We start from the raw sequence: 72,089 nt of genomic DNA on the forward strand, positions 1-72,089 counted from the left end.
CGCTTCGGCTACGTCCAACCCTTAGGACGGATGTGCGGCCTTACTTTGTATGACGCTCGGTCATTAATTCACGACAGAGAGCCGGACGTGTCGAGCTTGATTCGTCAGTTTTCTGACGCCGGTGACCGCGACGATCATCATTGGCAGGGTTATCGGTGACATGCACTTTGCTTGTGCATGTTGTCTTATTTCTTGCTTGCCCCGAACTCTGGAGGGTTTAGCACTCATTTGATTGAAGTCGTCGAGGGCTTAAAAGAGGGCAAGAGCTGCATCGCCATGACGCTAGCTAAGACATTGATGGGTTTCGACGTTTTTCATCGCCGGGAGACAACTGGATTCACGAGGAGTCCATTACTATTAAAGGTAATGTTTCCCACCCCATCTCACATATATTTCTCATATCACTCGGCCCTCAAGCTCGGTTTTTCTCTCAAAACCCTTTTCTCACTTTTTCTCTCAACGTACACCTCTCTGTTCTTTAATCTCTCATTTTCCATCCCTCCCCAGATATGGTTGATGGATAAGTTGAAGATTATGGTCTCATGCCCAGCATATTCAGCTCGCATCTATTTCTTCTGACGACGTCTAGTCGATGCCCCTGATGAGGTATGATGGGGTGACTGGATGTGCAGTTTGTCTGCTTTAGACATTGCTTGGCGCTGCCCCTGGCTTAATTTACCAGCGATGAGCTACAGCATGATCCGCCAACCCGGGATTCAGTTGATTGGCTTGACACACTGTGTCTTTTACTTCCCTTTCTGATTCTGGCGCCAGTTCGGACATGATCAGACTTGCTCGGAAGAGGGGATAGAGCACCCTGCTGTACTTCCGGTCCAAGGCGCACAGCTAGCTCGGTATGCCATAGCATAGAGGACGAGAGAGCTTCCAGCCCCTGCTTCCACTTTCAGTTGCACCCTCTCTGATGAGTGCATAGCTTGGCTCGATAAAGAGGCACAGGTTAGGCCTACTTTGGCGTCAAAGGCTTCGACGAGCTCTGGGAGGGGACGTAGGAACACCTGACTATGCCCCGAAATTATTTGTTTTAATCAGTACTTTCAAGTTTTCTTTATGAATGTAATAAAAAAAAAAAAGCAACTTCAATTTGTATTCAAGAGTAAGAGAACTCTGTATTGAAATCAATGTAATTGAAGGTTATGGGCACTGAAAATTTTCCGTTTGGTACAAAAAATGGTCTAAGTTGTAAAAAGATTAATTTGAGAAAAAATCAACTTTTATTAAAACTTTTCAAAACCATTTTTGATATGGATCGGAACTGGACACGCTTGAAAGCTATCACTGAGATGCACAACCCGGATCCCAGCAACTGGAAAGTTGCCCCTTGTCTGAATAGCAATGCACTGGAGATCACAACCGAGCTCTTGAATGCAGAATACACAAAGATGACCAACATGATCACATAGACAAAGTTGCTTTGGAAGTGTTTATGGCTAGACTTCAGGATGAAGTTGCCCACGTATCCCAAAGATGGGAATCAAGCCTTACGTAGTTCGGCTCGGGTTCACTCGTGTATTAACACTCTCCTTTTGCGCTCTAACTTTTGTCAAGGCCGCCCTTTCTAGGTTTTCAACCTTTCGAGCTCAGTTTTTATAATTTCAAATTTTATGTGCTCTAACTTTTGCCTAGGTCGCCCTTTCGGGTTTTCGGCCTAGCGAGCCATTTAGGGAAAGTATTTCTTCAACTTATCCATGTTGATCGGTTGGGAGAACTCTAGGCCATCTAGGTCCATCAAAATGACAGCTCCACCCGACTAGATAGACTTAATGATGTAAGGACCAGTCCATTTGGGTCTAAACTTGCCCCTAGGGTCACGGATGGGAGCTCGATTGTCTTTGAGCACCAAATCTCCTTCTTTCAAATTTCTGGACTTAACCTTCTTGTTGAAAGCCCTGGAAATTCTTCGTTGATAACCCTGAACATGATACAGTGCTTTCCACCTTCTTTCGTCAAACAGCATGTGTTCTTCGAACCTGCTTTGTTGCCAATCTGCCTCAGTTATCTGACACTCAGCCAATACCCATAATGACGGAACCTCAACTTCGATAGGCAGAATAGCCTCCATCCCATAAACCAAGGAATACGGGGTTGCTCTAGTGGAAGTTTGAATTGAAGTCTGGTAGCCCCACAGAGCAAACGGCAGCTTATCTGGCCAGTCTCGGTAGGTTTCCACCATCTTCTGCAGAATGTGCTTGATGTTCTTGTTGGCGGCCTCAATTGCTCCGTTGGTTTGCGGCCGACATGTAGATGACTTATGGAAAACCACGTTGTTCTTCTCCAACAAGTCGATCACCTCCTTCTTGAAGTGGGAGCAATTATCGAAAATAATCTCATTCGGGACCCCGTAACGACAGATGATGTTGTTTCTGATGAACTTAGCAATGTGCGACGCCTTCAACACCGCATAAGATTGGGCCTCGACCCATTTCGTAAAGTAGTCTATCGCTACCAGAATGTATTCATGCCCATTGGACCCCTTCCGAGCGACAGCCCCAATTACATCTATCACGACCCAAACCCGCCCCCGTGGGTCAAGGACGTAACCGGCCAGTAATCATGAGATTACCTACGGCCTCAAACTGTTGTAAACGTATTTTAACAGAGTTAATGGGGGCCAAACGGAAGCAAAATTAAAAACTTTGTCCATAGAGCCATGCTTATATGCACATCAAACAAACCATACTCAGATACGTTAATAACTCACATCAAAAGTGCGGTTTCACAAAATTCATTACAGACAGGATCGTCCAAAACGAGTCAACCTATAACAGACTATGTACAGACATGCACTAGGTCCTTGCCAACAAGACAAAACATAGGTACATAGTGAAAGGGCAAGGGTGGTCTCATGCGCGAGGCACAAGGCTGACTCTCCCAAAACTCCTGTTGTTTCTTGCAGACTTCACTGGGGCTGGGTTTGGACTTCCCTTGGCTCACCTACAAATACATGAATGAGCGTGAGTGATAGCCCAGTGAATAATATCAAATATAACAGTTACATAACAATATGTAGAACAACATGCTCCAAACGGCCTTGGGCCCAATTCATACTTCTGTTTAACAACAAAATATATATATAACTATACGAAATGCAAGTCAAGTAACTGTAGTTCCAAACATTCTGGCCTTTGGCCCGTCCGGGTTTCCATTCATGGCAAAACGGCCTTCGGCCCATTCCTTCATGTCAAAACGGCCTTTGGCCCATTCATTCATGTCAAACGGCCTTTGGCCCACTCTTTCATGTCAAAACGGCCTTTGGCCCACTCATTCATGTCAAAACGGCCTTCGGCCCACTCTTTCATGTCAAAACGGCCTTTGGCCCACTCATTCATGTCAAACGGCCTTCGGCCCACTCTTTCATGTCAAAACGGCCCTTGGCCCACTCATTCATGTCAAAACGGCCTTTGGCCCACTCATTCATGTCAAAACGGCCTTTGGCCCACTCATTCATGTCAAAACGGCCTTTGGCCCACTCATTCATTTATTCTTGTCAGACTTTTGTCCACAATCCCAATTAACAACTCATAATATTTATAGGGGAATAACAATTGGACATTGACAAGTTTTCAAATATTGATATTACTCACAGTGATCGGCTTGTGGATGCGCCCTGGAGCTTGACCCTACACATTTCATGAATACAAAAGGGTCACTAACAGTTCAATCCGTTCTTTAATTCACATATTCCTCTTTAGGCTTTGTTCTTATCTCATTAACTCATTTACAATGCTTAACATATGCCTAAGAGTGCTTACAAGTGAAAGAGAACGGAAAACGAATCACAGAATGCATGAAAAAAATTCTAGGAAACAGGGTCCCCGCTCGAGCGTAAACTTCTCCGCTCGAGCGGACCCTTAAGGCCTGCAGAAGTACTGGTTGCACGAAAGATGCGCTCGAGCGTGGAATAGAGCGCTCGAGCTGAAGGCCTGTCTACAAAAATCCACGCTCGAGCGTGGAGTGTCCCGCTCGAGCGGACATCCAACTCTGTAAAAATGCTGGGAGCACGATTTTCCCGCTCGAGCGGCCATTACCCCGCTCGAGCGGACCACAAAAATCTGGGTTTCCCAGATCGTGTTCTTGAGCTCCAAATCGGTTTTCCATCTACATTTCTTGCATGCAATGGTTCAAATTACACATTTACACATGCTAACATGCTACTAATGCAAGACTACAACATTAGGAAGCTCAATTACATGAATTATCTACATGCATGTCCCAAAATATCTCAAACCCATCATCAACATGCTCAAATTCAAACATTCAAGACTTATACTCCCATGATTTGTACATGCATGTGGGAGATGCTCATCATTCTCAACTTAGATGGTACAAGTGGTGATTACAACATGAGCTTTAACCAAAACTCTACATGAATCATGTGTTTCAAGCTCAAACATGCAAATTCAAAGTAATTTCTTACATGCATGAGTTCTAAGACTTCAAACTCAACAAAAATCAACTCATTACATGCTCTTGATCACAAACAACCCTTGAACTTACAAATTACAAGTAAGAGTCCATGAATTCACTAACCTAAGAGCTTCAACACTCAAGCTCTAGCCAAATCTTGAGCTAGATCTTCAAATTCCCAAGTCTTGAGCCCAAATTACACAAATCTCTCCCTTTTTCTCTCCCTGGCCGGCCTCTCTCTCACTCTCAATTGTCTAACTCAAATTTTGAGTTTTAAGAGAGCTAAAGGAGAGTGCAATACAAATATACAACAAGCACCACTAACAAATATTTTAATATAAAATAATGAGGTACTTAATTTATCAATTTAATCATTTTAAATTGACCAGAATCAAATTTCAATTAAATTTCACCGTAGGCTCTAAAAATTATGCCAACCACAATGGCGTAATCAATTTCGGGTTCCGTGGCCGATAAGGCCCTCAATTAAATTTCCAAAGCAGACTACTCAAACAGATATTCCTACGATGAACAGATAAAATGTCAAACCACATATTTTCACATGGTGGAACACAAAATCATATCAAAATACATAATCACATCATGTTAAGGACCAATTAGCATATTACGGAACAGGGGTATTACAATCTTCCCCCCTTTAGGAAGTTTGGTCCTCCAAACTTAATTTACCTTCGTCGGGAAACAAATGTGGATAGCGTAGACGCATTTCCTCCTCTTTTTCCCATGTAGCATCTGTCCCATAGTGTTCCTTCCATTCCACTTTCACCATTGGAATGGATCTGTTTCTCAATTCTTTCACTTGTCGGTCAACAATTCTTTCCAGCCATTCAGCATATTCCATATTTTAATCAATAGCAATCCGGTGATAATCAATCACATGCAACGGGTCTCGGAGGTAACCCCTCAACATTGACACATGAAACACATTGTGGATTTGCTCGAATCCCGGTGGCAAAGCAACTCTATAAGCAACTGGACCAAGTTTCTCCAAAATTTGAAACGGCCCAATATAACGGGGCGTCAACTTGCCCTTTTTCCCAAACCTGACTTGGCCTTTCATTGGAGAAACACGGATGAACACATGGTCGCCGACCTCATACTCAAGAGGTCTTCTCCGGACATCTGCATAACTCTTCTGTCGGTCTTGAGCTGTTTTGAGCCTTTGCCGAATAGTTTTGATCTTTTCAGAGGTGTCTTGTACAATTTCAGGCCCGAGCAAAGCTCTGTCCCCGACCTCTGTCCAACAAATAGGTGATCTACACCTCCTACCATACAAAGCCTCGTATGGTGCCATACCGATGCTGGAGTGGAAGCTATTATTATAGGCAAATTCTACAAGTGGCAAGTAGTCTTCCCAACTCCCCTGAAAATCCAAAGCACACATGCGAAGCATATCTTCCAAAGTCTGTATTGTTCGTTCTGACTGCCCATCTGTCTGTGGGTGGAATGCAGTGCTGAACCTTAGTTTTGTTCCCATAGCTTCCTGCAAACTCTTCCACAATCTAGATACAAATTTCGGATCTCTATCCGACACAATGGATACCGGAACTCCATGTAAACGGACAATTTCATCAACATAAATAGTAGCCAATCTATAAGCAGTAAATGTAGTTTTGACAGGCAGAAAGTGTGCAGATTTAGTCAGTCTATCAACTACAACCCAAACAGAATCCATACCTCAAGAGGTCCGAGGTAGGCCAACAACGAAATCCATAGTCACATGTTCCCACTTCCACTCAGGAATAGGGAGGGGTTGAAGTAGACCGCCTGGTTTCTGATGTTCAGCCTTAACTTGCTGACACTGGAGGCACTTGGACACATACTCTGCAATCTCTTTCTTCATTTTAGGCCACCAGTAGGTTTGTTTCAAATCCCGATACATTTTATTATTACTCGGATGCATAGCAAATACAGATCTGTGGGCTTCATCTAAAACCCTCTTCCTTAACTCTGGAATATCTGGGACACATATTCGGTTTCGAAATTTCAACATTCCATTCCCAACACTGAACTCTGTTTTTGGGCTTACTTCAAATTCATCAATTACCTTTCTAAGGAACTCATCTTCTTTCTGTCTCTGCTTGATCTCGTCAACAATGGTCGGCTTGGCTGTAATAGCGGCTATCAATCCGCCCTGTTCACATACCACCACTTCAATCTCAGACTTTTCAAAGTCTCGCAAAATCTCCCTTTGTTCAGTAAGCAAACAAGCCACACTCCCTGTTGATTTTCTGCTCAAGGCATCAGCCACTGTATTAGCTTTCCCGGGGTGATACTGAATTTCTAGGTCGTAATCTTTTATCAATTCCAGCCATCTTCTCTGACGCATATTCAACTCTTTCTGCGTGAAGAAGTATTTTAGGCTTTTATGATCTGTGTAGACTTCACACTTTGCCCCATACAAATAATGCCGCCAGATTTTCAAAGCAAAAACAACTACGGCCAATTCTAGGTCATGTGTTGGATAATTCTTCTCATGTGGCCTCAACTGTCGGGAGGCGTAAGCAATAACCTTTCCGTTCTGCATTAACACACAACCCAAACCCTTATAAGATGCGTCACTGAAAATCACAAAATTTTTCATACCTGAAGGTAGTGTCAAAATTGGTGCAGTGGTCAATCTTGTCTTCAATTCATGAAAGGCTGATTCTCTTTCACTATTCCACTCAAATGGTTGTCCTTTACGTGTCAATTGGGTAAGAGGCACAGCCAATTTCGAAAAGTCCTTTACAAACCTTCTGTAGTACCCAGCTAAGCCCATGAAACTGCGAACTTCTGTCACATTAGTTGGTGTAGGCCAATTCACAATTGCTTCTATTTTCTGCGGGTCCACTGAAATTCCTTCCTTGTTGACCACGTGCCCTAAGAAAATAACCTCATCCAACCAAAACTCACATTTCTTTAACTTAGCAAATAGTTTTCTTTCCCGAAGTATTTGTAAAACAATCCTCAAATGATGTTCATGTTCAAGTTTATCTTTAGAGTAAATCAAAATATCATCGATGAAGACTACAACAAACTCGTCAAGGTAGGTTTTAAAAATTCTATTCATTAGGTCCATAAACGCTGCCGGAGCATTAGTCACTCCAAATGGCATAACAAGAAATTCAAAATGACCATACCTCGTTCTGAATGCGGTTTTCTCAACATCCTCTGCTTTAACCTTCAGCTGATGATACCCAGATCTCAAATCAATCTTAGAAAACACCCGTGATCCCTGCAACTGATCAAATAAGTCATCAATACGGGGTAAGGGATATTTGTTCTTTGTCGTTACCTTGTTTAATTCCCGGTAATCAATGCACAGGCGTAAGGTACCATCCTTTTTCTTTACAAATAACACTGGTGCGCCCCAAGGCGAAGTACTGGGCCGGATAAACCCTTTATCAAGAAGGTCTTGCAACTGTTCTTTTAATTCTTTCATTTCGGCTGTAGCCATCCTGTAGGGAGTTTTAGAAATAGGCTGGGTGCCTGGCACAGTTTCAATAGTAAACTCTATCTCCCTGTCTACCAATTCCCCTGGTAATTCATTTGGAAACACATCTGGGAATTCTCTAACAATGGGAATATCATTCAATTCAACATTCACGGATTGTTCAGTCAATACATAACACAAATAACCCTGGCATCCCTTCCTGATCAATTTACATGCTTTCATTGCAGATATCAAATATGGTGGAGGTACTACCCCATTTCCCACAAACACAATTTCTTCCTGTTCTGGTGGTTTAAACACAACCCTCTTTGTCACACAATCTATAGTAGCACAATATTTGGTCAACCAATCCATGCCCAAAATTACATCGAAGTGTCTAAAGTTTAAGGGCAACAAATCTACATATAGGGTAGCATCCTCAATATGCATGTCACAAAACCGATATATATAGTCACATAAGACAGATTCCCCCGATGGAGCAGACACACATAACAAATATGGCAACAATTCTAGGGGTCTTTTCAGTCTAGATGCAAATGCATATGTCACAAAGGAATGCGTTGATCCAGAATCAATTAACACAAAAGCATCCTGATTACATATCGAGATAGTACCTGAGACAACGGCATTGGCATTCCGTGTATCACTCGGAATGAGTGCAAAGACTCTCCCTTGTCTCACTGTATCCCCAGTAGTAGCAGATCTCAAAGTGTTTCCCGGCTTCGGGATTGATGCAGTGGAGCTAGCAGCTATCTTCCCACTATTCTGATTACAATCTCGGGCTATATGCCCTTGTTTCCCACACTTAAAACAGGCTCCTGATGTACGGAAACAGACTCCACGGTGCTTTTTGCCACAAGTGTTGCACATGGGAGCTGTGTCTCGGGAAGAACCGGAAGTAGTTGAGGAGCCCGTGTTTTGCTTTTTCAAAAATTTCTTCTTCAAAAAGAAGCCTTGTCTTTTGTTGTCTTTCTATTCGGTTGTTGGCTTAGCTTGTCTAGCTATGTTAGCCTCTGATATGATGGCCCGGTCAAGCACCCCGATGTAGGTCTCCAACTTCAGGACATTCACTCGCTCTAGGATGTCACTTCGGAGCCCACCTTCAAAATGCCTTGCCTTTTTATAATCAGTGTCAATCACATGTGGTGCAAACCTGGCCAACTCAGTAAATTTGGCCTCATACTCAGCTACAGTCATGCTGTCTTGTTTAAGTTCCATGAACTCTGCCACTTTCCTGTCCCGGACACACTGCGGGAAGTACTTGTCATAGAAGATTTCCAAAAATTTCACCCAGTCAACATCCCTGTGGTTTTCTCGCATCAACATCCACCATCTTCTCGCTTCATCTTCTAGCATAAAAGTGGCTAGAAGTACTTTCTGTGTATCCGAGCACGGAAATACTTCAAACAGTTTTTCGATCCCAAGAACCCAAGCTTCCGCTTTCAAAGGATCCAGTCCACCATGAAACTGTGGTGGTTTCATTTTCTTGAACTCCTTGGTGAGAGCGATTATCCGATCATCATTTTGATTATCTGGCACGGGTGGTGCCGGAGGTGGAGGTGGCGGGTGTAGTTGCTGCCACTGTTGTTGCCACTCCTGTTGCTGTCTCAAAGCTTCTGTCATTTCCTGAATCAGTCTTTCCATTCTGTCCAGTCTGGCAGTAGAGGATTCCTCTAACTCATCACCTCTGGTTCTCACCATCTGATTAAACTTGCATTATATTCCATACCAAAGGTACACAAGTACACATACACTAAGGAGCACATATTTCCAGATAATTCGTAATGCAAGTAGTTCACAACTTACACATATAATTATTCATAACAGAACATTTAAGCATATAATCAATGCTTCCAAACTCGTACTTATCACATGAATGCATCCTAGATCTTATCTAGACGCTTATTGCTCTTTTTGGACAAGTGTGTGAGTTATTAACTCGTGCTCTGATACCACTCTGTCACGACCCGAACCCGCCCCCGTGGGTTAAGGACGTAACCGGCCAGTAATCATGAGATTACCTACGGCCTCAAACTTTTGTAAACGTATTTTAACAGAGTTAATGGGGGCCAAACGGAAGCAAAATTAAAAACTTTGTCCATAGAGCCGTGCTTATATGCACATCAAACAAACCATACTCAGATACGTTAATAACTCACATCAAAAGTGCGGTTTCACAAAATTCATTACAGACAGGATCGTCCAAAACGAGTCAACCTATAACAGACTATGTACAGACATGCACTAGGTCCTTGCCAACAAGACAAAACATAGGTACATAGTGAAAGGGCAAGGGTGGTCTCATGCGCGAGGCACAAGGCTGACTCTCCTAAAACTCCTGTTGTTTCTAGCAGACTTCACTGGGGCTGGGTTTGGACTTCCCTTGGCTCACCTACAAATACATGAATGAGCGTGAGCGATAGCCCAGTGAATAATATCAAATATAACAGTTACATAACAATATGTAGAACAACATGCTCCAAACGGCCTTGGGCCCAATTCATACTTCTGCTTAACAACAAAATATATATATAACTATACGAAATGCAAGTCAAGTAACTGTAGTTCCAAACATTCTGGCCTTTGGCCCGTCCGGGTTTCCATTCATGGCAAAACGGCCTTCGGCCCATTCCTTCATGTCAAAACGGCCTTTGGCCCATTCATTCATGTCAAACGGCCTTTGGCCCACTCTTTCATGTCAAAACGGCCTTTGGCCCACTCATTCATGTCAAAACGGCCTTCGGCCCACTCTTTCATGTCAAAACGGCCTTTGGCCCACTCATTCATGTCAAACGGCCTTCGGCCCACTCTTTCATGTCAAAACGGCCCTTGACCCACTCATTCATGTCAAAACGGCCTTTGGCCCACTCATTCATGTCAAAACGGCCTTTGGCCCACTCATTCATGTCAAAACGGCCTTTGGCCCGCTCATTCATTTATTCTTGTCAGACTTTTGTCCACAATCCCAATTAACAACTCATAATATTTATAGGGGAATAACAATTGGACATTGACAAATTTTCAAATATTGATATTACTCACAGTGATCGGCTTGTGGATGCGCCCTGGAGCTTGACCCTACACATTTCATGAATACAAAAGGGTCACTAACAGTTCAATCCGTTCTTTAATTCACATATTCCTCTTTAGGCTTTGTTCTTATCTCATTAACTCATTTACAATGCTTAACATATGCCTAAGAGTGCTTACAAGTGAAAGAGAACGGAAAACGAATCACAGAATGCATGAACAAAATTCCAGGAAACAGGGTCCCCGCTCGAGCGTAAACTTCTCCGCTCGAGCGGACCCTTAAGGCCTGCAGAAGTACTGGTTGCACGAAAGATGCGCTCGAGCGTGGAATAGAGCGCTCAAGCTGAAGGCCTGTCTACAAAAATCCACGCTCGAGCGTGGAGTGTCCCGCTTGAGCGGACATCCAACTCTGCAAAAATGCTGGGAGCACGATTTTCCCGCTCGAGCGGCCATTACCCTGCTCGAGCGGACCTCAAAAATCTGGGTTTCCCAGATCGTGTTCTTGAGCTCCAAATCGGTTTTCCATCTACATTTCTTGCATGCAATGGTTCAAATTACACATTTACACATGCTAACATGCTACTAATGCAAGACTACAACATTAGGAAGCTCAATTACATGAATTATCTACATGCATGTCCCAAAATATCTCAAACCCATCATCAACATGCTCAAATTCAAACATTCAAGACTTATACTCCCATGATTTGTACATGCATGTGGGAGATGCTCATCATTCTCAACTTAGATGGTACAAGTGGTGATTACAACATGAGCTTTAACCAAAACTCTACATGAATCATGTGTTTCAAGCTCAAACATGCAAATTCAAAGTAATTTCTTACATGCATGAGTTCTAAGACTTCAAACTCAACAAAAATCAACTCATTACATGCTCTTGATCACAAACAACCCTTGAACTTACAAATTACAAGTAAGAGTCCATGAATTCACTTACCTAAGAGCTTCAACACTCAAGCTCTAGCCAAATCTTGAGCTAGATCTTCAAATTCCCAAGTCTTGAGCCCAAATTACACAAATCTCTCCCTTTTTCTCTCCCTGGCCGGCCTCTCTCTCACTCTCAATTGTCTAACTCAGATTTTGAGTTTTAAGAGAGCTAAAGGAGAGTGCAATACAAATATACAACAAGCACCACTAACAAATATTTTAATATAAAATAATGGGGTACTTAATTTATCAATTTAATCATTTTAAATTGACCAGAATCAAATTTCAATTAAATTTCACCGTAGGCTCTAAAAATTATGCCAACCACAATGGCGTAATCAATTTCGGGTTCCGTGGCCGATAAGGCCCTCAATTCAATTTCCAAAGCAGACTACTCAAAAAGATATTCCTACGATGAACAGATAAAATTTCAAACCACATATTTTCACATGGTGGAACACAAAATCATATCAAAATACATAATCACATCATGTTAAGGACCAATTAGCATATTACGGAACAGGGGTATTACAACATCAATCCCCCAGACTGAAAACGGCCATGGCGAAGTCATGTTGTACAGCTTTGACGGTAGAATGTTCATGCGGTTTGCATGGATCTGACATTTGTGGCATCGCCGGACAAAGCCAATACAATCCTCCTTCATGGTGGACCAGTAATAACCCTGTCAAAGGATCTGCCGGGCTAGCATCACCCCGTTTATGTGCGCTCCGCACTCTCCTCCACGGATGGCCTCCATTAGGCGCTTGGATTCTTCAGCATCAACACACAGCTTATGCATCCTGAGATGACCTCTCTTGTACAGTTTACCCCCGCAGACGATGAACTGAGCAGCCATTCTTCGAATTGTCCTCTTATCTTTGGCATTTGCCCCTGGTGGATACGCTTCTTTTTCCAAGAAGTTCCAGACATCATAATACCAGAGATTCTCATCTTGTGCCTCATCTATGGCAGCAATCAGCTCGTAGGCTGGCACGAATTTCTGTTCAATGATGATCTAACGCATCCGGACTCCGAAAGGAATGTCTATCATAGAAGATAGAGTTACTAATGAATCCACGAACCTGTTGTTCTCTCTTAACAGATGAGCGAAGTTCAATTTCTCAAACCGTGGAATCAGGATGTCCAAGGTCTGGTGATAGATTCTCATCTTTTCTTCTTTGACTTTCCAATCTTCTTTAGCTTGAGATACAACAAGGTTCGAGTCCCCGATGACGTCCAACCGTTTTGCCCCTAGTTCTAGGGTGGCTTCTAGTCCAGTAATTTCTGCCTCATTGTTTGAGACTTTGAACCGGAGTTTGAATGCTAAAGGTATACGGGAATTGTCGGGTGCTATCAGCAACACCCCTATCCCATACCCGTATTGGTTTGACGCTCCGTCAAAGTACATCATCCAAGTTTCTTCTTCGACATACAGAATGGCCTTATCTTGGAACAGATACTCAACTACTTCATCCCCTTCCACTAGGTTATCGGTTAGGAACTCGGCTACCGCTCTCCCTTTCATTGACTCGCGCGTCATGTACTTCAGATCAAATTCAGAAAGCAGAAGCAACCAACGGCTAGCCTACCCGTAAGTGCCGATTTCTTGAAGAGATATTTGATGGGATCTAATCTTGAAACCAGTATTACAGAGTGAGCTAACAGGTAGTGCCGCAGCTTCCTGGTTGCCCATACCAAGGACAGACAAGCCTTCTCCAGTGGAGTGTAGCGGGTCTCGTTATCCAGCATTTTCTTGCTAAGGTAGTAGATAGCTTTCTTCACTTTGTCCTCAGACTCCTATGCAAGCATGCGGCCCATTGTAGTTTCAGTCACTGAAAGGTACAGAATCAACGGTTTCCCTGGCTCAGGCGGTGACAACACAGGTGCGTTCTGTAAATATTACTTGATCTGTTCGAAGGCAGCTTAGCATCGGTCGCCCCAATGGAACTTCTTTCCTTTCTTCAGGAGACCAAAGAGTGGTTCACAAGTCAAGGTTAATTTTTCAATAAATCGTCTTATGAATTTCACTTTACCCAGAAAGCCTCGCACCTCATTTTCAGTCCTCGGTGGTGGCATTTCTAAGATGGCCTTGATTTTAGAAGGATCGACCTCGATACCTCTCTGTGTAATCAAGAACCCTAGCATTTTCCCTGCTGTAACACCAAACGTACACTTTTGAGGATTCAACCGCAACCGAAACTCTCTAATCCGTTAAAAAAAATTTTGCAAGGCGATGTAGTGGCCCTCTCTTTCCTTGGACTTGACAATCATGTCGTCCACGTACACCTCAACCTCTTTATGGATCATATCGTGCAATATCGTGGTCGCAGCCCGTTGATATGTAGCTCCGGCATTCTTCAGCCCAAACGGCATAACCCAATGACAATAGGTCCCCCACGGGGCGGTGAAAGCAGTCTTCTCCCGGTCTTCGGGTGCCATCAAAATCTGATTGTAGCCAGAAAACCCATCCATGAATGAGAGCAACGCATGCCCAGTAGTGAAGTCCACTAATTCATCGATATGCGGCAGAGGAAAGTCGTCCTTCGGACTGGCTTTGTTCAAATCCCTGAAGTCCACACATACCCGAATTCTGTCGTCCTTCTTCGGCACCGGAACTATATTGGCTAACCAAGTTGGGTATTCAGATACCAGCAGGAAGCCTGCGTCAATTTGCTTGGTGACCACTTTTTTGATCTTGAGAGCCTAGTCCGAACGGATCCTTCGGAGCTTCTGCTAACAGGTCGGGCCTCTGGGTCAAAAGGGATCCGATACTGTACAATCTCAGGATCGATTCCAGGCATGTCTTCGTAGGACCACGCGAAAACATCTTGGAAATCTTTTAATAAAGTGACTAAGCGCTCGCATTCCTCTGAAGTCAACATGGACCCGATCTAGACCACCCGCGGGTCCTTCTCAATACCCACATTAATTGTGGTCATTTCATCAACCAGCGATTTTACAAACCTCTCCTGCTCTTGATAAAGCAAATATTTCAAAACCGAAGGAATTTCTTCCTTGTCATTTTCATCGAAATTTTGAAATTCTTGATTAATGCAATAAATCAAAGGCACAGAAAAGTAGTCGAAGGCCACAGCCGCACAATTCTCATTAATCACTTCCAAATCGCCTGATTCCTCTGTTACAACAGACTCAAAGGAAAAAGAAAAATACGACCTAGACAGGACTGTGGCATCCAGGTTGTCACCCCCAAGAATACCGGACACAGACTCAGACGAGCTGGTACCTGATTCCGACTCCACAAACTCAGTGGAATTAGATTCCGACTCACTACCTGACCCAGTGCCGCTCAATAAAAATCCCTCCTTGTACTGCCAGATGAGGGAGGGTGCGATGGACGCATCCAGAATGTTCGAAGATGGGCTCACAGCCGCTTCATTCCCAATCATGGAAACTGAGTTATTCCCCAAGCACTCTCGTACGATCGGAGGATCTGAGAGTAGACAAGCCAGTGCTACCCCCATTTCAATCTCGGTGCTCTCGGAATCCTCTTCCTTACACTGCTCAGCCTCAGCTAGTGGGTCTGTCTGCTCTTTGGCAACATCATCCCCGAACAACTGCAAGTCGAAGAAAATCTCAAATCCCGGCAAACGCCGCCTCTCGGCATTTAGCCATGGCTTTGGGAAGCCGCAGAACGGGAAGTTTTCCCCCTCCCGGACAAAGGGTCCGTTTAGGGTGCCTTGAATAGGCTGGTGCATCAACTCAGAAGGCTTGCCGACATGCTTGGCTCTGGATCTTCTGGCCATCTCTTTGCCTTTCCTTACCCAGTCCTCTTTGGTAGGCAGATAACCTAAGCCAAAAGTATGCGGGTTGTGCAGCACTTCGACTGATACTGTAATGCCCTCCCGGCTAGTTTTCCCTAGTCCCATCCCAGGGATGTGTTGGAGCTTGTTCGTGAGGTACACAGACTGCGCACTGACATATAACCCCTCATCAACAGCTAAGATATTTTGAACAACCCGAGCCTCGGCTAGGGTGAATCCTGACAGGAACACATCCTCCGCGCCGTGCTCAATATCCAGAATTGGTGTAGAAACCTCTAGCGGTGAATGGATTGAAGAATTCCCAAAGACAATTGCCACCCCCTTCCCGTGGGGGTACATCAGTATTTGATGCCGGGTGGAAGAGACCGCCTTCACCTAGTGCAGCCACGGCCGCCCTAGGAGTAGATTGAAGGTCGCGGGAACGTCCAAGACATGAAAGTCAATATCGTGTTGTCCTGGGCCAACCTGAGTCCGAATCTTCACGATCCCCATCACCTCTCTGCTGGTATTATCATAGGCCCTTATCACCTGGGTAGTTGGCATAAAATCCGCGGTCTTCAACCCGATTGCATATGTCATCCTTCACGGGCACACGTTAGTGGCAGATCCCGTGTTGACAAGAACCACCGGTATCCATTTGTCTTTACACTCCATAGAGATGTAGAGTGGTTTGTTGTGATTCGAGCCCTCAGGTGGCAGCTCCTTGTCGGCGAAGGTCAATGTCAGGGAAGCTCCTCCCGGAAAAACTAACCCTACTGTAACAGCGCCCGCGTGGGCCTCATGCTACAGTTCGGACTCGATTTGTGTCACGGTTCTAAATTTGAACCAAAGAGTCCAAATCTGGCAAATCGTTTTGAGAAACAGATTTTTGAAAAAAGTAGTGCCAAACATGGACTGCTTTGCCAGATACAGAGTCGCCACCTAAATATTTTTTAAATGGGGAAATTTAGGAAACCCTGACTCAGTGCCGAAGGCCACATGTCCGTCATCACCGGAGTTGTCTCGGTTCGGGAGCTTGGGTACGATCGGGGAAGGTCAGCTATGAGCACCCCCTTTCGCCCGGTCCGAAGACCGGCCTCTACTAACCGTGATATCCAATTTTGAAAACGCTATGTGTTCTTAAACCAATTATTAGCCTAGAATTACTATGTTATGCGCGCAGCAAACAAGTATAGACTAGATTGCCTAATTTGGAAAGAAACATTGCATATCCGTTCATTTTGAAAATGCTTTGGAATTTGCTACTCGCAAGTAGGCTAAAACACGGATTTCAATGAGTTCTTCCAACTCAAATAATCCAACCTTCACCCACAGGCATTCAAGCAGTTTATAACACATAAGCATCTAGCCACATGTTAAGCGTGCTGACATGGCAACATTCACACTCATGTGATATGCTAAAGCGGAAACACTTACATCGTACGCCGTGCCAAAACAAAAAACTTGTTAGCAAACATGCATGATCCAAGTCCATGTTAAGTGCCTAATGCATCGCATACAAAGTGTTGCTAGAATAGGCTCGGCTATCCTAAACATGGTATGTGAGAAATGCACAACTTTCACATATTCAGTTTGGAATTTGACATACATATGCAGTTAGCATGATGTACCGAGCTCAATGCATGTAATACAAATGCATGGATGCACGCATGCATAGCATAAGATATGCTAATTTAAACGTGTCCTAATACTAACCATCAAAGCGGGTAAGTAAAAGGGAAGAAAGAAGTGAGGTTGGAAGACATACTCACCACCCACGCACACTTATTACAGATTTGCCCTCGCTCGGAGGGACCGAATAAATATTACAAATTAATTAACTACGCAAGCTAATTAATATTACAAATTGCCTAATTTAATTAACAAATTAAATAGACTAAGAAAAACAGTAAAACGCCTCGAGAAGCCCGCCGCCATGCACAAGCTGCCTCTGTTTTCCTTCCTTCACTTTTCTGGAGGCTGTCAAAACCTCAGGGTTACATCCCTGGGCACTGGGGAGTACCACCGGCTGAGTGGGATCATCACCGGCACTGGTATGTGTCCATCGGCACAAAATTGAAGCTGTCGGCAGAGAAAAGGTTGCCGGCCGGCACCTTACACTGCCGGTCGGCAAAGAAAGTCTGCAGGACCTGCAACTCACAGCAACAGAGGGCAAAACAAGGCATGGCAGCACAATTCAAGGCATGTATGCACCAACCATGTCTCTTATCATTGTAATGACTCAACGGGACATGTGCCTCGGTTCTCGGACCACCAATCACGCATTTCCATGCATGATGGCCCAAAGAAACAAGTATGCAACTTTGATTTCAAATGCATGCAAACCAATCAAACAAATTAGGCCCAATTCCTATCACCATTTCAAGGAACAAGGCATGCATGCAAGATGCAATGCAACCTAGGCATACAAGCTAAGAATGCAACATGGCATGGCAAGGCACTTATGCAAGCATACAAACATACATATGGCAATGCAAATGGATGGCAAGATGGGCTTATACATGAATTAGGCAGCTCTAATAAGGCCTAAAACAGTGGCCATTAATGCCTAAAATGGATGCTAAGCACACATGCACACACACACATGTTAAGACCCAACACTTAGGCACAAAGCAAGCAACATTCAAGCACACTTGAAAGAGACATTCATGGACTAAAAGCATGCAACATAAGCTCTGAAAATCATGCTAAAACAAACCTCAAGAATCATTTAAATGGCATTCAAATGACTCAAAACAAAAGCATGAATAAGCACCAAAACATGGAGCATTGCTACACAAGCTTATGAGGCATTAAAGAGACATGCAAGGCAATCCAACAAGCATGGAAATGGGACTGAAATGGCATGTAGGGTGATCCCAAATCACCAAAACAATGCAAGGATGGCATGCTACACATGCACATACTCAAGGCCAATAAGCCCAAATACAAAGGAGCTATATCAAGCATGCCAAAATCGACCCAAACACTTATGGACAGACCTAAAACATGGCAAAATAAGCACATAATCTTCACAAGACTAAGCCTAAAACATGCTCCAACAAAGGCTAACAACCTAAAACATGTTAAGGCATAAATAAGGCATTACATGGCAACTATGCTAAGCATGCATGGAGTTCCAAAACCAACTTAAAATCATGTTATATCATGGATATATAAGCATGAAAAACAAACCAAACATGCTCAACACACACTCAAGCATAGGCTTCCTTAAGAGGCCAAAACATGCCATTTTCAAGGACAACAAGGAGAGGGGGTGGCCCTCTCCTTCTTGGGACTTCAAGGCATCATCTTCACCACTGAAATCCCTCAAGATTTCAGTGGTGAAGAGACCTCAACACCAAAATCCCGGAGCTAGCACAAAATGGCTCAAAATGAGGCCTTTTAAGGCCTAAGGGTGGTCAACAACCCTTAAACAACAAAACACTCTTAATAAACAACAAAGAGGGTCTAAAAACAGAACTTTTTTATGTTATACAATAAGCACAAAAACAGCTCTATGATGGGTATAAAATCAATGCAAAAAAGGGGGAAAATGGGACTAGATTCTCACCCTTGATGACCCCTTTACAAATGGTGCTCCAATGGCCTCCTTTAGCTTGAATCTAACACCAAAAACTTCAAAACAAACCCTTTAGAACCTCAGCTCCAAGAGGAAGGTGAAACACTAGGTGTTTGTGTGCAATAGTAAGACACAAAACACCTAGTGCACAAAATGAGAGGGAAAGAGAGATAGAGAATGTATCTAACTCAAACCCTAGAACCAGAGCTTCTCTCTGTGTTTTTTCTCTCTAAAATGTCTCAAAGTCTCTCTCTTTAGCCCCCAAGAGATAGCCTCTATCTATCCCTCTTGTAAAGCTTACAAGACAAGCTTTGCAAGAGGGAGATCCCTCCAAACACGTGTATGGAGGGGAGCAAAAGCAAGACAGCTGTCTAAAAATATCTGCAAAAGCAGATGAACAGCAATCGGCCGGCCAAAAATGCCATCTTGGCCAAAAAGAGTGCCGGTCGGCAACAAAGAGTGCTGACCGGCAACAAAGAGTGCTGGTCGGCAAACTATATTGCCGGTGGCAGCAAAAACCAGCCGGTGGCCTCTAGCCAATGCCGGTGGTGGGTGGGGATGGTCTACAAGCCCCACCCTGCCTCTCAAGGGCAAGATGCAAGTGTTTGGTGCAAAACCAAACACTAAACGGTCGAGTTCGGAGATCCTGAGGCAAGGCACGCGAGCCGAGGCCTCCGGGAACTCCAAACGAACACAAACATGGAAGATCACCGTGTGTTCAAACGGTGACGTCCAAGTCTTGAGGACGGTCAAAAATGGGGTGTCTACACCTACCAACTGGTCAGGTGTGGTCTCAATTGAATGTTTGGCCTTGTCTATAGTAGAAAGGACAGCCTGCCTATGAACTCTTGAGGCCATGAGCAGTCCCTAGATGGAGATGTCTGCTTGGATTTTCTTTAGTTGTTTCAACACAGCCTTCTTTTCGAGCAACTGATCTTTCTGCCTCTTTACCTGTTTGTCCTTTCTGGACGCCTCTGGTTGATCCAAGTGCGGGGGCTTGAAATACCGCCCACTCCTACTCATGTGGTCAACCTCGTCAACATACCAGGTATCATCTGACTGATTGTTTCCCCAATCTTCATCTGTGTGGGCAAGACATAAGTCGTCGTCTTCGCACCACATGTCATCGGCAGCCGACATACACCTGTCCGGCTCTGTTACAACTATTCTTGTGCCCACAGCACCTCCTGTTCCTGTGCTCACAGCATGTTCCGTTCTTGTGCACACAGCACGTTATGTTCTTGTGCACACAGCACGTTCTGTCCCTGCAGGGGCTTTTGGCCTTTCTGGCCCTTTCAGAATCTTTAATCATTTCTCGCTCAAACTGCTTCAATGCAGCCTGCTGTTCAGTATCTTCCGTACTCAAACTGCTCGTATTCTGAGCAAAATTCTTAACACCGGTGCTCTCCGGCGGTGCATCCTGATTCCCGACCTTCCAGCCACTGTTGACATCCCAGCTCCTAGTTGTCCCTGCTCTGGCTGAGGTGCCTCAACAACATCCGGCTCGTCGTTGAGCCACCAAGTAGCTTCTGCTGACCCTTCCAGACCAAACCAGTTGACAGTCACGTCCCCTGGATCCTGTTCATTGTAGAATTGCAGACTTGCGATATCCTCCTCCAATTCTGCAAGGTCATCCAGCCCCTGATTAGGTCCATCCTCTCGAACCACACAAATCTCTGCCCATACTGGCAATTCCACATTTGACCTAGCCTGGCCTGCTGATGTGATGTAACCCCTCGGGTTGTACATGAAGCGCGCAGACCCCTCAGGCTTTGTATCATCATTCCCATCTGCCTCTACAATCGACCCAATTCTATCTTCGATAGTCACCCCCATCATTTTGGGTTTGGTTTGGGAGATGTCCAACATACACAAGTCAATGCTGTCAGGAATGAACACCTCCAGCTTGGGTAGATGGGAAGGGGTGATATATATGCTAGGGTTGTATGACACAACCCCAGTTTGGATCAGGTTGATGCGTTTGTGAGGTGGAGCTTGGTTATGTGGTGGGAGAGGGTTGGTTGTAACATTTGGTTTTTCTGGGGGTGCAATCACCCTATTGTCAATGAGATCCTGGATTTTGCGACGCAATCTGAAGCACTGGTCAGTGTCGTGACCATGCTGTTGGTGATAGGTGCAGTACTTCGCCGGGTTATGGGAGGGAAGAAATTTTTCTAGCAATGGCCATGGCTCCAGGGGCTTCAAGTGCCCTTTCCTGATCAGAACCCCCAGAGCTTTGGACAGAGACATATACAGCAGGGTAAAGGTTCTCTGGCCTCGGGGTGGAAACTTGGTTATTTGTGAGCTACTTCCGGATGCACCGGTGAATAGTGTAGCTGTAAGGGTTCTTGGGGTGGTGGTGGTGACCATGCCCACGTCTGAAGTCCTGGCAGCTGCAGCACTGCTTGTGCCTACATTCGTACTGCGGTTGAATGCCCTCTTGGGTTACTCTCTCTCATGATCAATATGGCCCTGTTTCATGGCGTCGTCGATCTGCACCCCGATCTCATGTAGATCTACAAAGGTGGGAAGGGAGAGGATGATCATCTTCTGCATGAGCTTGGGCTGGAGGTTGCGCACAACCATCCATATTTGGTCCTTGTCGGTCGGCCTGATGGTCATCATTGAGGCCTTAGCCCTCCAGCGGGTCACAAAATCGGAGAAGCTCTCCTTTGGCTCTTGCCTAGTTGTCTCAAGATCATGAGTTGTGACCTTGATCTGCGTATTGTAGGAGTATTGAGCTACAATGGCCTCAGCCATCTCCTCCCAGCTCCTTTTAACAGAGTCCTCCAGTTTTGCATACCAAATAGTCGCTGCACCCGACAGGGTCCGGCTAAACAGGGAAAGCTTCTGCAATCTAGAGAGGCCCATCGGCCTTAGTATATCCGAGAACAGTCACAAATGCACCATAGGATCCCCAAACCTGTCGAAACGGTCTATGTGCGGCATTTTAAACCGGTCCGGCAGAGTCACGGCCAAGTCAATGTACCCATCCACTATATCCGGAATGGATTTCACGCCTTGAGACTTCTTGAACATCTTTTCTAGCTTGCTCACTTTTAGCGCTGTGGGATCCACCTCGAACTCAAACAGTGTGTCCACTATATTGGTCGGCGCTTTGGATAGCTAGGGTAGGATTGGGGGCGGAGCTGGCCCTGTTAGAACGTCTCTATTTTCCTGGATGTGTGCGGTCTCCCCGAGTATTGGAACTCTTGGTGGGGGAGGAGCTGGGTGTGAAGCAGATGCTCCGGCTTGCTGTGGTTATTGCTGTTGCTGAAGTCTAGCAATCAGCTCTGCTTGTTGAGCCATAACCTCGGCCTGGCGTGCGGCAAACTTTGCCTGGAGGGCAGCATCCTGCTGCATGGCTTGCATAGTCTCCTGGGTTTGACGCATCATATCCTCCATGCCTGCCATTAGGTGTTGATCTATCTGAACAACCGGTATATCTGTTCCTGCAGTAGAAACTGAAGTCTCAGCCCGACTACTCATGGAGCACTGATCTGGCAACCGCTGTATCGATACACTGCGCCTAGCTGACCTCCGTCTAGCAACCGGGGGTAAAGAAAGGAACACCGCTTATTCGTCTATCAGATCCATGGATCGATTAAGTCTTTGACCTCTAACCCAGAGTGCTCAGGGAATATCTGCCTGGTCGGATGCAATGGTGCTAAACTACCTTGCAAAAAGATAAATAAAGCATAATAAGGAAACAAATAACCAGAAAAACGGACAATATAATGGCTTAAATAAAGAAAACACACAGTTGACATTTGTAAGCTGAAATAACTGTTCTCAACCACTGATCACTGTTTCCAAATCACTGCGCCAGATCTGATACCCTCAAGCAAAACTGATTCCCCAAATACTGATGCCCGCAGGCCTGATACCTAGACTTGCAAACTGATACATGCATTCCTGTAGAGGCACACTCTAAAAGTACATAATCAAGCAAGTAAGAGCCAAAACACCCCTACGGAGGGGATAGGGTTTCCCTATCCTATCTTGTCAGGGGCTAGGGTTTCACAACGCACACAGCGGTTTCAAACAACCTACAATTGGGTGAGCAACCTGTCCGAGCTTGGAATGGTCACTATAGATTCTGATATGCACTAGGTCGAATGTCAAAAAGGGTGCCCCGGTAAAAACTGAGGTTTGTGTTCCCGTCGTCGCAGAGCCCATAACCAGTCAGCCTTATGCCACGCTTCTCAAAGGGGGCCTCCGGTAAACCGTTCAGGAACAGCATACCACAAACACGGTGTCCTTGGCGCACCAATGCAAATGCAATGCAAAGAGACACATAACTGTAGTCAAAACAAGATATCATGAGTTCGAGTCAAGTTCTCTAAGTCCCCAGCAGAGTCGCCAGAAACTGTAGACCGCCCTAACACAACGGCTCCGCGCGCGAAGGCGCGAAATCGTTTTATTCATTAGCTACTACAGTTCGGACTCAATGTCACGGTTCTGAATTTAATCTTGTAATGTGTAATGCAAGATTGATAAATCACCAAAGAGTCCAAATTCGACAAATCATTTTGAAAAACTGATTTTAATAAAGAAGTGCCAAACATGGACTGCTTTTCCAGATACAGAGTCGCCACCTAAATATTTTATTTTGGAAAAATTTAGGAAACCCTGGCTCGTGCCTAAGGCCGCATGTCTGTCATCACCAAAGTTGTCTCGGCTCGGGAACTTGGGTACGAGAGGGGAAGGTCATGCAATGAGCACCCCCGCTCGCCCGACCAAAGATCGGCCTTTACTAACATGATATTTTGTTTTTGAAAACACATGTGTTCTTATTCCGGTTATTAACCTAGAATTACTATGTGATGTGCACAGCGTACAAGTATAGACTAGATCACCTAAATTAGAACAAAACACTTCATGTTTGTTTGTTTGAAAATGGTTTGAAGGTGCTACTCGCAAGTAGGCTAAGATGTGGATTTTCCCACCCTCAAGTGGGCTTAGAAAACAAGATTTTGCCACTTCGTAAAGTGGCCTTAAAACTCGCATTTCGATGAATTGTTCCAATTCAAGCAATCCAACCTTCATCCACTGGCATTCATGTAGTTAATCACTTAAGCAGTTAGCCTCATGGCAAGCATGCTAAACATGGCAACACTTACACAAATGCAAGATGCTAAAACATAAACACTTACAGTGTACTCTGAGCCAAAACAACAACTAGTTAGAAATCATGCATGATCCTAGTTTATGTTTAAAAAAAATGGCTAATACAACACATGCAAAATGTAACTAAAAATAGGCTCGGCTATTCTAAGATGGCATATGAAATGCAATGTTGAAGACGTATTCAAGTAAATGTATTGAAATACAATGCAATTTGTATGATGCGCCGAGCCCGGTGCATGCAAGACAAATGGATGAATGCAAACATGCAAGCATAAGGATGCTAATCAAAATATGACCTAGAACTAACCATCGTAAGCGATTAAGTAAAAGGGAGAAAGACATGGGGTTGGAAGACATTCACACACTCACGCACACTTATTACAAAATTCGCCCTCTCGACGGAGGGTCCGAAAAAAAATAAAGCTAGTCTAACTAATCTAATAACCTAATTAGACTAATTATTACATAATCAAATTGAATAACTAGCTAACACTAAGCTAATTATTACAACACGTTACCTAATTAACAAATTAGCTAGTTTAATTACAAATTCAAAAGCTAATTAATCAAGTAAAGCTAATTACAAATTACAAAGCCTCGGCTCAGTTCTAAGAGTTTGAAGATGTATGCTCGATCGCCTCGCTCAGAAATCCATTACCATGCCTTATGTTGCCTCTGTTTGCATTGTTTTAGACTTCTGAAAATTGTGCCAATCTCCAAAACACTTTTGATTCACCTCATGGACATGCTGAGAGGTCATCGGCCAAGAGGTATGGCCATCGACCAAAGGATAAAGGTCATCGACCAATTTTGAGGCTATCGGCCAATTATTGATAGCCGATCGGCACACTAGATAGCCAATCGGCCATCTGTTCCTACAAACTCTCCTTTTTGCTGCAACAGAGCACAAATAGAGGCATGGCAATGTATTTGCAAGAAAATGTGTGTGCAACTACACCCCTTATCATGTCTAAGGTTCAAAGGTGTATAGTGCTCGGCTCTCGAGCCATCAATCACGCATTTCGATGCATGATGGCCAAAGAGGCCGAGTTGCACAAATTAATGCCAAATGAATGCACAAAAACACATAAATGCCTTAACCTCTATCATGCATGATCAAGAGGGTCGGCGACCGAGAATTGAGGCACGTTTCATCACTTCAAGTATGAAACGTCCCTCATTTCTCGTGTTTGGCTTAACACCGAAACCAAACACAAAGCAATGCATGCATAACTTAACAAAGCTACTGGCATGAAAACAATGTAATGCAACATGAGCATGCAAGCACCATGCAATGTAACTCAAGCATGCAACAACATGCTATCTAATCAACATGCTAAACATCATAACATGCAACAACATGCGAATAATAATGTCATGCAACAATATGCAAACAACAATGCAATGGCAAGGACCATGTAATGCAACACTTAGTGGACTTAAACCGCATATGAACAGACCTAAGAGGGTCCAAAACAGTGGCGAAAATGCTATGAAAATGAAGTACGAAAGCATATACAAACATGCATGCCAATTAGCTCCAGAATTAAGGCATAAGAAGACGACTCTCAAGCATGAGCAAGGAGTGACAAACATGGAAGTGTGACAACACTAAGTGCTCTGAAATCAGGTATGAAATGATGCCAAATCATTCAAACGACAAAAGCATGGCATGCTAGAAGGCTCAAAGCTCGAAATTAGCATAGGCACTTGCACTATAGCTATACAATACATGAAGCATATGGCCAATGCAACCCGAAATAGTCCTAGAGCATGCCAAACTGAGACTAAAACATGCATGAACCAAGGCTTAAACATGTTAGCATGAAGGACATGAGGCATGAACTCTCAAGGCTAATAAGGAGTATTACACTACACCTGTCAAAACCAAGCATGAGGTGACTTCAACAACAAAAATCAGAGTCATATCATGGCAAAATGAGACCAAATACACATTGATATGGAAGCTTACAAGCTTAGACAAAATGGCATACGCAACGGCTCATTCTTAAGGCATAAAGAACCAAGTCTTTAAAGCATTGAAAGAGTGACAAATGCAAGTGCATGATCACACTACATGTGCTGAAATCACATTTCAAATGATGCCAAATCATGAAAATAGTCCAAGCAACGCATGCTAATGGACTCAACACACAAAACTAGTGAGCTAGATTGAACCATGGCTATACAAAGCAATGCATGTATGACCAAAACAACACAAATCAGAGCTTAAGCATGGTAAAACAAGGCTAAAAGCTTCTTAGAGTTCAGCCAAAATCATGCTAGAATGATGATCCAAGGCATGATACATGTTAAGGCAATAGAGAGGATTACTCTACAAGTGCATGGTGCATGCAAGAGGCTATCAAACCAACCTTAGACAGAGGTATATCATGCTGAAATAAGGTCTAATACATGCTAAGATAGAGCCAAAACAAGCTTGACAAACATGTTACTTTTATGAGCCTTCAATACAACCATATAAGACACAAGGAGAGGGGATGACCGTCTCCTATTTAAGGCCTCAAAACACTCTTTCCACCACTAAATTCCTCTAGAATTTAGTGGTAGAAAAGGTCATGCAAAGACAGAAACAAAAGCCTAAAGGGGGGGCCCAAAACAAGGCAAAACAAGGCACTCAAGGGGGTAGAACACCCCCAACACCAACAAGACGTTAAACAATCATTTCAAACACATGAAAATGAAGTTTTTCATAGTTAAGAGTTAAGCCAAAATAAGCATGCAAATAAGGCTAAGTAAGAAATGATCACAAAGCTTAAAAGGAGGTTAGTGACTCACCCTTGTAGAAACACTTCAAAGAGGTAACTCCAGCAACTTTCTGGGCTAAAAACCAAACTTAGAGTTCAAACAAAACCCTCAAGTACCTCAGCAACAATAGTATGGTGTTCTAGTAGGTGCTTTAGTGCAAAAAGTGTGAAGAAATTACACTTTTGAGCACAAACAAGGGTAAATAGAGAAAGAGAGAGAGAGAGAGAGAGAGAGAGAGAAAATATATATAGAGAAAGTGATATATAACTTCTATCTCAATTTTTTAGAACCTCTAGAAAGGGAGAGGGGTCTCCCTTCTTATAGAAATTCAATTTCTAAGCTTGTTGAACAAGCTAAGGACATGAATCAATCCCTCTATACACGTGTATGGAGGATGAAATCTGTGCTCACCAGCTATTACAGCTGGCACAAAAATATCTACAAAAGCAGGTGGAAAGGTCTCGGCCAAAAGATATGGCCGATCGACCAAAAAGAGTGTCGATCGGCCAAAAAGAGTGCCGATCGGCCATCACTTGTGGCCGACAACAAGAAAACATAACCGATGGCACAAGGCCTTAGCCGATGGGTTGTAGGGATGCCCAACAAGACACCCTCTTCCCTCAGAAGCAAAACCACAAGTCCTTGGTCCATAACCAAGCACAAAACAGACAAGTTGAGAGATCTTAAGGTAAGGCGCGCAGCCGAGACCTTCGGGAATTTAAAACGAACACGAGCATGGATGATCATTGAGTGTTCAAATGATGACGTCTAAGTCTTGAGGACGGTCAAAAATGGGGTGTCTACAATTGCCTACATGCTATTATTCATTGAGCCCCGCTCACTACGTGTTATGTATATCTATGTAGGTAATTAGCTCGAAGATTAGTCCTAGTCCAGCTCTAGCAGCTTTTTTGTCAACCCCGCTGGGTCCAATCAAATAAACGAAGCTTATTTATTTTTGTAGAGTTCCTTTCTTGGCTCATAACGTTGGGGTCATTAACACTATTGTCAAATGTCGATAAACTTGTATAACTTCCACCCTTGAATGTTTTGATTATACCCCCAGATATGGGGTTGGAATTATCTATGTATGTATATAATTGTCACTTGCGTATAGGCTATGTTATTGTGTTGGATTATATGACGAATGTTTGTGATCTGGTATGCAAGCACTGCTCAATGGGTGTCATATTAAATTAACAATTGCTTCCTTTTTTTAAAAAAGCAATTGTTTCAACAACAACAGCAGCACCATCCTCATCGAACCGTCACTCCTACGAAAGAAGTTAAGAAGATGAAGCCACCTTTTTTTAAAGGGGGAATTGATCCGATGAAAGCAGAGGCGTGAGTGTTGGGTGTAGAAAAGTTATTTGAGGTGTTTCCATGCACTGAAGCTCAGAAGGTACAATTGTCCGCTTACACTCTCGATGATGAAGCACGTAGGTGGTGGATGCTTACAAGAATTGAATATCAAGGGTTAACTTGGGCCCAATTTTTGGAACTCTTTTATGACAAATATTTTCCGCAGTGTATGCGAGATAAGAAGGTGACTGAGTTTGAGACTCTAAGACAAGGGAACAAGACGGTTGTGGAGTATGAAGCCCAATTCGCAGAACTAGCCATGTTTGCTCCTCATATGGTGGACACGGATTACAAGAACGCAAGGAAATTTGAAGGAGGATTACGACATGCTATTCTTGATCGAATCAATGTGTTGAAGTTACCTACATATGTTGATGTATTAGAGAGAGCGGTCATGGCAAAGGAGAATATTGCTGCTTAGGGTCAGATTTTCTAAGTGGAAGGGGAAGAGATAGAATACTCAAGTACCAAAGGGACCAACGACTCCACCAAATAAGAAGCTGAATTTGGGAACCTCTAGTGCTTCCACCCCTACTCGAGACTCGGCACCTACTTGTCCGGATTGTGGAAAGAGACATCGTGGGACTTGTTATCAGGTGACTGGGGCGTGTTTTAATTGTGGCAAAATGGGAATAAAACTACTACGAGTTCAGCAGGCTCAACACCAACTCCAAGCATAAAGCCAGCTGCAAAATCCACCAATGTTAAAGCCACCGCTAGGCAAGGAAGAGTGTTTGCGTTGGTTCCGGGCGACATGCAAAATGCTGAAGCGGTGGTGTCAGGTACATTTACTATTCACGGTCACTCTGCTCATGTGTTGTTTGATTCAGGTTTTACCCACTCCTTTGTGTCAAAAACATTTGTCAAAAATTTAAATAGTCCTGTGGAACTACTACCTTATGTGTTGTGTGTATCTTCACCGTTGGGGGGTTCTATGGTCTGTACATCTATTTATTTTGCCTATGAACTCTTAATTGGGGATCTCCGGGTATATGCCAACTTATTATCTCTTGACATGACTTACTTTGATATCGTTTTGGGAATGGACTGGTTAAGCGAGTACCATGCGACTATTGTTTGTATGACAAAGCAAATCATTTTTCACCCTCCGGGACAGCCAGAGTTTACCTTCAAGGGGCATGGAGTGGTTTCTCCACCTTACTTAATTTCCGCAATGAAAGGATGCAAATTATTACAAAAAGGGTGTAAGGGATATTTATGCAGTGTCTTGAAGGGGAAATCAGTGAATGAGTGTATTGACATGATTCCAATTGTCTGCGAATTTTCGAATGTTTTCCCAGAAGAGTTACCAAGAGAGTTAGTGGATCGTGAAATTGAATTTACAATTGAAGTGGTGCCAGGAACTTAACCATTTCTAAAACCCCTTATAGGATGTCACTAGTTGAGATGAAAGAGTTGAAGGTCCAGTTGCGGGATTTACTTCATAAGGGGTTCATACGCCCGAGCACTTCTCCTTGGGGTGCACCGGTCCTTTTCGTGAAAAAGAAAGATGGAACCTTTCGATTGTGTGTGGATTACAGGGAGCTTAATAGAGTCACCATCAAGAATAAGTACCCGTTGCCTAGGATTGATGATTTGTTTGACCAGTTACAAGGGGCACAAGTCTTTTCGAAAATTGATTTACAGTCTGGGTATCACCAACTGAAAGCTAAAGCTGAAGATGTTGAAAAGACTACTTTTCGAACCCGATACGGTCATTATGAGTTCTTGGTTATGCTCTTTGGAGTCACCAATGCACCGTCAGCATTTATGGATTTAATGAATCGTGTCTTTAAACCTTATTTGGATGAATTTGTTGTAGTGTTTATCAACGATATCCTCATCTATTCGAAAGATGCAGGAGTTCATGAAAATCATCTCCGATTAATTCTTCAGACACTTCAAGACAAGAAATTGTATTCTAACTTGAAGAAATGTGAGTTTTGGCTACATGAGGTGGGATTCTTGGGACATGTGATAACGAAGGAGGGTGTTTCTGTTGATCCACACAAGATTGATGCAATCATGAATTGGCCAACTCCTACTAATGTGACCGAGGTGCACAGTTTCTTGGGATTAGCCGAGTACTACCAAAGGTTTGTTAGAGACTTTTCCAAAATTGCCATACCACTTACCCAATTGACCCAGAAGGGTGTTTTATTTGAATGGTCAGAACAGCGGGAATCTGCCTTCCAGGAGTTGAAAACAAAGTTAACTACAGCACTGGTTCTTGCCTTACCATCTGGCACTGAAGGATTTGTGATCTATAGTGATGCTTCTTATAAAGGGCTAGGCTGTGTACTTATGCAAAATGGGAGAGTCATTGCCTATGCCTCTCGTCAACTTAAACCCCGTGAAAAGAACTACCCCACACATGATCTTGAGCTAGCAACGGTGGTCTTTGCTTTAAAAATATGGCGACACTATTTGTATGACACTACATGTGAAGTCTTCACCAATCATAAAAGCCTCAAGTACTTCTTTACTCAAAAGGAGTTGAATATTAGACAACGACGATGGTTGGAACTTGTTAAGGACTATGATTTGCAGATTCATTACCATCCCGGTAAAGCCAATACGGTTGCCGACGCTCTTAGTAGAAAAGGTGTGGAAAACTTGGCAAGTTTACTTATGATATGGAAGAAATTATCACTTGAATTAGAAAGAATGAATGTAAACATTGTGACGCATGAACGGGGTGCTATGGTAGCAACAACATCAGCCCAACCAACATTAATCGAAGAAATCAAACAACGACAGATGGAAGATGAACTTTTAAGGAAGATCAATGATGAGATGGAGACAAAACCAAGACCCGTATTCAATCCTGCAAATTCGGTGCTCAAATTTCAAGGAAGATTATGTGTTCCCAATGTACCAGGAATTAAAAAGAACTTGATGGAAGAAGCACCTGTCTCGAGATTTTCAATACATCCTGGGAGTACCAAGATGTATCGAGATTTAAAGGAAAATTTTTGGTGGCCGAGTATGAAGAGAGAAATTACGGAGTTTGTTTCGAGATGTCTGCAATGTCATCAAGTAAAGGCAGAGCATCAGAGACCGGCAGGTTTGCTTCAACCTCTTCCAATCCTGGAGTGGAAGTGGGAACATTTGACTATGGATTTCATTGTAGGTTTAACACGAACTCCTCGAGGCATGAATTCTATATGGGTCATTGTAGACCGGTTAACTAAATCCGCCCATTTTCTACCCGTGAAAACTCAGTACAATGCGGATAAACTTGATGTGATTTATGTGAATGAGGTTGTGAGGCTCCATGGTGTTCCAGTTTCAATTGTGTCAGATAGGGATCCAGAATTTGTGTACATATTTTGGCAAAGTTTGCAGACGGCTATGGGGACAGAAGTTTAGCACAACTTTTCACCCCCAGACCGATGGTCAATCGGAGAGGACAATACAAACCTTAGAAGATATGCTATGAATGTGTGTTTCGGACTTTCAGGGAAGTTGGGAAACTCATTTACCATTGGCGAAGTTTGCATACAATAATAGTTACCATTTGAGCATTGGAATGGCACCCTATGAAGCCTTATATAGAAGACCATGTCGTTTCCCCGTGTGTTGGGCCGAAGTTGAAGATAGATTGTTGTTAGGGCCTGAAATTGTACAATTGACAACATAAAAGATTAAAACCATTCGAGAAAGATTGAGAACCGCTCAAAGTAGACAAAAGAGTTATGCGGATCACCGATGAAGAGATTTGGAATTTGATGTGGGTAATCAAGTTTTTGTGAAAGTCACTCCAATGAAGGGATACCCAAGATTCGGTAAAAAGGGTAAGTTAACACCCTGATATGTTGGTCCATTCCAAATTCTAGAAAAAGTGGGTTCAGTAGCTCATTGAGTTGCTCTTCCACCAAGTATGGGCCAAGTGCATAATGTATTTCATGTATCTATGTTGCGAGGTTAGTTCCCAAATCCGTCTCGTGTCATAGATTACCACCAAATCACTTTGGATGATAAATTAACCTATGAAGAAAAACTAATTTGTATTTTGGATCGGCAAGTGAACAACTACGGAATCGGGTAATCCCCAAGGTAAAAGTCGAATGGCAGGAACATTATGGGACATAAGCTACTTAGGAAAAAGAAGAGGAGATGCAACACCAATATCCGGAATTATTCCTATTGTAAGGTAACACAAGTTTGAGGTACCGAACTTATTTAAGGGAGGGAGAGTGTAATAATGCCACCGTCTTAAATGCTTTCTAGTATGTTTTTAGTCTCTAATTATGTGTGTAATTATATGCTTAATATGAAAGTCCATGTAAAATTAAGTTTAATTGTGTGAATTATATGGCTATGGAGTTATATCTGTCAATTGTGTGAAAAATCTATTACAATTGTGACACTTGGATTAGTAATTGGGAACCTTAGAAGCTCGATAACCCGAAATTGACCTTATAATTGTGAAGGGCATCATTTTTAGATCATAATATGAATTTTTATAAAAATTTGATTCGTAACGATTAAATTAATTAATTTGTGGTCAACTCTTAAATAACCCTCTTCAATACTTAATTTGGTCACTTTTTGTATCACAAAAGAGATATCTCTTGAGAATGAGAGAGTGCTAGAGAGAAAGAGAAGAGACTTCAACAAGGAGAAGATTGAAGAAATTGAGAAGAGTTGTAGAGATTTGGACTCAAGGTAGGAATAACCTACTAGAAATAACCTTTCTTCATGATTTGGGTTGGAATTTCTTTTACGTTTATGAAAACTAGGGTTTATAATTAAAGTCAAGTGTATGGTAAATGGTTAATTGGAAAAATACTTCTTGTTTTAGGTTGTTTTGGAATTATTTTGAGCTATATGGAGGAGAATTGCATCTTATTCTCGAGTTTTGCACGTTGAAACTTACCTATGTAACTAGATGGTTAAATATATGTTTGCTTAGACAAATAAAGCAAGAAACATAAGAGAATTGAATTGTGTATGTGAATCTAGAAAGGGTTATGATCTAATTAAGCTTGTAATTCATGTTTATTGTGGTATTATAACTTGTGATTCATGTTATGGGGATGTTATGTTAAACTATTGAATTGATTTCCCTATTTTTCTACTTGTGATATGGTTGCCTTGTTGGATTTTTGCTTTAGTTCAAATTGCTCAAAACAGAGGCTGCGACCGCACATGCGAGGCTCATGGTTGCACGTGCGGGAAGCACCACCGCAAGTGCATGGCTCACAGCCGCATGTGCGGGAAACAAGGGAGGGTGAAGTTGAGATTCTGAAATAAATGCACGTGTGGGGCGCACGTGCAGCCGACCTTTCTGCACGTGCAGTGAAGAACTTCCGCACGTGCGGCCCAAGGGGAAAAATTCTGTGTTCTTCTTTTCTTTTGTGTGACCCTTTGGGATTGCTAAAATATGTGTTTGAAGCTTTTAAAATGCTTGTAATTAAATGAAGGTTGAACGAATCAGATAATGATTAAAAAGAGAAAGACTAAAGAAAGTAGACTAATTTATGAGTTGCATGTTTTGTGTAGGTCACGTACAGGAAACGAATATTGCTCTCCCACAGCACTACGAGTAATAGTAATGTAGTGATATGTTTCATTTACTTCCGATAGTTATAGTTATCGTTAGCATACTGTTACTCCGGAATGGGTTATATCTTCATATGATGAATAATTAGAAAACTTGAGTATGATATTGAGCAATGGTATTCTTATGGACCCGAGGTCGTTCTGTTGATATGTTGGGCCTGAGGCCGTTCTGTTTGATATTGGGCATAAGGCGGTTCTGTATGGTATTGGGCCTGAGGCCGTTTTGTATAATATTGGGCCCAAGGCCATTTTGGAAATAAATGCAGAACAAGGACAAACATGTGAAATATATGCTTACATACGGTGTGATTCTTGTTTATTCATATGAATTGCCTACATGCTATTATTCATTGAGCCCCGCTCACTCTGTGTTATGTATATCTAGGTAGGTAATAAGCCCAAAGATCAGTCCTAGTCCAGCCCTTGCAGCTCTTTTGTCGACCCCGCTGGGTCCAATCAAATAAACGAAGCTTATTTATTTTTCTGGAGTTCCTTTCATGGCTCATAACGTTGGGGTCATTAACACTTTTGTCAAATGTCAATAAACTTGTATTACTTCCACCCTTGAATGTTTTGATTATACCCCCAGATATGGGGTTGGAATTATCTATGTATGTATATAATTGTCATTTGTGTATATGCTACGTTATGTGTTGGATTATATGACGACTGTTTGTGATCCTGGTATATAAGCACTGCTCCTGGTACATAAGGTACTCATGCTATTAGATTATGTGGTTTGAGACCCATCATCAGGTTGGTCATGCCCAAACTTTTAGGGGCGAGTTTGGGGTGTGACAGATCCCATCAAATATCTCTTTGAGAAACCAACGCTTATGGGCAGGCTGGCTCATTGGTTGCTTTTTCTCTCCGAATTTGATCTCAAGTATGTCACCCGCAAGTCTGTTAAAGAAAGAGTTGTAGTGGAGTTCTTGGCAAACCACCAGGTAAAAGGAGATGAGGTAGTGGAATACTTGTTCCAAGATGAAGACATTCTGCAAGTTGAAGAGGAAACTAAGACGATGTACTTTGACGGAGCATCTAATCAGTACGATTATGGGATAGGTGTGTTGCTGATAGCACCTGACGACTCCCATATACCTTTAGCCTTCAAACTTTAGTTCAAGGTGCCCAACAATGAAGCAGAATGTGAACCGTGTATTGCTGGTTTAGAAGCTACCCTAGAACTAGGGGCAATAAGATTGGATGTCATTGAGGACTCAAACTTGGTTATTTCTCAAGCAAATGGAGACTGGAAAGTCAAAGAAGAGAAGATGAAGGTTTACCATCAATCCTTGGATATTTTGATTCCTAGGTTTGAAAAACTAACATTTACACATCTACTGAGAGAGAACAAGAGGTTCGTTGATATTTTAGCAACTCTATCTTCTATGGTAGACATTCCACTTGGAGTCCAGATGCGTCCAATTATCCTCAAACAAAAATACACACCGGCTTATGAAACCATTGCCACAATAGATGAAGTGCAAGACAAAAACCCCTAGTATTACAATATTCGGAACTTCTTGAAAAAGGAGGCGTATCCACCAGGGGCAAATGCCAAGGACAAATGGGGAATACGACGTATAGCTGTCCAATTTATCATCTACGGAGGTAAGCTATATAAAAGAGGTCATCTGCGAATGCATAAACTATGTGTGGAAGAAGAGTAATCAAAGCGCCTTATGAAGGCTATCCATAGTGGTGAATGCAGGGCACATATGAATGGTGTGATGCTAGCCTGGAAGATCCTTAGATATGGCTTTTCACTACAACAAAACTGACTTTTTATGGCACCACACCAACAACATACAATAAATGCACGCCATAGTTTCTCACTTTTACGACTTGCTTTTTTTACACGTCGTAAATACTTTTCCAACAACGGCATGTCTATTGTGTAGGTTGTGAATGCTAATAACAGTGATTTTTTTACGGCTTCCAATGCGCGCCGTAAATAATAAAAGTTTTTACGACGTGCATATGGCATGCCGTTAATATATCAATTACACACAACGCACATATGCTAGCCGTAAAAAGTATTACACTTTTCACGGCGCACAAAAAACTAGCTTTTAAAAATACTAAACTTTTCACGGCTCACAAAAAGTCAGCCTTTAAAAATATTAAACTTTTTACGACGCATAATCTAAGTCGTTAATAAGATAAAAAAAAAATAAGCGTGAAAATATAAATTATCTCCCAAAAAAAAAGCGGCAAAATGAATTGTCTTATACGCTTTTTCCCTCGAGCATAACTCTTTGGCTTCTAATTGGTTCTAATTTAGAAAGGGAACGTAGAGGGGGAAGGGTTTAAATCTCTGTAAGACCGAATCGATCTCTCTTGTGTTTCTGAAATCAGAGTTATCCATCTCTTGTTCATGGTGTTCTTCCTTTATGGAGTCCTTGAAAGCAACGATTGAGAGTGTATTTCACTGACTGGTAAGTTGGTCATCTTCATCTTCATCTTCATCTTTGGTTTTGGTTTTTTTTCCCCCTCATATTTGTGTAGACTCACAGATTTCTTCTTCCTCTCCCTAACTTGTTTTATATGAAAATTATTTAATTTTGATTTTTTCAGATATTCCCCAAATTTGTAATAAGGGATTTCAAATATGAGTTCCATTGTTTCGAATCTAATTCAAAACCATGAAGCAGATAAAAAAAAAAATCGACTTGAAGGTTCTGTCTCCCTCTCTCTCTCTCTCTCTCCACAATTTCACAAAGAAACAGAGTAAGTAGTATTTTCTTCGTATTCTTTGCGAAGCTCTGAATCGCAAGACCACAAAATTGAACGAAGACAGGTCTCCATTGGCTGTCGAATCTGCAAGGAAAAACCCTAGATCTGAGTTGATCTGTTTTCGATCGGCCTCAGCATTCTGAATATTGGATCCATTGGATTGGAGACCATGCTAGTGGCTGCTTCCGCCATATACTTCTTGAATCTCCATGGCGATGTCCTCATCAATCGTCTCTACTACGACGACGTTGGGTTAGCTCCTCTCTCTCTCCATACATACATATATATATATATATATATATGTATATTTATTCAATTTTAAGTTTATATGCTTGAAATGTATGAATTACATATGAAGAATAACTTGCATTGAGTATATATTTGACTTCCTTGATGTGGATTGACATACATATTTATTAATAGAGATCTTTAGCATCGCTATCATTTAAGAAAAAAGTGTGGGTTTATAATGGGTTGCAGCTTCTGTTCTATCGTCTATGTATGTTTAGCTGTGACTATTAGATTGTTGTGTTGTTGTTCAAAAGAAACTTAATTAGAGACATTTACTATTTGTGGAAGGCATGCTTTTAGTTGGTTTACAATTGTCAGGTTACTACTTTAAAGAAACTTATTCCCCCTCCCCCCTCCAGCGCCCGCGGAAGGTGTGCTTCCATTTTGTTTTCAAGCATCAAGTTATTCTTTATGTTTATAAAACAATAGGTTAGAATTGTATCTTGTGTTTCATTGTGTCCATAAATGTCAATGGTCATTTTCCTTATGATATTCTGAACTTAATTTCATTAATTCTATTGTCTTGATACTATAATAGATGCGTGTTATATGACAAAGAATTTCACTTTATGGCTTAATTTTGTGTAATTTTTATTTTTATTTTTTGTTTGTTGACTCCAATAATTTATCTAGGGGAAATATGGTGGATGCCTATAGTTGAGCTGCTCATATTGTGATATTTTACATCACTATGGTGGTGGTTGGTGAGAAGTCAAACGCATCAAGTGATGTTTGGCTTTTTGGTTTTTATGTCTACGTTAAATTTTTGGCCTTCTTATTGCTTGCCAAGAGTGTGTCTCTTTTCATTGAATACAAAATTTTAACAGGTTCCACATTGGTGTGCTTTCAACTAATAATATCTCCTTTAACAGTGCCATTTGTATGACCCCATGATGTTCTTCCCATTGAAGATTAGGTTGTTTGTAGAAGGGGACAAATCTGTAATTAATTCATTGCCTGAAGTGGAAAAAAACTGAAGGACATTTTTTTTTTTTTTTTGGTGAAGGATGGTATTTGCTTTGATGTCTCATATTTCATTTGTTAGTGGAATTTGTTTACTTTCTCTAGTGCATCCACGCATTAATAGATATTTGATCAATAGCAATTAGAGAGTCTTTGATTGTAAGTTTGAGTTGATTAAATTGTATGCTGCTAGTATATTCTATAAGTCATAATGGTCCATTCCGTTTATTTCTTGTTGTATCCCCTGCAAGTTAGTGGGTTAGATGGTGTGGTTAATAATATATTCCCCACCCACCCCCAAAAAAGGAAAAAAAATATGTTTAGACTGGGCAGTAAAATTTGTTAATCTTATTATTGTATTCACTTTCTCATCTTATCAATGTCCATTTCCCTTCTTAGAACCATCTAGATGCTAATGCAGCTTCCTTGCAATTATGTTGAATTTTTTCATGCAATGTTAGTCCCTATGGCAATAGCACTCTCTGGCCAGCCTCTTCTTGGTCAGCCAGTAATGGTTAAACTATCAGAAGCTGAAAAAAATCTGGTTCAGTCTACTATAGCCACAACTGGGGCTGTAGGTGGGCTCATAGGCCCCTATTTGGGGGGAGCTAGAAAAGTATGTTCCTTTCAATTGTGGTAAGAAACATATTCTATTCCTTTCTTATGCTTTTTCTTATATATGGCTGGATGCTGCAACATTGTGTTCTTGCTGCCCAGGTGAAGAAACCACATTGGTTGTCTTACCCATGTGTTGCCACTGTCCATGTGACATGACCATAAAGAAAGGACTGGTTTTCCCTCAGTAGATGATTTTTCTTTAGTTTTTCATGTATGAATGTCTAAGTTGATTGGTTTACTTTTTGGGTTGAAAATTTAGCCCTAAATCTGGATGCTTTTAACATAATGCATCTGACCTTACTAAATGATAAAGTGTCTTTTTTTTTCTTCTTTTTTTTTTTCCTTAATCCCAGATTCGGAACAAAAAGCGGACCTTGGAAATTGGTTTGGTCAGAGATAGAGCAGGAAAATGCCTGAACTCGTGCATAAGTTCGGAGTTCCATATTTTCCCCCTCTCTGCATAATGATGAATTCAAACATAATTTCATGATGGGGTAACTGTTTATGCTATGGAGATTCGCAGGTACATAAAAGAAAATTATCTTATTTTGAATGTTATATTTTGAAGTAAAATATGGCTTGATTCCACTAGTTCTAAAATTTCATGTTTATGTGCACTGGCAGAGCATATTTTGCAAGGCTCTTGGAAATTTGATGTTGTTAGTTAGATTATATATTCTAATAATGTGGTCATACATTACAACACACGTCCATCATAAAACTTTGGCAACATCACTCTCCTCGAAACAATTTTTGCATCCCAGGGACTGAGTGTTAAAGACCTTGTTGTTCTTTTAGGTAGAATTAAATTTTCAAAATTGACATTGAAAATATTTGTGAAAAACTCTGTTCTTACATACTATTTATACACAAATGAAGACCAAAATAATACAATAGCATATTTTTGGAAAATTTTAAACCACGTTGATGCAATTTTTGTTTTGAAGTGATACGATCAAAAGATCTATCATATCATTGTGTATTAATTTTCTATATGAAAATTTTACCAAGTAATGCTAGAATGATCAATTTTGTATATAAATTTACTTGACATTTGATGAATAAAAAGTATCGTTATACAAATAAAAACTATATAGAAAATCAATACACATGTAATAAGGTGGCAACTATTCAGCTTATCATTACAACAAAAGACTATTGAACCTTTAAGATTTCCAGAGAAACATCATTGAGGTTGCAAATTCTGTATAAAATTTATGTCAAAACATCAAGATTTAGCTTGAAGTGTTTCTTTTTGTTGACAGGGGCACACACCATAGGGATTTCCTTTGTCATGCAGACAAGAAATGCAACAGGGTTAGTTTCTCCGGCTATTGCCGTGGGTTTAGGTGCCTTAACACATACATTGGGCAGCCTTGTCCCTATGATAGGAGCAAGTGGATTTGCTACAGTTGCAGCTGCAACTGCAACTGCTATAGGAACTGTTGTCGGTAGTTTTAGATAAGTTCTTAATAGTTATCAATATGTTTAGAAAGTTATATATGCATAGTTTTGGATGGTTTAAACTTTTGTACAGTTTAGAACTTAAGGATATAGTTTTCGAATGTTTGGAACGTATATACAATTGTTGAATGTTTATAATTTATGGATATAGTTTTTTTTTTTGATGTTACAAACAATATTTTGTTGGTTGATTGATGTTTTGTGATGCTTGTTTGTAATATTTGTTAGATTGTACAAAATTGGTCAAATAGAACCTACTGAATTAAAAAAAAAAAAAAAAGAACTGCATATTCTACGGCAGACATAATCAACGTTGTTATTTGTCTCATCAATTAACGATGTGCAAAAGTAGTCATAGAAAAAGTAACAATGACGCATAAAATCTGTGGTTAAATAGTTTTTAACGGCGTACTATAGCATGTCGTAGAAAAAGTAATAACGACGCACAAAATCTGCCGTTAAATAGTTTTTAACAGCGTACGAAGCATGTCATTGAAAGTGAATCACTTTCCATGACTGGTCATAATGTGATGCGCGTTGCACGTCGTAGAAGGGTTTTTACGGCGAGCATTGTGCGCCATAAAAACTCTTTCTTGTTGTAGTGATTATTGGTCCACCATAGAGGACAATCGTATTGGTTTTGTGCGGCGATGCCACAAATGTCGAATTCATGCCAATTGCATGAATATTCCACCATTAAAGTTATACAACATGACTTTGCCATGGCCTTTCTTAGTCTGGGGAATCGATGTTATCGGTGTTGTCTCGCCAAAAGGGTCGAATGGGCATGAATATATTTCGGTGGCAATTGATTATTTTACAAAGTGGCTGGAAGCTCAGTCCTATGCAGTGTTGATGGCATCGCATGTGGCCAAATTTATTAGAAACAACATCAACTGCCAGTATGGAGTTCCGGACGAGATCATATTAGATAACGGTTCTCACTTCAAAAGGTCAGCAGTGTTATCCACAATTATGAATAGATATAAAACAGAAAGTGTAAAGTAGAAAGCACAACTTGTGAAACAATATCAAACAAAAAGTGCAAATCAAAAGTATAATGTGTCAACAGAAAGTGAAAAAGCAGAAAGGTGTGATGCATACTGCCCAGGCTCTCCAGTAGCTTTCGACTCGCTCTCTACTTATGCGAGAAGTGGAACTCATATAGATGTAGAGTGTGGTGAGGCCAGCCCCACCCCAGTCGTAGAACCGGACTTGAGGTAAGGTCATGAGGGCGCTCAGTAAGTACAAACCCACAGTGTTCCACCTGTTCGCAAACAAGGTGGTACCGAGTAGGAACATGAAGAAGCCCTGGACATACTGCTCTACCTCCTCTGGTGTCTCGGGCTCACTCTCACAGAAGTGCACAGGGAACCAACTATATCTCACCATCGCTGGCCTGTATATAGGCGGGCGCTCTCAAGCAAGTAGATCAAAGTTGCCTCCTAGTCGCCCATACCCATATCAAAGGGGATTAGATCACCCCCACTCCTAAGCCTGTGATCATGGAGAAGTCATAGCTTGTCATCATCATCTCCCCAGCGAAAGAGAAGTGAGAAGAGTTGGTGGTGTCCTACCACCTATCCACCAACGCTCCGAGTAGAGCCCGGCTCACCATGTGTCGTGAGAATCTAGTGCAGAATAGGCCAAAGCCGACCCCATCAACCAAGTCGCAGACCTCGGGCTGGAGCTCATATTTCTAGTCTCTCGCTGTCACTGCCCCATACCCCCTGTACGAACGGAAGTCCCCCTGTAGCAAAGAAAGAGTGAATCAGCTGAAAGACAGTGATAAAAGAGCATTCAGGTGAAAGGAAGTGTAAGAAATATAGTCAAATGCAAGGCAAGAAAGTGTGAAAATAAAACTTGTACCTCAGAAGCACCATAGGACAGGTAGGAGTACGACTCTCTTGGCAGAACATCCTCTGGCAAGCGCCACTAGCAAAATCGTCAAAACGCATCATGCCGCCAAGCGCCAACATATGCGTGCGAGGGTGATAAGTGACCAGATCAAAGGGCTGTATCCTCAGTGGTAGTGGCTCAGGCTCGAATCTTGGAGCGAACTTTGACTCAAAGTCGGCCGCAATGCCCATCGCCACCTCGCCGGCCTCGGTAACCACTGGCTCCTCAACCTCAACAAGGGGAGGTGGAACCTCAGGAGAAGCACCATCATGTGGAACATCATCCACCATCTGAAAATTGGGTGAAAAATGAAGAAAAATGGAGAAGAGAAAACTTGGAAAAAGTCAACCCTAGGAGAGAGAAAATGGAAGAAAAAGTCAAAACCCAGGAAAATTCTCAAACCCGAGAGAAACTCAAGGGAAACAAGCCCGTAGTGGTGGAAATGCCAAAAAATCAACGAAAACAAAATCTAATCGATTCAAAGTATAGATGATCAAAGAGGGTTTACGAAAAAAGTTTGCATAGGATGTTGGAAAATGCGTGTAAAGTACAGATCTAGAGAGAAGAAGCACCTAGAGAGAGAGAGGGAACGATTTCGGACTTGGGTGTGTAAGGAAATGAGGTGTTGTGGTGTGTATATAAAGACCCATGTCGAAAATATGATTCTGCCCCGTTTTTTACATTAGTGGCCAATAACCCACTATTAGTGGCCAGCAGCCTTCCCTTGTGGTCGGCAGGCCTCACTGGTTTGGTTTTGTGGCCTGGTGTTGGTTTGGTTCCTCCTTTGCCCTGCCATTGTATGGGAGGTTCTCTTTTGGGTCCAGATTGATTCTTGAGGAGCTCGAAACTGTGTTCCAATTGTGCCGTTCCCAATACCCACTATGTTCCGGCGCATGAACGTTCTCCACTTGCCAATATGAATGAGGTGTATCCTTTTTGAGCATGTTGCAAAGTCTCTGAGAGGTAAGTCGAAGGTTATCGCTGAACGTCACTTTTGCTCGTTTTGTCAAATTATATATTTGTTCTCTTTTGTTGCATAGAATATGCGTTTTCACATACACTTATGTTGCACGTGTGGCCTGTATCGTTCATAATTCATGTATATGCTTTCAATTTTGCATGAAATGTGCTCTTGTTTCTTGCATAGAACATGCTTTCAATTAACATCATATGTTGGTTGTCTATCTTGCATGGAACATGCATTGTCACTATATTGATTTGTAATCTTGTTCACTTTGTGAATCTATCACACCTGTTCACTTTGTGCATCTATCACACCTGTTCACTTTGTTCATCTATCGCACTTGTTCACTTTGTGCATCAATCACACTTGTTCAACACGCTTTCACTACATTGCGCATTTATTGTATAGTCTCGTAACTTTTGCCATTATCTCAAGACGTGTGAAACGTGACCCTGAGCGATCTTTATCTCAAGACGCGTGAAACATGACCCTGAGTAGTTTTTCTCTCCTCTCTTCACTGCTTTGGTGTGATTAGGGTGTGTGTTTTTAGTTCTTCCCGTATGAAACGTGTTTGGACTTCTTGCTTATTGCAACTGTTATTGCATGCATCAGTTATTGCTTGTTGCGTCATCTTGCCTGATCAAAGTATTTGGACTTTGCAAAGCATGTAAGTCCAGGGTTCAAAGTGTTTTTCATGTATAACATTTGCATCCTATCCTAGAACTACGCTGGTTTGATTCTCTGCAAAGGGATACATTGGCAGTTTGTGAGCTTAACCAATTTTATTTATGTCTTGATTGTTTGCCCAAGTCTTACGACCTTGTCAAAATGGGTTGTCTTCGGGCTTTGAAATTCACTCACGTCATGTCATGACTTTGATCTCTGTCAAAGAGGGGCAACTATAGACACCCTATTTTTTGACGGCCCTTAAGACTTGGGCGCTACTGATTGATCACTCAACGATGAATGTGTATGCTTGTCAAATGCTTGACTTCCTCAGCAAGAAACCTCAGTGTTGAACCTACAAACCTTGTGCCTTGTTTTGGACGAAAATAATGTTTTTTTTAGGCTTGTGTATCTAGGGGCCTGTAGACCCACTAGTGTGGCATGGCACCCACTAATGTGGCCCGCTGGCCACTAGTGCAAAAAAACAGATATTTTCTGCCAGCTATCCCTTCATGTGCATGCAGCATTCCAGCTCTATGTATATAGATATTTTCGAGATAGGCACATGGTTTTCTATATATAGATGACCTGTAGAGACCCTAATTTTTGTAATTACCGTTAAATCCTTAACCTTGAGTTTATTTCAATAAAACCCTTGAATTTTCGCTTAATTGTGTTTTAAACCCTTGAATCGGAAAACAACACAGATTAATTCGAGTAAACCCTAATCGATCCCGGTAGATTAATAATCACCTTTAAAACCATATTATTAATTATTAGAGCCTATAATTATAGATTCATCACTTTAAAATCTTAATTCCCGGTAACGCCGTTTTTGCTCGGTTTCTCGCCTTTGTTTGCGCTTTAATTTAACAGGATCCAAATTTATTATTTTAACAATTTTCTAAGGCTAGTATATTGTATGCTAAATATCAAGGTTTCATAAATTTAGACTTGGTCTCTATATACTTTTATTTTATTTCATTCCAACATTTAATTGTAATATTTTATTAATTAATGTACTTGTGCCAATTATATTATGTTTATAAACACAAATATCTTATACAAATATCTTTTATATATATATATATATATATGTCTTGGAGCCCAAGTTGTTGATCATGTGATGGATGAAAGGGTTATAATGGCAACTTTGACAATTTGTACTTAGGGAACTTAGTCCCTAAGAAACCTTCCCAATCTTTTCTTTATAAATATATGCACATTTCTTCCCTTCATTATATACATTTTCAGCCATTCACTAGAGGAGTGAGAGAGAGTGATCTTGGAAAAAAAGAGAGAGGGAGAGAGTGAGAGAGAATAGAAAAAGGAAAGGAAGAATTGTGTTGAGTCTTGTACAACAAAGGTAAACATACAACACCTCTTCTCTCATGTTCTCTTACCACTTGTTTTTCCCCTCCTAATCCATGCTATTTGTATATATTTATTGTAGTCTAGGCCTACACTCTTGTATAAATGTGTATTAATCAAGAAATTGTTTGCTTCTCTTTCTTTCTTAAATTTCCAGCAGCAAATCTTTTCCCTCTCTTGAATTTATTTTCCCATAAAAAATCCATAAACTCAAAATCTGTTTTTATGGTTTAAGTTTTGGTATGTCTAGAGTATGTGGTAATTTTGGTAGGTCCTAAGGATGTATTTTTATAACCTAAACAATTTTTCTAAGTTTGTTACTCACAGAACCAGAAAAACAGTTAACTTTCTCTATTTTTATAAAATTCCAGAAAAATAATCTTGAGCCCAATTTAATGTCAAAATATTAATCTTGGTGTTATATTTTAACTAAAATTTGTTTGAACTCAAGAGAGTGAGGGGTTTGAGAGAAAAATCGATTTGCGTAACGATCAACGAATCTGGACAGATCTTGGTAATTCTAAATTATCTTAAAATGTAAAATACCTATCCTACTTTCGTAAATTGAGTTTGAAACTAGACTTATTTATATACAAACTCAAATGAGGCCAGGCACTTAGGGCCAATAAAAGTATTTTTTCATAATTATTTTCAAACTGGTTCAAAATCTGGAAATCTGGAAATTTGTGTTAATATGTTCTTATTTGGTTTGCAACTCTTATATTCTATGTTTCTTGAATGTCTTAGTCTTGATATGCAATCTGTGAGAAATTGTAAATTTGCTTTACCATAAATAAATTACTTGTTGTTTAGTTTGGATTCATAATTATACTGACCATGCTTTGCTATAACTGAGAATATAATGCACTTAATAAAGGGGAAATCAAATGGGATGGTAATGGGCTACGATCATTGTATTAAATTTTATGAGAACGATGGATTCAAGAGTATGATATAGTGAAATGTATTCCATTTTTGTGAAATCTTGCGCAAGTGTGTTTTCGAACCCTAACATGGCACGGGCAGTATTCTGGCTGCTTAACGGAAATGGGAGGCATAAGGGTGGCAGTGAGAGTCTCACACAGGGAAAGTATCCCTGGAAGCCCATTCCCTTGGGGCAGACCGTGATGTCACCACTCGGGTATGTAACCTAGGTGCGTGGGCATCATCGGTAACTGTGCGGTAAGCGACGCACTGGTGGTTATGTGGTAAGCGACGCATTGGTATTGTATTAACCAATAGGGAGTCAGAATTGCCTGTGGCCAGTGTTAGTGGTTGGGTAGGAACGGCATTTCGCGGGGAGTTGCCTAGAACTAACTAAAATTGACTATTATTCATGACAATTGAAATTTAATTATAAGCTCTGCTTAATTATTGCTTTCATTGTATGTTATGATCATGTCGTTTATGTTTTTGTGTATTTGGAATGGGAAAAGGGTCGGGATGTGTGTTTACTGGGCATTCCAAGGTCATGGCGTTTTATGCCAGGTGAAGGCAAGTTTTACACCAAGAACAGAATCCCTAAAAGCTTTGTAGAACCATGGCTGCCTTAGAGATTAGATTTTATATTTCCTGTATTTGAGAAAATCATTTTGTATCGACGAACTAATCTGTATTTAAAGACTTGAAGAATTTTATCTGTAACTATTATTAATATTTTATTTTAGTGTAATTATTTGTACTTTGTGCTTAAAAATGACGTGTATCCTCTAGTTAAACCCTGGTGCATCGTTGTATTATGTTATCAAAATTTGAGGCGTCACATGACCTCTCCTCTTGGTTTGAAGGTTGGAAAAAATTAGGAGTGAGAAAATATTTTTGGAAGAGCAAAATTTTGGAGAATTCTCTCCCTCTATAATTCTCTCTCTCTCTCTCTCTCTCTCTCTCTCTCTCTCCCTCGTAACTTACATAGCCTTTGCTCAAACACTCTAAACGAAACCTAGAGAGTTCCTTTCTGAGGTGATTTGGGCTTGAATTTTAGCTCTTGAGGCACTTGAGAGTGTGAAATTAGTGGTTTGTAACTCAAGGGATCATTCCTCTTCAAGAGGTATACCTTCCAATGCTTTTGTACCATCTTTACACTACTTGTTTTCTATCTTTTCTTGTTGTTTTTGGGTTGTTTGTAACCTGTGTTTTTGGGCTAAAACTTGTGGTTTAAGGCCATAAAAGGTAGAGGGGTTGACAACCCTTCTTTGAACCTTGCTTCTAAGGCCTTTGCCATTATGTTTCCCACATTTTCATCAACTTTTTTTGGCCTTTTTACCATTGATTTTCAGAGGTTTTTCAGAGGCTAAAATCATGTTTTGAATTCCCAAAAGTGGAGGGGTTAGCCTCCCCTTCTTGTGCTTGTATGCTAGTTTTAATTTCTCAATATTTTAGCTAGTTGTTGTAGTTGTTTTTGTCTTAATTCTAGCACTTTTTTGGACTGTTTTAGGACTATTTTTATGAGTTAGTTTCATTCATGCTTTGTATAGTATGCTTGTAGTATAATGGTCCTCATAGGCTTGGTCGTTTAGGCCTTAGCCACCAACCTATTTGAGTTAATAGCCTTTATTTCTTGCTTTCCATACTTGTGTTCACCTCTAAGCATCTATGCAACCTCTCCCATTTTTTGGTTTTTCCTTTTATTTGAGGGTGGTTTTAAACCGATTGTTTGTTTAAGCTTGAGATTGAGGTTTTTGTGCCTAATAGTGTAATCCCTTTCGGGGTTCATTACCAATGGTATGTCATCCCTCTCATGCCTAAAACAACATTTGGTTTGGTACTTCTCTTTATTAGTGGACTTAAAGCTCATTATTGGACTCAATTGACTAAGGAATGGAAGGTAATTAAAATGAAGTAATAAAACTTGAACTAAAATAGAACAAGTTAATAAGGTAATTTGGTGTTCAATCAGACGTTAGTTGAACACATGGAGACTTGAGTCATTTCAGACTCGTTAGTGATGAAATGGTTCAAGTTGTCAAGGTCAACCACTTCCCTTGATCAATCCATGATAGGGAGGAGGTTTTGTTGGTCTTTTGTTATACATTTATTGAAATTGTGTCCCTTGATTCAGAAGTCATCATGCAATGAAATTGCATTGATTGATAACTTACAAATCAAACCTATCCCTCCTTTGACCCGTTTGCTGATAAGGAGAGGCAGGGTGGACAAACATCCCCTAAGAGTACTCTGGTTTGTGCTCTATTTGTCCTCTGTTGCTGCAGGAAAGAAACAACATTAGTGGCCGGCAGACCACTTTTACTGGACAACAACCCACTATTTGTGGCAGGCTGACCACTACTTCTGGGTTGCCAGCCACTTTTTGCAGGCAGGCAGTGTCCCTTTTCCAGCAGAGCAGAGCAGAGGCTGAGGTCGAAAACATGTGCAATTTTTTTAACTGTGCAACAGAGGTATTCCAGTAGCAAAATGGAGAGCATTATCTGGTGGAAATCTACATCCATGCATAAGCCATTCCTCGGTTCTCAGGATCCGTGAAATGATGTTGTAAATAGCGGACTTGTAACTAATTAGTTAGAATAGCTAGTTAGTTTTGTGTTGTAATTATTTAATTAGCTAAAATAGTTAGTTAATTCATTGTTGTAATAATTAGTTAAGTAGCTTAGCTAATTTATTCATTTGGTTTGTAATAATTAGTAAGTAGCTTAGCTAGGGCATTCGTTCTGACCCACTTGTGCGAGGGCCAAACTTGTAATAATGTGTATGTCTTCCAACCACCCTTCATTCTCCCTTTTATTTATGCACCAACGATGGATAGTTTAAAACGTCATGTTTTATTTAGCATTTCTGATGTTTGCATCCACTTGTCTTGCATGCATTAAGGCTCGGTTCATTATTCTAACAAGCATTGTCGTTTATTACTTCGTTGAATACGTGTTTAAACGCATGCTATCAAATTGATTCCTATGTTATAATTAGTAGCCGAGCCTACTAGGTGCATCATTGCATGTGTTGCATTAGTCATGTTGCATTAGTTAGGAGCATGCATGTTTTCTAACTCTTTTGTTTCTTTTGGCTTGCCTCGGAGTACTAGGTGAGCATTTTTTGCTTTAGCATATCGCTTCCTTGTGATTGTTGCTATGACTAGCATGCTTACCATGAGGGTAAGTGCTTAATTGATATACTTGCTTCAATGCCTATGAATGAAGGCTAATTGCTTGAATTTGAATAATTTGAGTAATATTCATATGCAATCACCTTTTCAAGTGGCACATATTCAAAACAAATTTCAACACCAACATGATTCAAAGCGTTCCAATTTTTGTAAATTAGTCTAAACTTGTGTGCATATCACATAGTAATACTAGTCTAATAATCAGAACAAGAGCATATAATGTAAATAAGATTCACATCATGATTAGTATAGGCCGATCTTTGAGCGGGCGAGTGGGGTGCTCAATTCATTGCATTCCCCCTCTCGTACCTAAGTTCTCGAGCTGAAACAATCTTGGTGATGACGGACATGTGGCCTTTGGCACGAGTCATGGGTTTCCTAATTTTCCCAAAAGATATTTAGGTGGCGAGTCTGTATCTGGAAAAGCAATCCATTTTTGACATTTTTTATTCAACATTAATTTTCCAAAAGATTTGTCAGATTTGGACTCTTTTGTGTTCATCTATTTCACATTGCACTTGTGAGATCAGATTCATAACCACGGGAGTTCAAACTGTAGGGCTAGTCGTATCCGAAAGGAGCATGAAAAGTCGAGCTACAATAGGAAGAGGCAGAAAGGATAAACATCGCCCAGAAATACTCAGTTTTTGCTCTATTTTGATTCTATAGCAGCAAGGTAGTACCCAAAAATAGTGGCCGACCGACCACTTCTCAAGGTCGGCCGGCCACCTTTTGCTGTACAGGCAATGGCATTTTCATGCAAAATAGAGCAAAAGTTGGGGCAAAAATAGAGTAATTTTCTGATTGCAAAACAGAATATAATCTGGCAGCAAATAGAGAAGTTTCCGGAATAATGTTCTCATTTGTGTGCGAACGGCTCCTCGTTTCCCACTTCATTCATTTAGTGCTTTAATATTAGTACGTTGTAATTAATTAGTTACTTAATGAAAATTTCTAATAGCTAGTAGTAGACGCACCCTTAGGCTTCATGTCACAGTTCGGACTCAATTGTGACGGTTCTTAATCTGATCTCACAATGTGCGATGTGAGATTGCTAAATCAACAAAGAGTCCAAATCCGGCAAATCGTTTTGGAAAACTGATTTTTAAGAAAGAAGTGCCAAACATGGACTGCTTTGCCAGATACAGAGTCGCCACCTAAATATTTTATTTTGGAGAATTTAGGAAGCCCTAACTCGTGCCTAAGGCCACGTGTCCATCATCACCAAAGTTGCCTCGGCTCAGGAACTTGGGTATGAGAGGGGAAGGTCATGCAATGAACACCCTCGCTCGCCCGATCAAAGATCGGCCTTTACTAACATGATATCTTGTTTTTGAAAACACATGCATTCTTATTCCGGTTATTAGCCTAGAATTACTATGTGATGCGCACAACACACAAGTATAGACTAGATCGCCTAAGTTGGAACAAATCATCTCATGTTTGTTTGTTTGAAAGTGGTTTAAAGGTGCTACTCGCAAGTAGGCTAAGACGTGAATTTTGCCACCCTCGAGTGGGCTTAGAAAACATGATTTTGCCACAATCAAGTGGGCTTAAAACTCGCATTTCAATGAATTGTTCCAATTCAAGTAATCTAACCTTCACCCACAGGCATTCAGGCAGTTGAACACTTAAGCAGTTAGCCTCATGGCAAGCATGTTGTCATGTTAACACTCACACCCATGCATGATGCTAAAGCATAAAAGCTTACCTAGTACTCTGAGCCAAAACAATAGCTAGTTAGTAATCAATGCATGATCCTAGCTATGTTAAGATGCCTAATGCAACACATGCAAATTGCAACTAGAAATAGGCTCGGCTATCTAAGATGGCATGTGAAATGCAACACTTGATACACGTATTCAACTCGAAATTGAAATACAATGCAGTTAGTATGATGCGCCGAGCCCAGTGCATGCAATACAGATGAATGGATGCAAACATGCAGGCATAAGTATGCTAATCAAAATATGACCTAGAACTAACCATCGTAAGTGGATAAGTAAAAGGGAGAAAGACGTGGGGTTGGAAGACATTCACACACTCACACACACTTATTACAGAATTCGCCCTATCGACGGAGGGTCCGAATAAATAATACAAATCAACTAATTAATTAACTACCCTAACTAATTAATTATTGCATAACTCTTAACTAATTAATCAAATTAATTAAGCTATGAAGAATAGGAAAGCAGCCTCGGGAAGAGGGACAGATGCATGCTCAGTCGGCTTCTCTCGGAAATCCGTTGCCATGCCTCATGTTGCCTCTGTTTGCACTGTTCTGCACCTCTGGGAACTATGAAAATATCTGTGATGCTCCTAAACCACTTCATGGATATGCTGAGAATCCATCGGCCAAAGTATGAGGCCATCGGCCAAGGGAAAATGATCATCGACCAATTGTGAGTCCATCGGCCAGAAATTTTTAGCCGATCGGCATTGAAGATAGCCGATCGGCCATCTCTTCTTGCAGGATACTCCTTTTACTGCAGCAGAGGACAAACATAGGCATGGCAATACATTTGCAAGACAATGTCTGCACCAACACCCTCCCTATCATGTCATGAGCTTAAGGGAGTGTAGTGCTCGACGCTCGGGCCATCAATCACGCATGTCGATGCATGATGGCCAAAGGAGCCAAGTGTGCGATTCAATATGGAATGAATGCACAAAAACACATGAATGCCTAGACCTCTATCATGTTGGATCAAGAGTGTCGGCGACCGAGGATTGAGGCACGTTTCATCACTTCAAGTACAAATGTCCCTCGGTTCTCGTGTTTAGTTCGACACCCCAAACCGAACACAATGCAATGCAAGTATGCCAAGTACAATGCAACATGGGGACATTTATACAATGCAACAAGACTAATGGCATGCAAACAAACTCAATGCAATATGAGTATGCAGCAAACATGCAAACAACCCAAGCATGCAACAAGTATGCATTAATGTCATGCAATGCAACTAATATGCAATAAACATGCGCCCTAAACATGCAAACATGTAATATGCTAAGCATGCACGATGCAATGCAATCTAAGCATGCAAAGATACAATGCAATAAGCACGCAACAACATGCAAACCACATACCCAATGGACTTATACCAAAGATGGACAGACCTCAGCCATACCCAAAATCAGTGGCCATAAGTGCTAAGATGATGGTAAGAAGAGCATGAAAATGCAAGACAATGGCCCTGTTTGGTACAGCTTTTTTTTCAGCTTATTTCAGCTTTCAGCTTAATTTAAGCTATTTTGATGTATTTGTTTTAGCTTAACAATGCAGCTTATAGCTTTTTGTAAGTCAGAAATCAACTTATTCTTTGAGTGGGGCAGGAGAAGAGTGGGGCAGGAGAAGCTTAATTTATAAGTCAGAAATCAGCTTATGTTCATAGTTATAAGCTATAAGCTGTTAAGGCATAAGCTATAAACACTTTCCCACAGCTCTACCAAACAGGGCCAATCATGCATACCAATTGGCCCAAGCGTTAAGGCATAAAGAGGACAACTCTTAAGCACACTTAAAGAGAAGCAAACATGGATATATGACAGCACCATAAGCTCTGTAATGATGTTAGGAATGATGCCAAATCACACATATAACACAAACAAAGCATGCAAGAAGGCTCAAAGCTTGAAGCTAGCCAAGAGACTCAAACCATGACCATGTAAGGCAAGCCCCAAAGGGCCAAGGGGACCCAAAACAGTCCCAAGGCAGGTCAAGATGAGACCAAAACCAAGCTTAAACCTAGCCAACACAAGCTAGAATACAACTCCAAAAGGCATGAGGCAAACAAGGCTACAATGGGGTGTTACACTACACCTAACAATACCAAATAGGGCATGATTTAAACAATGGAAAATAGAGTTATGGCATATCAAAATAAGCCCAAAAACCCACTTAGATGGCATCCCATAGACCTAAGCATGGAGACATACACAATGGTCCATTCATGAGGCATAAAACACCAACTCTTAAAAGCTTTGAAAGAATGGCAAATGCAAGTATATGAGCATGAAACATGGACTGAAATAACATATTAGATGATGCCAAATCATGAAAAAAAAAGTCCAAGTAGTGCATGCTAATGACTTGGACATTCAAAGCTAGTAGGTGAGGATGTATGGTAGCTATACAAAGCAATGAATATATGATCAAAACAAAACCAAACAGAGCTTTAACATACTGAAATATGACCTAAAGTTCCTTTGAGTTGAGCCAAAATATGCATGTATGACAGTCTAGATGTTAGATGCATGTTAAGACAATATAGGGGATTACAAGGCAAGTACATGGTGCATGCAAGAAGCCATTAAACCAACCTAGAATAGAGGTATATCATGACCAAATGACACCAAATACTTGCTGAAATGAAGCCAAAACATGCTAGAAAACATGCTACCATTATGAGCCAATAACACAAGATATGAGACACAAGGAGAGAGGGGTGTCCCTCTCATATACAAGACTCTAAAACTACCTTTCCACCACTGAAAATCCTCTGGATTTCAGTGGTAGAAAGGTCATGCAAAGGCAAGAACAAAGGCCAAAAGAAGTGGCTCAAAACAAGGCCAAACAAGGCCTAAGAGGGGGTAGACAACCCCCAAACAAAAAGTGACCTTAAACAATCATCTTAAGCACACAAAAACAGAACTTTTTTCAGTTTATAGTTAAGCTTAAAGCAATATGCAAATAGGTCTAAAGACTTAAGCCAAAATGGGGAAACAAAAGGTAGTTTGCTCACCCTTGAAGAACACTTTCAAAAACACAACTCCAGCAACTTCCTTGGATCAAAACCAGTCCAAGAACTCTGAAACCAACTTCCAAATGCCTCAGCAACCAAACGATGGTGTTCTACTAGGTGCTCTAGTGTAAAAGTATGAACAAAATACACTTTTAAGGCACCAACACACCACAAATATGTATAGAAAGAGATATATAGAGAGAGAGAGGGATATATGAACTCTATACCTAATTTTTAGAACCTCTGGAAAGGGAAGGGAGGCTCCCTTCTTCTAGAAATCCAATTCTCAAGCTTGTTAAAAAAGCTTGAGTCTTGGGGCAAATCCCTCCATACTCGTGTATGGAGGATCAGAATTGTGCATCCCAGCTATCACAACTGGCACAAAATATCTGCAAAAAGCAGATTGGAAGGGCTCGGCCAGAAAATATGGCCGATCGACTAACATAAGTGCCGATCGACCAAAAAAGGTACCGATCGGCCAAAACTTTTGGCCGATGGCGAGAAAACAAGGCCGATGGCTTCAAGCCTTGGCCGATGGGTTTAGGGGATGGCAAACAAGCCACCCTCTTCTCTCAGAAGCAAAACCACAAGTTCTTGGTCCATAATCAAGCACAAAACAGACAAGTTGAGAGATCCTAAGGCAAGACACGCAGCCGAGACCTTCGGGAACTCAAAACGAACACGAACATGGATGATCATCGAGTGTTCAAACGATGACGTCCAAGTCTTGAGGACAGTCAAAAATGGGGTGTCTACACTTGTTAATTGGTTAATTCATTTGGTGATGTAATAAGTAGTTTAAGTAGGACATTCATTCGTACCCTCTTGTACGAGGGCGCACTTGTAATATTGTGTATGTCTTCCAACCCCCACTTCTTTCTCCCTTTTACTTACTTGCTTATGATGGTTGCATATAGCATCATATCTTGGTTTCATATCAATACCATGTGTAAATAGCTATCTTTGCATGCATCAGGTTCGGTTCATTACTCTAACTTTATTGTCATTTCTTACTTGAATACGTGCGCTAAATGCATGTTTTGAGTTAATCCATATGTCATGTTAATATACCGAACCTAATAGTTGCATTTTGTACGTGTTGCATTAGTCATTTGCATATTAAAGCATGCATTTTTCTAACTATTTTCTTCTATTTGGCTTGCCTCGGTTGAGTACTAGGTGAGCATTTCCTACTTTAGCATATTACATGTATGTTTGTGTTGCCATGACAAGTATATTACCATGACGCTAAGTGCTTATTTAATATATCTCTTTGAATGCTTGTGGATGAAGGCTATATTGCCTAAGTAGGGATGATTTGATTAATGTACATATGATTTTACTTTTTCAAGTAGCACATATCCAAAACTCTTTTCAAACAAATATAAAATCAAAGCATTCAAAAGTGGGTGAGATAGTCTATACCTGTGTGCCTCACATAGTAATGTTAGCATAATAATCAGAACAAGAGCATATGTTGTACATAAAAATCACATCATGATTAGTAGAGGCCGGTCTTTGGTCGGGTGAGGGGGGTGCTCAATTTATGACATTCCCCTCTCATATCTAAGTTCCCGAGTCAAGACACTTTGGTGATGACGGACAAGTGGCCTTTGGCACGAGTCACGGGTTTCCTAAATTTTTCCAAAATATTTAGGTGGTGATTATGAAATCTGACAATGCAGTTAATTTTTGGCATTTCTGATCGTAAATCGATTTTTAAAAAATTTGCCAGATTTGGATTCTCATTTGTGTTTTTTTATTTCACATTGCACTTGTGAAACTAGATTCAGAATCACGGGAGTCTGAACAGTAGGACTATCGTATCCTTGGAGACTAAACCCTTCCAAGGAGCACGAAATGCCGGCTACAATGGGAAAGTGGAATAATTGTTGAATAAAGAAATTGGCCCTCTCTACCAATAAAAGGACTTTCAGACTACTCATCAAATCATTCTGAATTTACATTATTCTAAAGAGGGTTAAGAGAGAGAAACTATTTTCCCAAAAACCTAAAGGCTAGGGTTTGTTCTCGTTCATCTAATGAATCTCTGACATTTTATTTTTCCGCAATAATGGATTCAGGTATGTAAAGTTATTTACATGAAAATCATGATAGTTCTAGATTTTGGGTTATGATGGTTATTAAGCATAACATTATAAAATTAATTTACATTGGGTATCAGAGTTAGGTTAAGAATTATTATGATTTTTTCTATTGACCATAATTGATTTAGTTAGTGTTCGGACCACGGGTTAATTTTATTACTGTTAATTAGTTCTCTTGGTGGAGCCTGATTTAGGAGGCTTTTCCCAATATAAGCCTTTTTTCCATTGTATTTCCAAAACTAGGCCAACTTCTGACGGAATTCCAAAACTAAGCTAAAACGCCATTACTATTCGCGCTTTTACTGTTAGGAGGCAAAAAGTTGATGAATAGTGAAATCGCTATTTGAAATCGCGATTTTAATTAAGAAAACGCTGTTCCAAATCGTGCTTTTAACATAAAAAAAATTTCTGAAGAAAACGCTATTTAAAATAGCGCTTTTACTGTGCATATAATATTTTTTTTTTTTTTAAACGCCATTTGAAATGGCGTTTCTACTACCAACCAAAGCCAACCCACACAATGACACACACACACACCAATGGGCACACCCACAACACTCAAGCATTGAAATAATATAATTTTTATATATAATAATAATTTATAATAATTAATTATATAATTTTTATAATTTTCGTACATATAAATCATTTTTAGGTTATGAATTGTTTGATTTATAATATGTATGTAAGGATAAAAATTTTTATAATCAAAAATAATTTATAAATTATCAAAAATAATTTATAATACGTATGAATTATTTAAATCTTTACATTTTTTATTTAAAATTTTTTACAGTAAACCGATCTTCACATTTTATAATACGTATGTATTATTCAAAAATAATTTATAAAAATTTATAATTAATACGTATGTAAATAATTTAATACGTATCTTCACATTTACATTTACAGTAAACCCATCTTCACATTTACATACGTATGGTTTAAGGGTAAATTTTTTTATAAATGACTTAAATGATAAATCAAACCATTCATAACCTAAAATTTTTTACCCTTACATACGTATGGTTTAAATAATTTATAAAAATTATTGCCATACGAATGTAAAAATCGATTATAAAAATTGCAAAAATTGATTATAAATTTTTTTATATATAATAATAATTTATAATAATCAATTAAATAATTTTTATAATTTTTAAAATTTTTTTAATTTTTACAATTTTTACAATTTTTTTACCCTTTATTTTATAAATAAAGGGTAAAAAATTGATTTATATTTACGAAAATTATATTTTGCAATTTTTAAAATTATAAATAATCTAAATGTGAAGATGGATCTACTGTAATAATTTTTGAATAATTTTTGCAATTTTTATAATCGATTTTTACATACGTATGACAATAATTTTTATAAATTATTTAAACCATACGTATGTAAGGGTAAAAAAAATTAGGTTATGGATGGTTTGATTTATCATTTAAGTCAATTATCAAAAAATTTACCCCTAAACCATACATATGTAAATGTGAAGATGGGTTTACTGTAAATGTAAATGTGAAGATACGTATTAAATTATTTACATACGTATTAATTATAAATTTTTATAAATTATTTTTGAATAATACATACGTATTATAAAATGTGAAGCTGGGTTTACTGTGAAAAATTTTAAATAAAAAATGTAAAGATTCAAATAATACATACGTATTATAAATTGTTAAAAAAATTTTTATAATACATACGTATTATAAATTGTTTTTGATTATAAAAATTATAAAAATTATTTTTGATTATAAAAATTTTTATCCTTACATACATACGTATTATAAATCAAACCATTCATAACCTAAAAATGATTTATATTTACGAAAATTATAAAAATTATATAATTAATTATTATAAATTATTATTATATATAAAAATTATATTATTTCAATGTTTGAGTGTTGTGGGTGTGCCCATTGGTGTGTGTGTCATTGTGTGGGTTGGCTTTGGTTGGTAGTAGAAACGCCATTTCAAATGGCGTTTTTTAAAAAAAAAAAATTATTATATGCACAGTAAAAGCGTTATTTTAAATAGCGTTTTCTTCAGAAATTTTTTTTATGTTAAAAGTGCGATTTGGAACAGCGTTTTCTTAATTAAAATCGCGATTTCAAATAGCGATTTCACTATTCATCAACTTTTGGCCTCCTAACAGTAAAAGCGCGAATAGTAATGGCGTTTTAGCTTAGTTTTAAAATTCCGTCAGAAGTTGGTCTAATTTTAAAAATACAATGAAAAAAAAGGCTTATATTGAAAAAAGCCTCCTGATTTAGTTATTATATAATCAATTGATTCAGATTTATAATAATAAATAAAGTCAGCAAATCAGGCCATAGATGTTGAACTTTATTTGGCCATTATTGACATGATGTTGTATTACATTATTTTAATGTGCAAAAAGCATCTGATGCAATTTTATTATTATATTAATCAATTCGTCTGATGTAAGTAGACAATATCAGAATCAATTATGTTGCTATCCGAGAATTAAGTTTTATTTATTTATTTATTTATTTATTTTGAATTTGTCGTATTTTAACCGGAAAGACGCCTGAATATTAAATCAAATAATTGAGTTTTAATACTCTAACCCAAGTATTAAACTTTTGCTTGATTCATGTTTTCAAAAAACACTTTTCAGAAAATTTTACTTTCTTATTTTTCGTATTTTTTTATTTTTCCTAAATTTTTTTAATATTTTATGCAATTTTTTTTACTTTTTAGACATACCTAACATAAATATACTTAAAAAGTAAAAAATTTGTGAAAAAAACCTTTTAAAAATTCACTAAATACCAAAAATACAAAAAAATACGAGAATTCAGTACATTTTTTGTATTTTTATGTATTTATTAATTTTTTAAAATATTTTTTCACAAATTTTTTACTTTTTAGATACATCTAAATAAGGTGAATCTAAAAAAGTAAAAAAAAATGTTTAAAATTTTTAAAATATTCACTAAAAACAAAAAAACACGAAAATAAAAAAACTCAATTTTTAAAAAACTTAATCCAAAAGACTCAAACCAAACACACTGAATAATTTTGTAAATCGCAATTCTTTAAGTACGAGGATATTAGGTGGCCCAAAGGTGCACCACTTCTAAATAATTATTGAATTGGAATAGGATAGATGATTGGTATTCGCAGTTGAGATTTGGAAGAGATATGTAACGCCCCGAAATAATTACTATAAACCATCCACTCTATGAATTACATAACAGCACATGATTAAATAGTTATATGTCATTTATCCCATTTACTTATATGAGAGAGTGATATATGCAGGTATAAATTCACAAGTCTAACCTTGAATCAATAGCATATGTTACAACAAGAGTTAAGATACCAAAGAAAAATAGATAAATGAATTCCCTAAAGGCTTACAACATTTCAAGACAGTGCTTGGTTACAACAAAAGGGGACTTAAGTCCAATACAATTAAAGCCCTTGGCTTGTACAAAAATAAATACAGTAAATACACAAAAGATGCTCTCACTCCAAATCTTCCTAAGCTATTGTCTTGGAGGAGGCATATCATCAGCACTTGAAATCTTTTTTCCACGTAGGGTGAGGCAAAGCCCAGTAGAAATAATCCAACATAGTATATAAATCTTAACAAAGCTATAAGGTGAATGCATATGCAATGCTCGTGCCAAAACATTTTTTTTATATCTCTTACCAAAACTATGCAATGCCATAATCATATCATAAATCACTTCCTTTGGAATAAGAAGATAGGGCAGTGAATCGTGCTCTGGAAATTTCAAAACAATAAAACCTTTCCCAGAAATTTTGTCCGGAGGAAATTGTAATCTGGGACCCACGTAAACATAGGCTATACAAGCACTACTATTGCCATTTCACGAAAATTTCCTCCTCGGGATCGGCACCCATGTATACGCACGGTTTTTCGAACTTTTACCACTGATACTCGGGCCAACTTATTTCAACATTACAATACATGTTTCTCAGATTCACTCCTTTTTTTTCTCAAAACGATAAACATTTCTAATGTATAAGCCTGAGATAATGCTCAATGAAAATGAATGAGAAAATAGTTTCAATTCTCTTAATTCACATGCAATTTCTATAACACTCATAGCTATCCTCCACCGATAATCCAAAATAGATATTTCTAAATATATAAACAAGTATCAATAAAGATAAATTCTCCAAACTTTCATGCAGTGAGTGATAATACATATCTAACTCCACCATACTCATCAACATAAATCCAATTTCACAATTTCAATATCAATCTCATAATTTATATAAAATCAACATTTGAGGCATTTAGGGCAAAATCACTTTTCTTTCCAAAGTCAATCCTAAATATCAAAATCAACCATCCATTCCCAACTCAACATTATTTTCCACATCAAAATCATTTTCAAGGATTTATTTGAAAAACCCCTCTTTTGATTTTTACCCAAAACCCTAGATTTTTACCCTAGATTTGTTCCAAATCTTCAAAAATCTCAATATTGTTTAGAAATAACAAATAACTAAGTTAAAACTCATAAAAAGTGTGTAGATATCCCTACCTCAAGTTTTAGAAGAAGAAGAGAGAGAGAGTATGTTGAAAACTCGAAGACACCAAAAACGAACTTTGCTCCAATTAGAACAAAACCCTCGTCGAGCTCTACTTTTTTTAAAAAGGGACACGAGTGAACGACAGATCTAGGTAGATTTGCAGAGGGAATGTGAGTTTTATAGAGAAGGAGTCTCAATTTAGGGTTTTGAAATGTTTAGAGAGAGAGATGAAAAAGGGATGTAAAAAGTTACTTTCACGGACTGATATATACACCGACCGCTCGAGCACAAGAAGTGTCGCTCGAGCGTCCAAACATAAAAGATGTGACCGCTCGAGGACAGAAGTTTCGCTTGAGCATAAAATACAAACTCTCAGCAGTTTTATAGACAGAGAACCACCGCTCGAGTATAAGAAGTCTCGCTCGAGCGCAGGAAACACTGCTTGAGCGAAGAATGCACACTCCCAGTACTTTTGCAGGCCTACAAAAGTATTAAGAGTTCACAAAGACTGCTCGAGCGTAAGATTAGAAATCTGGGCAACAACAGTTTTGAAAAACTAACTCCTGACCAGTTCTGAACACAATCCTGACATTCCAATGACCAAAGTCAATGAGGAAAAGGAGAAACAAGACTTGAATCACGTATGAGACGATGAAACCCAGATCCAGAACATCAAATGGGTTAGGTCTAAACCAAAATCTCTATGACCTTCCCCCTTTAAGAAATTTCGTCCCCAAAATTTAAAATCGAATATCAAATCCATGTTTTAAACCAATTACAACAAGGGTAGTAAATCAAATTCATCACCATGAGCCATCCACCGGTCATCCATTCTTATAACAATGATACACAAGTTATCGACATCAAATATACAATTCATATTTTCAAAACATGTACAATCTTTATATTAAATCAATACAACAAAGTTTTCAATACATGCTCAAACATCAATAAATAGGTCCGAATACTTCTCACCCTATAACACCTTTACTAAAGGAATCGTCTTGCCTCGCAAGACTTGGTCTTGAGTATCTAAAAATCAAAAAAATCTCTCATCATATAAGGTGTCCTCATCTACCTCTAACTCTATCCAATACAACACGTGTGATGGATCCGGCTCATACTTCTAGAGCATACATATATGAAACACATCATGAACCCTAGGAAGTTGTGACAGCAATACCAAACGGTAAGCTACCTCTCCAATTACTCTAGGATCTCAAAAGGCCCAATAAATCTAGGAGGCAACTTCTGCTCTTCCCAAATCTCATCAAACCCCGTCTAGGTGATATTTTCAAGAAAACATGATCTTCTACCTGAAAGGACAACGGTCTCCTCCTACGGTCAGCATAGCTTTCCTAGTGACTCTGAGCCGTAACCAACCTCTTACGGATAAGTGCAACTTTCTCTGTCGTTTCTAGAACTAACTCTGGGCCTATCATAGATGCATCACCCACATCGGCCCAACACGTAGGGGATCTACACGGTTGGCCATACAGGGCCTCAAACGGTGTCATACTGATACTCGACTAGAGGCTATCGTTATAGACAAACTCCATTAAGGGGAAGTGCCTCTCCCATGACCTGTTAAAGTCAAGGACACAACCTCGAAGCATATCCTTAAGGATCTAAATAGTAGGCTCGGATTACCCATTAGTCTGAGGATGATAGGCGGTACTAAAAGTCAGCCTAGTGCCCGAGGCAATCTGCAAGCTCTGCCACAACTAAGCCGCATAACGCGGATCTCTATCTGAAACAATAGTCACAGGGACCCTATGAAGTTGAACTATCTCTCTAATGTAGAGGTCGGCTAGATAATCCACCGAGTCATTCGTGCATAGATGTACAAAGTGAGCTGACTTGATCAATCGGTCAACTACCACCCAAATGGCATCATTACCCCGTTGAGTCCTCGGAAGACCCATAACAAAATACACCGTGATATGCTCCCATTTCCATTAGGCTATAGACAAGGGTTGCAAGAAACCTGCTAGCCTTTGATGCTCGGCCTTTACTTGTTAACAAGTAAAGCACCTCGACACAAACACGGCTACATCCTTCTTCATTCCCTTCCATCAAAATTGGCGGCTAAGGTCATGATAAACTCTCGGAGTACTTTCTCTCAGAAAGACTCTAGCACGAAAAGACAGTCAAAGTATCTAACACTCGAGTCAGAATATACGTTCAAGCTCTTCTATACCTTTCCACTAGAGATTTCCGTCAGGGTTTCTACCTCAAGATCACTCTTCTGTGCTTTTATAACTCGGCTCACAAGTGTAGGTTGTGCAACTACCAAAAACAAAGTTGCTAACTCAACAGACTCGCTAAGATGCAAGTCAAACTCGCCAATAGCACCCAACATGTCCCATTCATAGATGGCAATACAAGCTACACTGCTAATGGATTTTCTACTCAAGGCATCGGCCACTACATTGGCCTTTCCTGGGTGATAGTGCAACTCAAAATCATAGTCTTCCATAAACTCCATCCACCTCATTTGCCACAAATTTAGATCTTTTTGTGAGAATAGATACTTCAAACTCTTATGATTAGAAAACACCTTAACCTTCTCACCATAAAGGTAATGCCTCCAAATCTTCAAGGAAAAGATCACAGCTACTAGTTCTAAATAATGGGTAAGATAATTCCTCTCACGTGTTTTCAACTGACGTGAGCCATAGGCTACTACCTTCCCTTATTACATCAGGACAAAACCCAAACCTTCCTGCGAAGCATCACAATACACTGAATAGCCCAAACCCCTCTCAGAAATAATTAACACTAGAGCAGTGGTAAGTCTAACCTTAAGCTCTTGCAATGACTGCTCACAGGTCTCACTCCACACAAATTTGATTATCTTCCTCGTCAATCTAGGCAATAGTGAGGCTAACCTAGAGAAATCTTGTACAAACCGACGATAATACCCGGCCAACCCCAAGAAGCTACGGATCTAAAAGGCATTCTTAGGTTGTTCCCAATCTTGTACTATTTTTATCTTGAATAAATCTACAGTCACTTCTCCCCCGGATACCACATGGCCTAAGAACTTTACTTTTCTCAACCAGAATTTATAGTTCCTGAACTTAGCCTACAGTTTGTGGGCTTTAAGCAATTCAAGTACAATTGTAGGTGTTCCTCATGTTCCTCCTCAGAGGGTGAGTAAATCAAGATGTCATCAACGAAGACAACTACAAAACAGTCTAGGAACTTACAAAAGATTCAATTCATCAAATCCATAAACACGACTGGTGCATTGGTTAGCCCAAAAGGCATCACTAGGAACTCATAATGGCCATACCGCGTACAGAATGTCGTCTTCTAGATATATTTCTCCCTTACCTTTAACCAGTGATAACCCAATCTCAGGTCTGTCTTAGAAAAGCAACAAGACCCTTTCAAGTGGTCAAACAAATCATTTATACAAGGCATTGGATACTTGTTCTTAATAGTTACTCGGTTTAACTTCCGGTAATCAATACAAAGTTCTAATGCACCATGTTTTTTCTTAGTAAAGCGAGTCGGTGTTCCCTAAGGCGAAGTACTAGGCTGGATAAAATCCTTATCTAACAATTCTTGGAGTTGAATCTTCAACTCATTCAACTCAGTAGGTGCCATCCTATACGGTGCCATAGAAATCGGTGTCGTGCCAGGCACTAAATCAATAGAAAATCCAATCTCACGGTGAGGTGGCAAACTAGTGAGATCCTCAGGAAAAACGTCCGAATATTCACAAACTACCATTGGCAATTCAAGTCGAACTTCATCACACTCACTACTTAAGAAGTTTGCAAGAAGACAACTAAGCTCACTCCAACCTCACAATTTACATACAGGCAATGAAGCTCTATCAGTTATGCCCCCCACGAAATAAAATAAAAAATTGCCACTCAAGGTACATATAATAATCCTCTGATGGTAACAACCAATGACAGCTCGATACGATGACAACCAGTCCATACCCAATATAGCATCAAAACTCGACATGTCAATCAACACAAATAAAAAAGGAAGCTAGCGACTGACAATCTCTATCTCACAACCCCGATACCCGTGCTCCAATACAATCTCACCACCGGCAGGTGATTCTACATTGAGTGGAAAAACTAGTCGAGCCAATTCTAACCCCAATGCTGATGCAAATATAGAAGAGATAAAAAAATTGGATGCACTTGTATCAATTAACACATTAGCAATAGAATTGCATAACAGGAAAGTACCTCTCACAACTGAAGGTGCTATCACTATGTGTAGCATGGTAACAACATACATAGGCCTTATAGGTTTCTACTCCACCTGCTCACCTTTCGGAGCATAAGTCTGATACAATGACTAGGCCGAAGAGGCCTCTTGATTGGCCCTCAAGGCCTGTGCTAACTGGGCAGGCTGGTGGCTCTGTGTCTACCTCGACCCAAACGCACCAGCCATGCCACCCAACTAAGGGCAAAATCTCTTTATATGCCCTGAATGCCCATACTGATAACAAGTAGGTGGCTGCCTTCTCCCTTGACTTTGACTGTGAGAACAAGCTATAGACGGTGCAGATTGTTGCCCTCCTCCTCTCTGCGGGCAAGTTGGAGACTTGTGACCCAACTGGCCACACTTGTAACAGGAGAAAACTCTCAGATTACCTCTCCCTGAACCCAAACTTGACACAGGAAACGTAGACCTAGATTGTACTACTTAGGGCTACTGTAGGGTGGAACTCCTCTGCCTCCTACTGTCGTAGTTCTCCACCTGAACCTCCTGTCTCCTCCTGGAGCCCCTTATCCATTCCTCTTCTGCCCGAAGTACAGTCTCAAGATGAGTCGCCACCTTCACAAGGCGTCCATAGTCCCTAATCATCGACCCAACTACTTTAAAAAAGAGGCCAGTCCTCAACCTCTTCTCGAACTCAGTACAACGACATTCTTTAATCACCATGAGTTCTAGTGCAAATATAAAGTGGCTAGTGAAAGTTGCCTCAAACTCGTCTACTGGCAGGCTAAGTTGCTTGAGCTTCAGAAACTAATCTCTCAACTTCTTCCTAGCAGTGGAAGGCAAGAACTTGTCATGGAAGGTGTTGACGAAGGCCTCCCAAGTCACCCCAATGCGCCCACACACATACTTCCACTACTAACTCGCATCTCCCTTTAATTGGATGAATGCCAAGGTCACCATCAGCCCATCGTCCTCAATGCGAGCATGTCGAACATTTTCACCATATGTTCTAGACACTCATCTGCCTTTAGTGGCTCCTTCAGGTCACCAAAAAACTCGTCTGGATTTGACTAGAAGAACTCCCCTTTTAAGAAAGACGGCCTTACTTCAGCAACTTGGGCCTGGACTTGATTATTAGCCTTGAGAATGTCCATAGATTCCTGCAATGCTTTGGCCATTTCATGGGCCAAAGCACCCACGGCCTGCTGACCAACTAGTTCAGCCACATTGGCCCGACCAACCCCTTATTCTTGCGCTGAAATCTCTTCTGCTAAAGGTACCTCATGCCTTCTAGGCCTACCACGCCTACCACCACCACGTCCACGCCCTAACATCCTAATGAAGGTAACAAAAGAGATTAACACATTTACAAATGTGCCGAAGCTAACTCACTTGCGTCCTAATGCGATGGAAAATAGTAATTCACTCCATATAAGCACATAATCACATAAACAGATATGAATTTCCTTCCTAGAATATGATCATCCCGTAACATTGCCAATTAGAAACAGCAGTGATCAAGTGCTCTTCTAGTAGGATTTTTAGAAACCCATAGACCCAATCAATATCTTAGGAGTTAAATTCCATGCCCATATAATCACATAAGCATGTTATCACATATCATTACAAGCATACAAACATGCTATCAAGCAAGATAAACCCATTGTAGTAAGCACCACTTCCCACGTACCCAAAGTACTCAAACCCGGTACATTTTGATATCAAGTTGTAACGTGCCGAAATAATTACTATAAACCATCCACACTATGAATTACATAACAACACATGATGAAATATTATTTTTCATTTATCCCGGTTACTTATACAAGAGAGTGACATACGCAGGTATAAATTCACAAGTCTAACCCTGAATCTATATCATATGCTATAACAAGAGTTAAGAAACGAAAGTAAAACAAATAAATGAATGCCCAAAAGGCGTAAAACTTTCCAAGTCTAGTACAGTTAAAGCCCTTGGCTTGTACAAAAATAAATACAGCAAATACACAAAAGAAGCTCTTGCTCCAAGTCCTCCAAAGCTATTGCCTTAGCGGAGGCATTTCATCAGCACCTGAAATGTTTTTCCCATGTAGGGTAAACCAAAGCCCAGTAGAAATAATCCAACACAGCCTATGAATCTTAACAAAGCTATAAGGTGAATGCATATGCAATGCTCGTGCCAAAACAATTTTTTTTACATCAATTTCCAAAACTATTCAATGCCATAATAATATCATAAAACACTTCCTTTGGAATAAAAAAGATAGGGCAGTGAATCACGAACAGTAGAAATTCTATGAGAATCAGGAGAATTGAAACTATTGTCTCATTCATTTGCATTGAGCATTATTTCATTTTTATACATTGGAAATGTTTATCTTTTTAGAAAATGGTGAATCTGGGAAGTATATGTTGTCTCATTGAAATAAGTTGGCCTAAGTGTTCATGGTGAAAGTTCTAAAAACTGCACGTATACATGGGTGTCGATCCCATGGATAAATTTTTTGTGAAATGGCAGTAATAGTGCTTGTATAGTCTATATTTACATGGGTGCCGATTGACAGTTTCCCACGGATGAAATTTTCATGAAAGGTTGTACTTGTTTGAGATTCCCAAAGTGTGATTCACCACCTTGTTTTGTATTGGAAGGGAAATGATTAATGAATTATGAAATTAACCTGGCGTTGGGTGATTTTTGAAAGAGATATAAAATGTTTTAACGTGAGCATTGCATATGCATTCACCTTATAGCTTTGTTAAGATTCATATACTATGTTGGATTATTTCTACTGGGCTTTTGCTCACCCTATGAGGGAAAATCATTTTAAGTGTTGATGATATGCCTCCGCCAAGGCAATAGCTTGGAAGGACTTGGAACATGGGCTTCATTTTGTTAATTTTTGTATATGTTTTGTATAGGCCAAGGCCTTTAACTGTATTGGACTCAAATCCACTTTTGTTATAACCAAGCACCGTCTTGGAAAGTTGTAAGCCTTTAGGGCATTTCTTATTTGTCTAACTTTCTTTTTACTTCCTTATTATGTAACATATGCTATAGATTCAGGGTTAAGCTTGTGAATGTATATTAGCATATGTATATCAGAGATTAATCCTAACTAATGAAATTCAAACATGACTAATTAGTTGATTGAAGAGCTGATTAGTGTTTGGTAAGCTTTATCACTTCATGAATAAACCTTATAAAGACAAGTGTCCAACTACCTCGTAATAAAATAAAATAAAATGACAATAAGAGAGAGCTTATAGTGTATTTTGCTGGAGGAGTTGTGAGAACTGCTTCAAACCCTTTGAGACCCAACAAAAGTGAGAGAAAAATCGAGAGAGAGGGAGAGAGAGAGAGAGAGAGTTCAATCTACTTGGTTGTTGGAGAAGAAAAAGGGTTTCTAGAAATTCTATTTCAAGAAAAGAAAAAGAATGGAGCTCAAGGAAGTAAGGGTTTAAAGAAATGTAACGCCCTGGTAAATCACACCATAAAATACGAGGATAACATGATCATGAAATCCTGAAATGGTTCATCTTTCTCATTGAACTAAGGGTTGAGTGATTACAATTCAATTAATACATTCCCACAATGTCTGAACTACAAGGCTTAGTTCAATAAACTAGATGACTTAAGAAGACATAAGCCCAGTGGGCGTAAAACATTACAAAATACATATGAAGGTTCAATTACAAAATCCCAAAATAAATACAAAACAACCAAAAGCTCTTGACTTCAATTAATTCCCCAAAAGAAAATGAAGCTATTGCTTGATCCAAACCTTCAATGAGGTTGACCTTCATCGACTCCTGAAAAGTAAATTAGGGTTAAGCTATATGCCCAGTAGGAATACATTTATCCAGGTATCTAATCCTTTGAACAAGATTATGGCATCTATGTAATAAAACATTGTAATAAAGTTTGTTTTCACAAGAAACCGTCAACAATTCATAATGAAACACTATACTATAATGTGGCAAGTGCAACTCATATCATCATGTACAACAATTAAGTATCTACAATCATGGAAATCAAACCACACTTTTCTCTACATGAGTCCAATTGAGAACAACCTTTACTTTTTAAAGACAACCCCCACATTCGCCGGCTACTATATGGAGGGAAGTGGGCACCCTAAGAAAATCATCCATTTTTCCACTTTCGCCGGCTACTATACGGCAAGGCTATGTGGACACCCAAAAACGTTTTCCCACTTTGTCCAATGATAAGCCTAGACAGGACATTTGGGCACCTTTTTAAACTCCCCGTGCTGGTACTAACACAACACCACCTTTACTCATCATCGACACGCACATTGACTCATGCATACTCAACAATTAAATCACATTTCAATCCCACAATTGAACTTCTAGCATCATCATAGATAAACAACACAAAAAACTCAAGGAACAATAACATTCAAGTCACCATTTCTTTGACCACATCAATATCCACATTTTATCTCTCCATTATTCACCAATTTCCATGAATCAAAAGAAAATTTCATTATATTAAGTAATATCTATCCAAATAGAAACTTAGGGTTTTATCAACTTTGGGGGTTTCTCTCTTTTATCACCAATCTAAGTTTTAACAACATTTACATTCATATTTAGAGAAGGAATTGAGAAATTTCAAACAAATTATAAAACAAGAGATTAGACATATGTAATAATGGTTTAATCCAATAAAATCCCCAAATTAGTTCACACATCACACACATTGCCATGGAATCCCTTCAACAATGAAGAAATACAAAGATAAAAGTATCCTTACCTTAACTATCAAGCCAAATATCCAAGCTTCTTGACGGATCTATCGTAAACCCTCAATCTAATCGGTTGAAAATGATACTCTTCAAGTATTCTTTGCCCCTACCGAACGATTTCGGGTTGATTTCAAGTGTATGAGAGGTGTTTGATGGTAGAAATTTGGGGTTTCAAAGACAGTAGGAGAGGAGATGAAAAATAGAAAAAATGGTGTGTGAGAATGATCTAGAATCGTTGTGTTTAAAAAGCTAATATCGCGATCCTTGCTCGAGTGACCAGACACAATCACGTGGCCTCGCTCGAGCGACAACTTCTTCGCTTGAGTGGAAAAAGAGAAGCCTTAGAAGTTTTGTAGCGCTAGCATTCTACGCTCGGGCGAGGCTTTCCTCACTCGAGCGAGCACACCTGCAATTTAGCAAGATTCTGGGAGCAACAATTCTATGCTCGAGCGACGGTTCCCTCGCTCGAGCGACTCTAAAAACAAAATGTCACAAGAAAAAAAAGGGAAATTCATCAAGAAACTCATCAATCAAGAACTCTAGGTAAGAAATTAAAGCTCAAATCTTGTAGATAAATCACCTAAAAACTAAAATTAAAAAGGATTTGGATTCAATTTCATGTAATCAAAAAGAAATGAGCGAGAAGAAGAAGAAAATTGTGTTAGGTTGAAAAACATGATTTATGATTCTTTAAATTTGTTAAATTGAGTTTAATTTAGAGAATTATTCTTGAATTGAGTTTTATAAATTACATGCAACAGTGATTTATTGAAGATTTGGTCCATGTAAAGGAGTTAGGTTCAAATTTATGGAAATTAATTTAGAAATTAATCACTTTGGGTTTGAATATAGTTGTCTTAACATGAAATTGAGTTTCAATTATGCATGCATCATGAATTTTCAAGAGTTTTTGAAGTTCAATTCATGATTTAGAATTTGTGGGTTTGAAATTGGATTTGATATGAAGAAAATGAATTAATTTTAAATTTGGACAAATTTAGAGATAAATTATAATTCATGTTGAGAATCAAACAATTAGTTTCATTTTAATTTAAACTTCATCTATGCAAATATTTTTGAAAGTGGGTTTTCAGCTTCAATTTTATGTTTCATAAAACAAAGAAAGAATTGGAAGATGATTTTTAAAACATGAAATCCAAGGCTTAAATTTCAATTAAAGTCATGGAATTTTGAAGTATAAGTGGAACTAACTTCAAATATATGTAATTGGGAATGTTTTTGCATATTTGAGTGAGTCATGCATGAACACTATAACAAAAAAGGCCTTTGGTGACAGGCTGATTTTGTCTCTAAATATCAAATTTTTGTCACCAAAGTGATCTGTGATGAAAAAAATTCGTCACCACGTTCGTCATCTATCTGTCGTCACAAAAAGTACCTGGTGACGAAAAATCGTTTCGTCGCCTATTCTTCATTTTTGGCGACAAAAATTTTCATCTCTAAATGTTGGATTTTTCGTCCTCTATAACATCCATTTCGTCACTATAGTTAAATAATATTTTATTTTTAATTCTTTTGGTGACGAAATATTTTGTCGCAAAATATTAAGATAGAGGTTTTAGTGACGAAATTTATCTTCACCAATGATATAGATTAAGGTGACAAAATAATTTGCCACTAAAATGAGCACAAAACAAAATTCTTCAATGACAAACAATTTTGTCGCCAAATATTTCAAGTTAGTGACGAAATATTTAGTAAATGTGACAAAATTGTTCGTCAAGAAAAGTTGTTTGAAAACTAATAGTGACAATTTTTATTTCGTCGCTAATAATAATTAACATTTTAAAAAATGGAGGTAATATTTTAAATTATCAATTTTTTTCACTAAAAATTCCCTGCACATTTTAATAACATGTTTAATAAAATATCTATTACAAATCAATACATAAACTTGTTCATTTTCATAAACACCACAGTCGAAATATGTCTCATAATATCCACAAAAATACAATATCAACTGCGGATTACAAAACCCGTCTCCTGATATCCACAAAAATATAATACCAAGTGCAGATTACCAAACATGTCTCCTAATATATACAAAAATAAAAACTTTACAATGCAACCAAAATACAGGTAAGGTAATATTACCAAAAACACAAAATGAGCAAGCTTTTGCTCTCCAGATTACCAAACATGTCCATCTCTAATCTCCAATCTGCAACAAAACAAAACCCCTCAAAAAAAAAAAAAAAAAAAATGAGGAAGGCAATTACTATCTTATTAATAAAATATACAATTTAACATTTTTTGACAAGTACATTTTTCGACTTAGTTTTCAAACTGGGAGTTTCGTGCGAGTTCAATAAGTTTCCACAACTTACATTGGTCCCTCCCAAGGTGTTCAAGGTGTTTCTCGGGCCTTCTTGTAGCTGTTTCACGATTTTGGCCCCAATGGTCTATTTTCAAGCCTAAGTGTTGGAAAAAGTGCATTGTTCGACTTAGTTTTCAAACTAGGACTCCCGTGCTAGTTCCATAAATTTTCACAACTTACATTGGACCCTCCCTAGGTGTTTGGGGTGTTATCCGGGCCTTCTCATGGCTGTTTCACTATTTTGGCCTTTGATGG

General features: G+C 39.7%; 1 protein-coding gene across 1 annotated transcript; it reads left to right on the forward strand.

Moving 5' to 3' along the window:
• The first annotated feature begins 29,222 nt into the window (after positions 1 to 29,222).
• On the forward strand, positions 29,223 to 29,837 carry LOC145793194 (uncharacterized). Its single transcript, XM_082875949.1, has one exon. The coding sequence runs from the start codon at positions 29,223 to 29,225 to the stop codon at positions 29,835 to 29,837; it is 615 nt and encodes a 204-aa protein (XP_082732075.1).
• The last annotated feature ends 42,252 nt before the right edge of the window (positions 29,838 to 72,089 follow it).

The sequence above is a fragment of the Camellia sinensis genome, chromosome 6 (genome assembly GCF_055761805.1).
Source record: "Camellia sinensis isolate YWXY chromosome 6, ASM5576180v1, whole genome shotgun sequence".
NCBI lineage: Eukaryota > Viridiplantae > Streptophyta > Magnoliopsida > Ericales > Theaceae > Camellia > Camellia sinensis.

What these genes read in the sequence shown, in the direction of transcription:
- LOC145793194 (XM_082875949.1), top strand. Translation starts at nt 29,223, where the DNA reads ATGCAAAATGCTGAAGCGGTGGTGTCAGGTACATTTACTATTCACGGT.